Source organism: Brachyistius frenatus, unplaced genomic scaffold, assembly GCF_029030835.1.
Source record: "Brachyistius frenatus isolate BFR_SWC_R1_liver_20210118 unplaced genomic scaffold, ASM2903083v1 Contig_3, whole genome shotgun sequence".
Classification (NCBI taxonomy): domain Eukaryota; kingdom Metazoa; phylum Chordata; class Actinopteri; family Embiotocidae; genus Brachyistius; species Brachyistius frenatus.
In genome coordinates this window covers 6,324,013-6,396,101 of record NW_027210602.1, presented here as the reverse complement: position 1 = coordinate 6,396,101, position 72,089 = coordinate 6,324,013, and positions in this window count along the sequence as shown.

Below are 72,089 nucleotides of genomic sequence, written 5' to 3'. Positions count from 1 at the left end.
ATCATTAGCACCGTAGAAATTTCTGTCTAGTTTGTATAATACTTCTTTTTTTTTTTTAAATCTAAATATCCTGTTCTGTGCACAAAAAAGTAGTTTTAATGAAGAAAAAGGCAATATTTTGATGCTCATATTTCATGTTGGAAAGGACATTGACTCTGAGTGGCACACACTTGCCTACAACCAAGATTAGATTCTGAATAGCTCTTGGTTGAATGAACCAATGGATACGTAATTAACCCACTGAACTGTTGAAAATAAATAATACAACTATAAATATCTTGTTATGACTGTAACTATTAAATTGTTGTTTTCAAGCCACCGCAGAGGTCTATTATTTTTTAAATGTGAAACTCAGGAAGAGTAATTGTTACCAAGGCAACAGCAAATATGAATCCAAATAGGAGAACAAATACAAGTTAAAACAGCAGCATCACATCCCTACTGGGGCATACTTATAGCACATTACAGTCCTCAGCACATTAAAAACAAATGGACCCCAAAATATAGCATGATATAAGTAAACAAAGGCTGTTGCATGTGTTACATATGGGGGTTTCAAGGTTTATTTACAAGAAGATGAATGCTCATATGCATACAAATACAATAACCAATATGTATTCATGTTACCCAGCACCTAATATATGACATTCACTGTACGGTAAATATTACAAGACATAAAACATGGACTTTAAAATAAAAATAGCACTGTCTTGAATGAAAATAAAAGGTGCATTTGGGACATGACTGGAATCACAGATAGCCCAAATTTAGGTGGTGGAAAAACAGTTTTAAATACATTGGGATAATTTGAGAAAAAGTTTGATGAACAGAATAAGAGAAGATTCAAATAATGCAAATCATCTCTGCATATATGATGTGGCAGGTTTAGCTTCTGAAAACAGGAAAACAGCAGAAGCACCAAATTAATCGGACCCTGATTACATTGAGCTGTGCTGTAAATTATTATTATTATATATATATATATTTTTTTTTTATCTTGCATGCATAATTATGTAAACTAAGGGCAATGTTAACAAGTGTGTGTAGAGAACACCCCAAAAACTGGCAGATAGGTGGCCGGTAGATGTCAGTAAATATATTTCCATAATTGAAATAGATTTGGAAGCTACTTTTAATGCTAAAAGTCAAAAAAACAAGCCATAAAAAGTACTAAAGTTAGGACTCCTTTCTTTTTGGGAGTTCCACACAATTCAGACAGTTCAGAGCCTCTTTTAGCCAAAAGCACATTTGTGAATATGGCCTCTGATCTCAACACTGTGGTCATGAAATTGGGTTTTAATGGATCAACCCTTTCATCTGCTTTTTTAAGACAGCGTTGAGTGAGTGACCGGCTTCACTGGCAACTTAATGCCCAAGCTATCTTTGGAATATGTGGCAGCAGTTACAGTAGGGGATGCATTTTTTGCCCCCATGGATCTATGAAATTAACTGTGAGTTGCTGTAAAATATTGACTATGGTGTTTGCAAGAGGAACATCCTCTGTTAGGTATTATTGATTATTATTCTCCTTCCTTTTAGTACTCAGGAGCCTGAATGAGTCAGATGCTTTGCTTATCGAGCCAGTAAAAGTCTTTGCGAGGCGTAGATTGTAGTTCTGTGAGTACTTGAGGTGTTGCCATATATTTAGGTGTTCCAAAAAATACTGACTGAGAGGCTCACCCTTGTGCATATGGCAAGTCAATGGCAAATGAATTACTAATTATTCAATGATATCTAATAAAATGAATGGGGAATATTAACTCTCTCCACTGAATGCATAAAATTGTATCTTCGGGTTATGTTTCTCTCCCCAATTACCCACTTCTTCATGTTTTATTCCTAAGTACAATTAATTTACACGTATATACTGTAAGTAACTTTGAGTTAAGACACTGTACCAGTCCGACCACTACAGCATCCTGTGCAAGAGTCATGTTTTGCCTCGCTTAAGTGTGAAAAACCATGTGGTTGGTTCAAGAAAACAAAACCAGCTGGTCAGGATGCGGCACATAAACTAGTCGGTAGTCCTGGGTTCATTCCATCAAAGCAACCTCTTTCCTCAGACTTCTGTATTTTTGTGCTTTGTCAAATCACCTCTGTCACATGACCTTCTTCCCAGAGCTCAGCAAAGTCTTGTTGCTTGCCCTTGACAATGGAAAAATCAGCAGCAACGTTTGAATCGTCTGTAGTAGCAATCCTGTCACATTAAAACATCTAAAAACAAAAACAAAGAAAAAGTCTACTTTTGCATGCCTCTTGACAATCAATAATTTAGCTACTTGATTTGTGAAAAAAATATATTTGATACACAATATGATTAATCCCGTTTTGCCCATTTCTTTACAAACGTTTCTATTTGGAAAAGGTAATTTTGCTGTTGTGATGGCAACCTCAACATACCAGGACAGTTCAAAATGAATAAGAAGGAAAACTGTCAGGTCCGGTCCAGGGATTAGTAAGGGCCTGCTCCCCACTGATAAACACTGATGACAAGGTATTCAAACCTTCCAGCAGCGCTGAGTCTCCAAAATTGCAATCCCTACAACGTTGTCAAACGATGATAAGAACAAATACCTTCCAAACAATGTTAGCTACAATGAAGCGTACCCGACCCTTCTGTGTACAATACATTAAAGCTGAATGCTAATTTTGCCCTGAGCTTCTAAATGTCATCCTAAACAGGTTTATACCCAAATTAAATAGATAATTCATATTCACAGAGTGTGCTGAATGTGCCCTGGGACTATTGAGAAGACATTTTCAGTTTGGAATTCAATAAAGTGAATTACATGTCATGAGTTTATTCTCTGCCGTGCACTAATCCTACCTGGAGATAAGAGTGTAAAAAATGAAGGTTTGAGAAAAACGGATTCAGTCATTCTCTTTAAGATTTTCATTCTCATCAGATGCTAAGGTGTGCCTTGGGCTCCGAGTCTCATTGAATATAATCACCTTAATGAAAGCATTGTGGATATGCGTAAAAATACATGGAAATAATTACCTAAAAATAGGCTTATTAAGGCTTATTGTTGGGGTGGAAGGAAATAACTGAGATTTCCATACAAATTTAATCTGAAGAAAATGACTGCTGGCATGAAAGAAAGGATATTCATATGTTCATCAAGATCAAAATGAATGGTTACACATTGTAGTACTAGCTCTATGAAGTGGGACCAATTAAGGCTTAGCTCCTCATCTTCCCATTGCTGCACAGTGAAATTGGGCATTTTCAGTTCACTTTTAACAATCTCCTAATGTTCCGAGGTATCAAGGTTGTAATCCGAGTGTGGCACCTTTCGAGGATCGGCTTCAAACCAAAGAGATGTTTTTCTTTTTTTTTTTTTTTAAAAGGACACAAGAATCGCCACCAATTCGCTCTGAGAGGCAGAGAAAGGTGGAGCTGAATTCAAGAACAGGACTATTAACCCTGGGACACTGTTCTTTTTACTCAACAATGGGGAAATCCAGCCACAGGAACACATAATTAACCCACCACCCGGGGCAATATACGACTACAGACTCGCAAAGCAAAAGGCTGGATATACAGATCATGGCTAAATCATTATTTTGACTACACTTTGCACGTACATAGAGAGAAAAGGCTAGACTCTATGTCTTTGTCGTAGGTGTGATAGGACACAGTCTTTTTTGTTTAGCCTTCTCATTAACAAGTGCGCTTCCGACAGTCTTTGTGGATAAGGTGAACATAATAACACACTCTGTTGCTTGATTGGTCAATGACCATTTTGCATCACTGGACAAAGCCTGGCCTTTATAATCGTAATTCAATTTGCCATCTATGTATGAAGACAAAGTAGTCAAATTGGGAATTTATATGCACTAATGTGTATCAAAGTTTCCAATTATGTGTATTTTATGTCTGTGTGACATGGACTGCATGTGATATAAAACCAGCTGGTCACTGGAGCTGCTGCTCTTCATTGATAAACCTGTGCCACACTCACATTGCTGATGGTATGAATAATTTGTTAAACTGATTTCTCTCATTACTGTTTTCTATCAGTGAAAACAGCGAAATAAAGCCACGAAAAGAGGACTATAGTGAAATAAAGCAAATGTGCAATAAAAGTTGAAGATACTGCATTTTCTTTCACTTTTTAAATACTAAATATTACAAATACTGCCATTAATGTAAGCTTATTGTATAGTGGAAACCCATGTATTTATTTAGGTCATTTGGAGGCAGCAGAAACATATCAAATCATCACTTTATAAGTTGCTATGGCAAATTTGTAGTCAACAGTTGTTCATTTAGACATCCAGCAATTACATAAAAACATCATCACTCATTTGGCTTTGTGTTTCTGGCCAACTGGTGAATGTATTTACAATATTGACTTTCTGACCAACCTCGGAGTTAAATATCTGACACCTTAGCTGCTAAATGCTCCACTATGTTGTTTGTCTGCTGTTTGGTGCTGAGCAGGGAGTGTACAGCACATTATTTAGAGCTTTTTCCACCAAACAGCTGCCTGCTGCATCCAAAAAACAATGCTGTGAGAACAGAGTGAACTAAAATGTATTGTTTCCCTCTTCACAAGACACAGCAAAGGAAGCTTCTCAGACACAAATAAAATGTGCTCCAGGCCTGCTGGAAAGTTACAGAGAATCATTGTAGCACACAGGTTATTATATATATGTATAAGGTAATGCTTATTTTTGCTGTTACAGTTGCCACAGACACCCAGCTTGTTCAGTTCATAATACTGCAAATGAAAGGGCTTTCATCAGTGGGACACAGGCTCACTTACTGTTGTGTAACTTACTTAACAGACATTTATTTAAATGAAAATCATTGAGATTGTTATTTAAGCATGCAGGTTGGACAGTTGCAAAGCTGAGGAGAGCAGCAGTTTCAGATGATAATTCGCTGTACGTTTTAATCACCACAAATAACCCCTTTCACATTGTCACTTTATGGACACATTGTCATTCAATGCATTGTTGTTATATAAAAGTTATATTTAAAGGCAATCCTTTAATCTAAATGCAAAGCTAAAGGCTTTTGAAAACATTGATGGATAGCTCTGTTGACTTTTTGCTCAGCCTGAGGAATATACTGTTTCTCTTAAACAAGTCCAGACAATCAACATTTGGCTTTATAGTGCCATGTTTCACATTACATAAAAGCATTTTGAATGAGTGGGTCTAGGAACTACATCCTAATTGGTCAGGAGATTTGAGCCTCTGCCTCCAGAGAAAACAAATAATTGTAAAGGTTTCAGTTTAAAACCCGTGAATTACTTTTCTGAGGATGTTTTGAGTTGATGTTGACGAGCACAGTCCGATCTAGTATTTTTTTCTTGTGGTGTGTTCCCAGTTCGTCATGGCTCCTAGCCACCTTCACAATTAAATTTGGTGTGAGCGCCAGCTGCAGTCATGTAATGGCACTGTGTGGTTTCGTCAGCACACAGCAGAAGACATCTTGGAACACATTATTCTCAAAAGTTGAACCACACAAAAAAAAGAAAGAAAAGAAAAGAAAAGTAAAGTAATGTCCATCTTTTGTTGCAGTCCTTGAAGATTTCAAGAAACTTGCATCATCCTTTGCTAAATATTACATTTCTCTAGAGGGTGTGTTGTGTTTGAGTGTATGTGTGCACTGTTTATGACTCGTACTTTGACAATATGCGTGTGAGACAAAGAGCATGTACGGGGGTGAGGCTGAGTGCACATGTGCATTTGGATTTTCTTGGGTAAGAAAATGTGTATGAGAGAGAATGAGTGAGCGAGTGTATGATAAATATTCAGTGTTTATCAGCATGTCGGGGGGTGTTAGCTGAGGTCAGGGAGATAGATTCCTCCTCATTGAGAGACCGTGGATGGAAAGCAACAACACGCCTTTGGGCCCCGCGGCACTTGATTCCCGGAATCACAAACAGCATCCGGCCCACCAGCCTCCATCAGTGCTAAGCCAATATTTATTTGCTCTGATAAGACGAAACACAAAATGTCATTGTTCACCATGTAGGGTATGTTTGCCTGTTGGATTGTTTGCCTTCCTAAAATTGGACCTCTTTAGCAGGGATATCACTGCAGGCTGTGTTGGTGTTATCATGTCAAATGTCTGTCCACATCCTCTAATCGACTTACAAGTTAACCCACGGAGGCGATGCAGGGACAGGGATGGTATGATGGAAAGTTTTTAGAATTTATTTTTAGAAAACACAGTGTCGATTCAATGTTTCATAATCTGTCTTGTGCTCCCTTATATTTAGATTTGAACAGAAACACAATGATCAATCAATCAATGTTAGAAGCTTAACACCTTACCAACTAAGTGCCAAACCAAACAATTCCTCTTTTGTTGACCATCATTTTGTTTCCTGCCTCTGAGCAGCGTGATTCACGATGAAGCGTGTAATGTACCCATCTGTCCACTAGAGGATTCTGTGTCAGTATCACATTTGGCCTTGCCTAAATATGAAAAGTACATGCATGTATGGCTAGGGCTGAAGAACGAGGTCATGTGATGGAGGTCTTGGGACAAAGTACAAATAGTGATAAACTCAGACTTTTCATGCATATGCAAAACGTGACAATGACACTGTATCCTGTGGTGGAATGACAGCTGTATTACATGCATACATACTGATATACTGACATGTATGATACTGATTTGTTCTGTGTTGCTCCACAGGAGAAATCCTTTGTCAGTCTAAACTAACAGCCACAAGTATCTCATTACTACTTTCTGAGCCACTTGCTGATCAAAGAAGACACAAAAAAGTAAATCGTGTTTCTCACCAAAATGCAATTGGAATATATTGGAGCCAAATCCATTAAAAAAAAGGCCAATCTATTTTACATTTGAACCCTGGACTGTTTACTTTCATGTTTTCTGGCTGACAGTGTCTTTTGTGTGGAATAGCATGAAAATTATAACAAGATTCATTTTGACACAATCTCATGTATGTACATGTACATCCTGTGTTGGTAGAGCACTGACAGAAACTCATCCAAAACATTGCTGAATAGTGCCACCAGTGGTCAAAAACTCATCTGGATTCCTTTAAGGGACTGTGTTGTCCCAATCATGAAGAAATGCAAAGGGGGATAAGGAAATAAACTGTATGTGGGTCATTTTCCAAAATGATCCAAACCAAGTGAAATGAACTACAAGTGTGAACACATCCACAATTATCCAGAAAGTTTAAGTGGATCTGCTGAAATGTCCCAGAAGTTTTAACTAATTACCGTCAAGTCCAAACATTTGGTCGACTGTGAATCTACAGTTGATTATATATAAATGTCCATATTTATTTATTATTTTTAATAGGATTTTGATGATATTTTTTTGTGAATGAAAATGATCAACTAAATCTGTCATCCGTGCTGACACCTCTGTATTTCTGTCACAAAGAACCCAGAGATTTTATATTCCTCTCTCTATCATTCACATGAAAATGTGCCAGGTCACACTGGTCATACAGAAGCTGAAATAAAACATTATTAGACAGTGCAGACTAGACAGGAAATAGAGGATTTATCAAATCTAATCCAGGTTCAATGAGGAGATTGGTTAATAGGTTACTTGTTGAACTGCTGCACAGACAAGAAATATCCACCCCGAATAACATGAACAGCAACAGGTTTAATATATGAACAATATATTAACCAATAATACAAAAAAAAATGACATTTTCACACATCAAAAACTGTCCAAGCAGGTAATACGAAAATCAAAACCTTCAGGAAATGAATGAAACTGAAAAAAAAAATGATAAAAGAAAGAGCTCAGTTCTCAAATCCAACTCTAACCGCCCCGCTGTGCACAAACAATGTCCAGTGAAATGGACTCCAGGTGAACTGTGATGTCTGTTTGAGATGAAGGTTCCCTCGGTGAAGGTAGACGGTAAAGTGAATGAAGATGGGCTGGATGGACGACGCCTCGGGTTCCAACAAAGAAGCTACACGGAAAAAAAAAAAAGTGCCTACACACATGTTCAGGGCAATAGTTAATTACCAACTCAACTTACTCAAAATGATATTAATTGCAACCGGGCCTGCAAACCACATGGCTATAAACATCGCACCCAATATAACAACTCGTTACCGACAGTACATAACTCGAAGGCACTCAGATACAATTATTATATCTTCATACATTTTTTTTGTATCCCTTTCAGATTTATCCTGACTGGTTTTAGTAGAATACACAATTTACTTCTAAATATCAGCGAGCATTCCTGCTAATAAAGCTAGCATGCAATGGTAAAAGCATTGAACTTCAACCAACTCACCAGGATATCAAATGTTCAAAGTTCCAAGTATCTCTGCAGCTCTTCAATCACTCATCGTTCAGCATTCAATTTCAAGTTATTAACTTTCCTCTATCGGGATCTGACTTATTTTTTCCTCCTCACAACTCCTACCGGACCGAAAACACGGACGAGGGAAATAACAAAGATCCGCTGTTAAGAGACAGATTATCACCCCAATCGATCTCTGTGCATGGAATAACAGAGATTGCATATTAAGAAAAATATTAACTTTCCTAACACTTTTCTGTGTACAGAAGAAAAACCACTACGTAACAACCTGTAGACCTAATTTAAGGGAACAGTAACATAGTACCAATAGCAGAATAATTTGAATCCCAGATTAAATGATTCTGGTTACAGTGGCATGTCTAATTGTCTAATACATGTATTTATTGTGGCTCTAGACAATTACTCACTCAGTCAGAATTACATGCTAGTTTAAAGTGTTTCTCTCTTTGTGTGTGTGCCACTTGCTCTCTCACTTCTTCTGTTTTGCAATCTCATCATTTCCTCCTCACCTTGTCTTTTACCTGCGCCTCCCTTTCTGACACCCATATTCATCGCTACCTCCCTCCTTCCATCACTTCCCTCCATTTCTCTTTGATTCTCATGTTGTATTCCTCTTCCTCCGCCCTCTTCCCTCTGTGTTGGTCTCTCTGTTGCTGCTTGCTGACACAAGGATCCTTTTCTCAGAAACATTTAATGTCTCATCTGATGGGAGAGTTGCGAAAACATGAAAGGTGAAAGACGTCAGAGACTAATGTTTTCGCATGCTCATATATTTTAATGGTAGATATCTGACAAGCTGACGGCTCATTGTAGATACAGAGAGAAGAGGAGGAGGTGAAAAGCTGGGCTGGAAGTGAACAAAATAACTGTCACAATTTACAATCAAAAGGTCTCATCACCTTGGATTACTATGATCACTTTTGGAGGATCCTTGTTGTCAGACAACTGCCACCACGTGTACGCTACTGTCACCTTACATCACCACGGTTGGTTCTACTTTGCTTCAGGCTTAAAATGAAAAATTATGACATTCCGTCTTCAAAAGATTGAAACTCCCTTTGTCTTTTTTTTAATTTTACTTTATTAATCCCCGAGGGGAAATTTCTTCGCTACAGCAGGGGGGAGCTGCTGCAGCAGGCTGCCACTAGCGCGGCACCAGGTAACCTGACCTGAGGTGCATGTTTTTGGGTGATGGGAGGAAGCCGGAGAGAACCCACGCAAGCACAGGGAGAACATGCAAACTCCGCACAGAAAGGCCCAGGACCGGATTTGAACCCGGAACCTTTTTGCTGTGAGGCGACAATGCTAACTACTGCACCACCGTGCCTCCCATTAAATATCAGCTACACAACCCTCTTAAACCTATAGTTCTTTTATTACTTTTTCCACCCATATTGTATCGGTTTCATGTCTCTTGCTTTGGTCTTTTATTGTGAAAGTCATTTGTGCTTTCTGGGTATACAAACACATTTTACTGACTGTACTTGCTTTTATTCTACTATGTAAATATGACAAATTTACAGAAGAGTCAAATCAACATATCACTGATGCACACATACACTTACTCAAAAACTCATGTTAAAACTTTTGTGCCCTATTGGAGGTGAGTTCCCACAATGTGGCTGGACAAGATAACATGACACTGATACTCATGTAGGGTTAGGTTTACCCTGATACCCAAATTCGCTGCATAAACAGAAAGGTTTTGGCCAAGCTCCATTGGGGATTGTTTCCAATTATTGCTTCCTAATGGACGCAGATCTCAGGTTCATGTAGAAACTATTACAGGAGCATTTAACGAATTGGCATTTTGATGTATGTTGTGCCCCTAAACTCACAAAGCAGTGGACAATAGAGACCCTCCCCACTGACTATATAAAAAAAGGGGACGTAGCTTCCGGGTCTGAAAAATTAGGCCAACGCTATTAAGTGCAATACCGCCGACTGCCACAAGAGGATGGCTCCAAAAAGCCTCCGGCTCCACAGACTTACATTTAACTTATTTCATGAAATACCCAAAAACAATTTTCACAGGTTCTTATGGCGTTGTTGGCTAAAGCCCCTCCTTCCTATTAGTTTTCTAGCGGTCCATCTGAAAATAATCCCCCCCCTCCAGTAGGAGCAGAGTCATGTTCCCAATTTGACAGCAGCTAAATCACCAGTCTGTTAAATACGAACTGGATTAAGGATGGTTTCCGATTGCTTTCACCCTGTGCCTTCTTTTAAACTGTCATTGCATCCAACAGGATTTGATTCTAACTCAAATGTCATCTGCCAGGTTTATCACAAAGGATTTACATGCTAGCAACTTGCCTTTTGTTTGACAGTTCCAGTCAAATGTGTCACATCAGTGTTGAGGGCAGTCATAGGGTTATCAATAAGGTGAAATCCTCATGTAAGGCATGAAAAAAACGATTTCATATGACACTGTTGTGCACTTTGGCAGCATATCAGACACCCGACTGCGAGTCTTTTTCTAATAGGAAGGCTCTAACAGGGCCGAAAGCTTTGATTTCACCACAGATGTCTTTTGCAAATTTGATTTGAGTGACAGAAACACTGAAGTTTTAGTTAATTACGCCTCTAACTGACTGATATTCCTGAAAGAACATTTTTGTCTACACTAATCCTCGTGATGAGGGAGATGATTACTGCCAATCACAGAGAAGACAGTTACAGGTAGTCAGTTTGTCTCCGGCATTATACATCAAGCCCTAAAAAGTTGTCACATCACAGTGACAAAAAATATTTTTAGTCTGCATTGACCTCTATGCAATGCAAATAAATACACTTGAAGATGGGTTCATGATGACAATGTAGTACCTTCACCTGCATTGTTTTAAATAGCTTCTCTGTATAACTACAAGATCACTTTTATCACACAGAAAGTATACGTATTGAACCAAAATCAACAGGAGCAAAGGATTAAAAGACCCCAAGTGACGAAACTGTGACATGTAGATTCTATGTGAGTGAAATGGATGTTTTACAGCAGATTCATTAATTGTTTTTTTAAGTGTTCATTAGGGCTGCAAAATTTAGACGTAACTACGCCATCCTCCCATCTGAACTTTAAAACAGTGAAACACAAAAATTTGTGAAACAATTACAGAAAATGTGTCTTTCACCATAACTTCTGCATTTTTATGAAGTTCTTTGTCACCTTGACAAATATAAGTTATTGAACTTCATTTAGAGATGAGGAATTAACACTGTGAAAAACATGATTCAGTTGGATTTGGTGGGCTGTGGTCTTTGAGGGAGATCTTGAATCAGAGTACCAGTACAGATTAATGTGAGCAGAACTTATCTCCAGTTAAACACATGCATGGACATTACATTTTAATAAATTCAATAATACCAAAAGCTGATCACATAGGGACTGACTGCGCTGTACACCTGTGTAGCCCACCTGTGATTGGAAGTTAGTCAGCTTCTACCCTAGCAACAAATCAATGAACTACTGATGCCAATCAGCTAATGCCAATCAGCTAATTAGCAACCTCCCTCATGGGAGTTTAAGCTCACCAGTCGGCACACAACATTTTTCTTCTCATTCCCTGCCTGTAATACTGCTGAAATATGAAACATACCTTTGGAGTACACTAAAATGTACAAAGAATTCCATGCTGCACATGTACAATTTCTGTTTGTGGCTGGATTTCATCAGCAGTTTCAGCCCTATAAACGTAAATGTCTGTCTCTGAGTGAGTGACTAGTTTTGACTCCCGTTAGTAATAATAATAATAATAATAATAATAATAATAATAATAATAATAATAACTATAATTATTATTATTAGAATATTTGTATAGCATTTTTCATACAAGAAATGCAGCTCAAAGTGCTAAAAACAGATAAAGAACATTTAAAAATATAGAAAAGAAATGAGATAAAACAGATAAAATGCATACAAAACAGATAAAAAGCATAAAAAAACATAAAATGCATAAAAATGAATACAAGTAGACTTTATTTGAGTCGTTCTCTAGGATTCAATTTATAATATGGAGTAGCGTAAAAAGCAGTTGTACGTCTTGTGCACTTTTATAGTACTTTACTTATGCATTTCAAAGGCGCAGTAGTTCAAGAGCATGGCATGAGAGCTTCAGGAGTTGCTGGTTAAAGGGTAAGGTAAAGAGATATGTTTTGAGCTTTCTTTTGAAAGTATTAACTGAGCTAACTTCCCTGATATCTACAAGTAGTTTGTTCAACAGCTTTGGAGCATAGCTGACAAAAGCTGAATCCCCAATTTTCTTTCGGCTGTTGCTGGGAACCTAGTGCAAAAATAAACAGGTTTGTGAGGATCCAACTTGTGTGGATCCAACTTGCATTTATATTGTGCAACAGCTGCAGCTTCCTCGGCTGCCACCTATAACAGTTGGACAAGAGGTCAGCGGTCCCTCCCCTTCTGCTATGTGACCACAATGGTGGCCAAGATGGGTAAAAAAGTTTCCAGCGTTCCATACTCAACTTTTGATCGTTTTAAGTAAACTATCCAGGTACTTTTAGTGCACTGCATGTTGCCATGCCATTGTCTGTATGAACTCACTTCAAAATAGCAAGTGTAATTGAGACACGAGGAGTCGCTGACTTAGAAATAAAGGCACACAACTGGTCACTCAAATGCCGTGACTTCCTGTAGTTGTTTCAACTTAAAAGCCCTTGTTTCAAATTAAAAGCCCTCCAGCATTTCATGCACAGTTCAGTCTTATAATAGGTTTCACCCTTTACTTGTTGTTCATTGCATTATTGAGTATAATGAAGACCAACTTGTGCTGCATAGCTACATCTACCTGTGTAATCATAGAAAAGAGGAACCCTTGATTTTGTTTTGTAAATTTTAAAGTGAGTATTGTTTACCCCGACCTAAGCTAGTCACAGTCTATAATGTTGTCCTGATTGGACTAATTTGTAAAAACTGGTATTACTTCATGATTAAATCAGTCATTGCAGTATGAGAACACGTTCTGCTTTAAGACAACAGGGGACAGAAATAAATATAATTTTAATTTGTCACATAAAAAGAAGCAATACAACATTTTTTTCTCAAACAAAATTGAAATTTGCAGAATGTCTAACTGTGAAGAAGCTTAAATATTGAACTTTTGACTTTATTTCACTAACTTGTTATTCCATTACTCCAAAGCATCCTCTTCACTCCTACTTATTCCCATATTTTCAGAACAGAACTCAAACTACACTCCTACTTTGAACTGGCAATCTAAAAAGGAGCCAATCTCCAACCCTACCACCGCTAAACCACTTATTAGCCCTAAAACGCTGAATATGTTTCGAGAATGAAGGCCCATTGAAGTTGAAGCAAAACAGGCAGCAAGATTAGTCCAGTGTGTGTGTCGCTTGCCGCATGCTCTATTTGTCAGTTTCAATTATCCATAACACTCAGCCTTAATCCTCCTCACAATTAAAATTGCAATTAGAATTGGAAAAACATATCCAGACGCACAGAGCAGGAGGAGGGCACTGTAAATATTGGCCCACCACTGTGACAACACTCCGGGGTTGCAGTTGGAGGACATAAAGTAAAATACTGTGTACAATAGCTGGGGGAATCATCTTGGAATATAAAACGCTCGATGCATATGCAATAGCCATTAACGGCATAATGTTGGATAAATAAGGCTACATTGATTGCACAAATGAAGTAATTGGATAAGGATGATTGCATTAGCATATTTTAGATAACAAAGCAATCACTGCAAAATTCATGTTGATCTCGTGGAAACAGTGAATACTTTCTTTTCATTTTCTAAGAAGCTTTCTCCTCAATACTTAGTATATGGATGAAGCGCATTTTCTATATAATAGGAATAAGAGTAATGAACTTTCATTGTATTATAGTTTGCTGGGGTTCTCTGTCATCCAGCTCTAAATGCATCAGGCCTGAATTATAACCAGAGTTTGTTTCTGTTCAGGGTGGATCCATGCAAATTAAAAAGACACATTTTTCTCAATCATCTCTCGTAACACCTGACAATACAGAGATGTGTTGCTTCCCCCCCCCCAGATTTAGAGATTTCTTACTCAATTCCAATAATAATGTGGATAAAATGGTTTTCTGTTTTTTTTAGTTTTCTGTCATTATGCAGATTTACATGGGGATTTAAAAAAAATAAAAAATAATTTAGTTGAGCTGTCCAGTCAAATTGCCTCTTCTAATGCGAAGATGTGACTACACAATATATTTGTCTTTCATGATGGTAACTATGTCAGATTAGACAATCAAAGTGACATCAAATCTTTCTTTGTTGGGAGACTGGCAACACTTACAGGTATGACCTGGACCAGTTACCGTTCACGTCCGTACGTGAGTTCCTTTGTTGTCCAGGAGGAGGGTCAAGAAGTTATCAATCATGATTTCAGGTGCACCATGTGAAAAGATAAGAATGTGAACGAAAAATCTATGCCTCTGCTATTTCAACATTTATCTTTTTTTCTTTTTTAAACTGTGGCATGGTACTCTTTTGAGGAAATGTCAAAAAGGCAGGATTATTGTTGGTACAACTCAAAAAAAAATCTCTGTTGCGTTGTTCCACCTGACAGCAACATCCCACTTTTTCTCCTTCACAAATGCAGGCCTGACAGCACTCTCATCCTATTTGTTGACGTCAAGGAACACCTCATTGGATATGTCAAACTATGCAAGTAAGAACAAAATAATTCTTACATGCTAGAGTTTTAATCAGGGTGTCATGCTTTGTCCCAGACTCACACTACAAGGTCCATTAGTTGTTCCTGATGTTCATATTTGGGCCCGACGCTGGACATTTTCTTGCCAATGATTTAATCGAGTCATACATTGGATCTTGGCATAACAAAAGCATGACTGATTCCTACACCAAACTGCGTCTTTTCTGATGATACAGAATGACAACAGAATTTGATTCAAAACTACAGCAAAAGCTTGACACACACTCCGTCTATACTCTGATTACATCTGCAAAATACAACAAAAAAACACTAAAGCTGTGAACAAAACACAACAGCACAGTGCTATCAGCCGACTAAATCAAAGTCCATCTGCTTCAAAGCCCTCTTGTTCTTATAAACTTTCATATTTTGAGGCCTAAAAAAGTCTGTTTTCTATATTTATCCGAGATGAGGATCAGTTCGCCTACTCTTTACGCCAGCAACACAGTTCAATATCCTGCTGTGTGTTAAGGGATGAATCAGACTAAACGAACACAGAAGAACTATGAGAGATGTTTCACATACATTGGCTGCATAAAAAATATGTACACACACACAAGTTCAGATGTGCACATACAGTACGTCAAGCGCCTTACAAACACACATAAAGACACACAATGAGATACACCAGAGACGTGCAGATGAAAGACTTGGAGAAAAAAAAGAGCCCTTTTATTAGAGAAAAGACGACAGAAAAAAAAAAGGATGGGAAATTTTTTTTTGTAAAATGCAGAAAAAGCCCAGAGTCAACCGCAACTTCAGAGCTTCACACATGCCAGGGTGAGAGCTTGGCTGCTGGGGGAATGTGTCAACGCGAGGGCCCTGTCTGAGTAGATTTAGGCCTCAGCCAGAGATGAAACGAAGCCTAACCTCAACACAGAGCCTTGTGGTCTTCTGCCTCACTCCTCCTGTGTGAACATGTGTGCCTGTGTGTGTGTGTGTGTGTGTGTGTGTGTGTGTGTGTGTGTGTGTGTGTGTGTGTGTGTGTGTGTGTGTGTGTGTGTGTGTGTGTGTGTGTGTGTGTGTGTGTGTGTGTGTTAACACATTTGTCCCTGCACGTCTCAAAGAACCTCTCGTAATGTGTGCATGTGCATTTACTTTTTATGTGGATGTATGTACGCATGCTGACGCACGCATGCCCGGATATAGGTTCTATCATGTGTGTGTGTTTGTGTGTGTGTGTTTGTGTGAATCATCCTGCAGGAGCGCTCTGTGTGCATTACACCGCACTTTCCTCCCTCAGATCCCTCAGCCTCGGTTCTGCAGTCCAGATTTCATTAGCTGCCCTCTGGCTTCCCCTCCACCATCTGAATCTAATCCTTCGGCTTCCTTTGACATGCATCTGACTAATGAACGTCAATATTTTAGTTAGAGCAACCAGGATGTAAATACTGAAGGCCTTAGATACGATGAGAAGAGCAAAGGAGTGATGATAGAAATGTGTGTGTGTGTGTGTGAGCGTGCTTGTGTACATAATTGTGTATATATTAAGGGTTTGCTTATAGGATAATGTGTAAATGACAGCATGACAATCCCTCCTGGAATTTGCAATCCTGCCATAGCAAAAAATAATTGCAAGTTTAAACTATTTGCTACACATTTTGTACTTTAAAAAAAAATCTATAATTTTAACACTATTTATGCAAAAAAGCTAGTAATTCCCAGAGAACAACATAAACTAATAAGATTCTGAACATCTCTTCAAAGCGCAGGTGAAATAAAAGTAGGAAAATAGTTGAAAAAAAGTTAGAAATCTCTATAAATTGGTGATATTTAGAAAACCAGTGTCATCCTCTCAGGCAACACTTACATCCAGGCTGAGTATTGCTTTGAACAAGATCCACTCGCCTGTAAGAGGAAATACTCCCAGTGGAATTTATGATGCAATATTTTGAAGGTCTCTGAAACCATGGCCTTCCAATTATGTGAAAAAATATCTCAATTAATTTACCAAATTAATACAATTCAGAGTGGACTGATATGAAATTGCTCTTGGAAAAAGCTTTTTGGGGAAGAAAGAATAAGCAAGTCTACAAGGTTTTTAAAAATACAATTTTAAATATGATTTTTCTCCCACTGTACTTCGGTAAAGAGTTAGGGATACGATATCACCTCTGTCATATTCTTATGTCTAAGACGGCTTGCGAAATATGGTGATACACCAACCCTTTTCACGGGATGCAAACTCTTGTATCAGGCATTGGTCTTTCCACAGCACAATCTCCACACTTTTACTTGCTGTATCATCTTGTTATGCGGACGGTACCCCACAATTTGCATGTAAATCTTGCAGTCTTGTAAGTTTTTGTGGTCAGGTGATAGGCATTTCAGTTTTCTTCGGCTTGATGGCCTCATTAAAGAGATGTTTCTGGTTGTTGCATTACTTTGTTACTCCATGGTGATTTTCCCGAAAACTAAATTTTTCCGCTATTTGACCAAGCATAACTTTCATCTGTTGTCCTTGACCAGACTGTATAAAGACACCAAACTTAGACTGTTTTCTTCAACGCAGGCACAATTTATTTCTGCAGTTTTTAATAAAAAGTGCTGGAATAAATGAATGTTTCCTTCCTCATGATCGGCAGAGCTTCTGTGGCTCATTTTGTTGACATTTCCATTCTTCCTAATCAGTCAATGTTCCTCTTTTCTCTGTGTTTCTTTGATATATCTATTTCAAGATTTCTGCCACTTTCCCAAGTGCAGCTTCACATTTGGTGCCATACAGCCTTGTCAATTGTTGATGCAATTTAGGGAGAAATTATGAGCGCTTGGTTTGCGGAAACAAATCCCACTTATAATTCAGATAGATCAGCATCGTTGTCATAATACAAGGTATTAGAAGTCTGTATCATATTGCATGCATCCTCAACCCAAGAAAATACTGGAGCGGTTGGTGTAGTAGCAGTGAACAAAGGAAAATAACTTGTCTGTGGAAATGTGTGTGAGTGTGCCAGAAAAGAGAGAAGGCTTCAGGTAAAGTAAGAACAGACTCTTGACACTTGTAAGTGAGAGAAGACCGGGGATGTGTGTATACACATCTCTTTTTTTTTTTTTTTCCTTCTCTTCGCCCAGAGAAGATGAGCTGAGTTCATATGCTCCTTTTCAGCAACTCCTTCAGAATCACTCACTTACACACTTTTTACACCTGGGAGCTACCGAGTACCACCACTGTCTGTTCTGAATGGCTCCATGGCTTGGAGCAGTTAGGGATTCAGCGCCTCCCCCTGGAGCAACTCACTGGTAAAACAGGAAGAAAGTTCCTTCTCTCCCCTTATTTCCAGATTTCATCTGTCACTCATGGGGTTAGAAACAGCGTCCAATTTCTCACCTTGTGTGTCTGAGAGAGACACACCGTAGAATGGCGAAGAATATAAGCAAAAATAAAACAAATACAGTACTGGAAGGGCAGTTCAGGCAAACTTTATGTTTTAAAGTACAGTACGCATTCAGTGTGTTGTTAGAAAGTTGTCATCACCGGGAACAAAGCCAAGACTGGGTAAGACTTTCTGATGAATGCCAAATAACACAACAATCTTAAAAAGGATCACTGGTATTACTTTGGACCCCCAGTCCCAATTGTTCCCTCAACCCATGGTGCTTATCGATCTTCTCCTTCTTCCTGATGTTACTGTTACTGCTACATCTATCACGACTGCCCTCTTCTGCTCCCTGTCAACAACCACTACTTTTTGTTGGTAAGTCAGTGGTATTATGTCAGTCTGGAACTTGAAGCCCCACAGGATAAAAAGCCCTGCTGCCCTCAGCCACTTTTGGAGGTCCCACTGGGACTCAGGGACTTGTATCCCACCCACTTGGTTATGCTTGAATGCGTACACTGTCCCAACTTCTATCTTACCATCTGCTACTGCGTGCTGGACTGTCTCAGGGGCCTATTTGCACAGCCTGTACCTTGGATCCTGTCTACTGTAAAGACCTCTGTGGATTGTGTGCTTCAGGCCTGCTCTTGTGCTGCCATGATCAAAGCCTCAGCGCTCTCCTCAAGGAAGGCCCTTTTACAGCCACTGGTCGGATTTCTTGATGTCAACCATTTCCTACATCTGCCAAGATGTATCCCATGGAGGGCCTTGGTCTTCTACGACATGTTGTCTTCCTCCCCATCACCCACTGTCTTCAGCTTCCTGAGGCGCTCGCTTACCAGTTCATCCCTAGGGGCCATTTTTCTGATACTCCTAGGAATGGATGCAGCTGTCATAACTGGTGGTGGGATATCATCTCGGTCTAACACACTGCTCTCCTGTATCCAGGTCAGCTCAGTATCTCCACGCTGCTCCCATTCAGTTGTGTTCTAGCTGTGGCAGTATAACTTCCTACTTTTGATGTTACAGCACTGGGCTACCAGCTGCTTCTTAGTCAGTGAAGATGTTGGTCTTCTTCTCATAATAAGTTCCCCTCATACAATTCTCTGTCCTTCTCATCCACTTATTTTCAGAATGTGCAGTCTCCCAACATCGAATGCAGACCTCTGAAATCAAATCAAGGCAACATCCAAGTTGGTTTGGCTTTAGTTACATTTCTCTGGTTTCCATGACTTGGACAATGTACAGACCTGGCCTTGGAAACAAGTTTATTAAAGGCAAAATTACTTTTGTGAAACTTGAAAGATCAAAAATAGTCTGACCAAATGTTCGCTTCATACCCATAATGGTGTAAAATCATGGTCAGGATGGTCTAGTCTGGCTTGCAATTGTAAAAAAAACAAAAACACGTCTTTGTTATGTAGGTTTAAGAAATATAGATTTCTATACAGAGATAATGTACAGAAAGAAAATGAGCTGTATTAATGGGGGCACAACATTAGATGGAAGTCACTAAAGGAGCAGAGAGACATCACATAACAAAAGCATAGACTTGAGAAGGGAAGATGTAAAACATCAAGATTATAAAATATGAATAGACAGACATAAAGAGTGGGGGTGTACATATGTATTTAAGTGTGTGCGTCACATCCCATTCTTAGCAAGCCTTCAATCAAGATGTGATTTACAAGTCTTGGTTTCTGTTACCACATTTTACTGCCTACAGGCCTGTGAGCAGGGCCTTTTATTTGGCAGGGGCTTAAACTCGGAACATAACAAGTTAGGATTTATTTTTTTATTTGGCAGCGGTTTCCAACTGCAATGGTTTTCCTCAGTTTTCCTGACCGCAGAGTAGAGGGGGAGAAGAGAGGGGGATAAATGAGAAGTCCAGGGAAAATAAGGCAAGAAGCAGTCTGTAGAGGTGGGAAACAGAAGGATGAAGCAGACAGTGTGATGATATGATGTGAGGAAGTGGAATAGAGAAGGCATTGGGAGGTGGAGGTGATGGGCACACTTTCTACAATATGCTAAGGTATATCCTCTCTAACACGGTGTCATTGATATACAGATTTAAGTGGTGAAGGGTGGGATTAGGGGCTGGAGTTAGTGATCATAGGTAGACCTCCAGCGAATTATGTACGTGTCAACGCAACATCTTCCAAAGAGATAGAAGTGTGTTGCTATGTTGTGTGTGTGTGTGTGGATGTGTGATTGTGTTTTTGTGTGTGTGTGTGAGAAAAAAAAGAGAGTGAGAGCAGGATCTAAATGAGGGTGTGCGAAAAGACACCTTGGAGGTAATCTGACAACAACTTCACAGACTGAGCATCTGTCTTTCCCAAACTGATGTCTTTCTTTCTAAAACCTTCCATGCATCGGTCTCAGTTGTCCAGAAAAGCATAAACAGATGTGGACCAACATGTGTTATTTGGTACATGCTTGTATATATTAAAGGGTGTTTTGAGTGGTAAATTAGATCGCAAAATATAACTTTAAAAGGTCTTAGCGATGCAGTTTAAAATATGGGCGGTAATTTGTAGAAACATACTAAGTTTCTTTGTATGGAATTTTATGTTGCGGTTGGGTGGATCCCCTTTGTGAAGCTACTCACCTCCAGATCTACATATCAACTTAGATTACTGAGTGCAAGAGATTATAAATGGAGATAGAAATAAGGAGCTTGTCTTTTCAGCATATGCACTGGACTCATCAGTCCTGCATTACAAACATGTTGCTGTACCTCCAAAAGTTGTTACAGCCAGAGACAAACAAAAATAAACTAAAAACTACAATGCTGATGGTTTTTTTTTTTAACCATTAGTGTCGTTTCACTGAGTGAGAGCAATGCCTCTTTTTAGAGGAACGCCCTGTTCACACTTACTGTATTTTTTGCGGTCACTAATGTGGCAAAAGACCGAGCAGTCAATTTCCTGCCTTTAACCCATGATAAAGAGCTTGTGGTCTGTATTCATGTTCCAATACAGAGACTCAAAAACGATCATCATTGTTTTATGTGATCGAGTTGGTCCCAAAAATGAAAAAGAACCAAAATAGCTATAACTTTATTAACTCCTTCCTGTTTCTAAGTTGCACCACAGCTCTTTTACATTTTTGAGACTTGGTGCCCGGTAACATTATGTGTATTTAGGTTCTGTTAAAAATTGTAATTCTCCAGTGTCTGATATAATACTCATGTTAAAGTTGTCCCACCTTGGTTAATATTCACATCATGAAGTTGCCTACTGAGCTGAAGGAGTGTGGTTTAAAAGGGCCTAAGTGGTATTCAAAGACTTCTGCTCTTTTCTCCTGCAGGGTCAAGAATTAAACCAGCAACCAGCTGGGCACAAGCCCAGTTCTCTAACCTTTAGAGAATACAAATAATATATGAAAAATAGCAGACGGATCTTTTCCTTGCGTGAAAAAATTGGCAAAATGAGAATGACAAATTCCACTTTAAGAAATGATTGGTTGTATTTGATATTGCTTTTAAATGTTTCAATGTTTATCAGCAACAGTGACTGCAGGAGCCCTGAACATTTTCTTATTTTTTTCCAAGATCATCTCATACAAACTTCTCTTTATTCAAAATCAAACTGTAGACTGCACATTTTGCCCCATATTGAGAGTGACGAGGAGGAGAGAATTGCAGGCAGAACAAGAGCAGGAGAAGGTGAGGCATGAGAATGAGGAGCTAACGAACCGGAAAGAGCAGCAGGAAGAGGAGCAGAGAAAAATCTAGGGGAGACAAAAAGAGTAGGCGGAAGAGATGAATTAGAGAAGCAGGTTGTGATGCACCTAAAAGAGGGCTTGATGAAGCAAAGGGAGGTGGCGTCTGAAGAGAAATGGGCAGGATACAAGGGAGGTGTGAAGGGGAACAGAGACAAAGATACAGAGGTGGCAGAGACAGGGACTGTTGGCTTATGCCTAGATTAATTCTTGTTGACAAATTCCCAGTTTTGGGTCCAAATATGAACGTCGGGAATGACAAAAGGGCTTTGTAGTGTGACATAATTGAAGAACAGCAATGCAGTCTCCGGACCACCACGCGACACTCAAACAAAAGTATGACATTTTTTGTTACTACCTGCCTATTTTTAAATTTTCCTTGACATCAACCAACTGGATGCAAGATTGAATCACACGTTTTTTAAAATGTAATAAACTTAGCCAACCCTTTTTGGACCGTAGAATATCAGAAAACAGTAGACAAAAAACCTCTTTTGTTGATTAGTGACAATACCATACCAATACCATAGTGACAACTCCTGACCCTCCTCCCAACGACACAGGAAGACAATGTGAACTTGTAGTGTTGCTAGTCTCCTGACAAACACACAGCAAGAATTTATGTCACTTCGATTGCTGAATTTGACATAGTTTCCATCGTGTAAGATAAATATATATCAAGTCTGATCCCTGCATTTCAGATCAACTGGCTGTGTCATTGCAAATGTTTCGACCAGATGGTCTTAACTTTCAACAAGGAGGGGGCCAGCCCCTCTGAGACACCTCCAGACATCCTCAAACTGAGTGTGGCATGGTGTGTTACACTGATGTGGGATTTGGTCAAATGTCTGAAATGTAAAAAATGTGAAAAAGTCAGCATGAGTTGGTCGACACACTCCTCGTGTTTCTTTTTCTTCCTTCCCCTCTTTCATCTTTGCGTTCTGGTTCCTCCTCTTGCTCTCTGTATTACTCGGATTCCCTCTTGACCTTCTTGCCCACTTTCTTCCAAATACAGTATGTACCTGGTACATCCCGTACAAACCACGATTACTACATGGCTTTGAAACTTGAATCATGTTACGCTTCATCTTATGATCTTGATTATTTGCCTTTCCCTCAATGTGCAGTAAGACTAACAAATTAAATACTGGAAATAAAATGATCTGCCTGCATTTGCTTTGGAAACAAAGTGTCTGCATCGAATAAGGTTCCATTTCCCAAGGCTAGCCCCCCCCTGATTATTTATCAATTGAAAAACGTTATGACACTTCTTCCCTGAAATACTTAATTCAGAGTAGTTTCAAGGAGGGGGACACTGAGAGGCACTGAGGAGGAATGATCTAATTTCTAACTATAATGGACGCTTGTTACTTAAATTATTTGTACAGCAGAAATTGAGACAAATAAAAACAAAACAAAAACCCAGATCTAAATGAAATACAACTCCTACTAGCCTTACTGTCTAAATGTAGACGTAACAAAATGCTGTGTTACCATGATTCAGTTAATCCCTTTCTGGATTCATGGGAAATCACAAATGCTGTAAAGAAAGCAGGGCTATCAATATGTCTGTACAAAGTGGTTAAATCCTTTTCAGGGAACACTGGGAAGAAACAAAAAAGCTGATCCTGTAGCAATGAAAAAATGATTTGGATATGCTTCAGGTACAGACCCTCAGAGACCTAAAACTTTTCAAATTTCTTGAAAGGTAAGTATAATGTAAATTGTATTCTCTGTCTCTCACCATTAAATATTAATATACTGTATTACCCTGTCTTGTTGAGACAATAGCTTCCTGATTCTAGGCATGAAGGCTCTTCTATTCTCTCTCCTGAAGCAAAGCACTGAAACACACACAAGCAAAATCTCTGACTCTTGATTTGGAGTTTATTGTTAAAGGTGTGACAGAGAGGAGACTTGTGGCCTTTGAAAAACTCCTTAAAGTTCGACCCCACTGTGACACAAAAATAATGATTAAAATTGTCTATCCAGTCCAATTAATCAGTGGGAAAGCAAGAAATTCCCTGCCACTGTTTGAACCAAAAACTCAATTCAAATACATTTTTAAGTTGTTTGCGAGCATTTCTTTTACTACCATACATTTTTTTTGTGGCTGGTTATGAATCTTAAAACAGTGTTTCAGCTCAGCTTGGGTCTTCTCTTCTTTTGTCTTCTCTTCAGAATCCTGCTGAGCACCAACTGTCTGAGTAGATTGTTGTAGCTATTTTGGCACCAGAGAGCAGAATAAAAATGTATACTCTTTCCCAAAAAAAACTACATTCGCTGGAGGGTGAATGTAAGTTTGCAGACTGATTTAGTTTTCTATCATGTATTTGTGTGGAACTTTCAAGATTCAACAGATACGCCAACCAAATCAACAAAAGAGGTTTTTTGTCTACTGTTTTCTGATATTCTACGGTCCAAAAAGGGTTGGCTAAGTTTATTACATTTTAAAAAACGTTTTGTCAAGCTTAGGAAATGTTTGTCAACACCACAAAGAGAAAACAGTATTGACTATTGCTAGGAGACAGAATGTAAACTGTATTCAACAGTATGTCGCTTTGTACGCCAAGCCACTCACCACAACCTTGTTCCTACGCATAAGGCACCTTGTGCATATGACAGATACAAACTGGCTTTGTTGGACAGTCATGTAATTTAGATGTAGGCCAATAGAAAAGAGTAGGCCAAGAAAAACATAGGCAACTCACAATTTATAGTTTCACTAATATATTCTGCGATTTGGACCAACATAGCTATCACACATTTTGATATTACATTGGGTTGCGCTAGGAGGTTTTGTGGTGATGTCATGCCTCGTTAATCGTTTCTGTCAAAGACAACAGTCATTGTTTTTGTGGCTCGACTTTAAGAAAATATGAGTTTTTTTGAGTGTTTGAAAAAAAATGGCCAAAGCTTTTTATCTTCAGTCATGCTGGTGGTGTGGCTCTACCAAGGGTAATGTCAGTTATTTGGTTGGTTGGCCCAGACTTTGAAGAGATGGATTGCCATAAAACTTGGATTGGACATCCATGACGCCCTGAGGATGAATCCTAAAGACTATGCTCAACATGTGGGATACAGGATAAAAAATTAAAAAAAATCACAGACTTTGATACACACGTTAGATAAACACGGATAGCCAGATTTAAATCGCTCTACAACTGGCATTGTAATACTGCACCATGCTATTTTGTGTTGGACTTTTCATCAAGTGCATTCATCAGGTCTAAATTAAAGTTTGTCCAGTGACTTTGTTTTTCTTAACAATGAGCATTACAGCCTAAATGAACTGCTAGCATGGCTTTTGGTTTGGTATTCATGATCAGGACAGTCTATGACAAATATACATCACTGGGGTGAGCTAAATTAAGATTTCCAGTTGTCCTAAAAGAAACCTTACACATCCGGATGCACATTGAAATAGTTTCATTGAAATTAAGAAAGCATCAGAATCGGTTCTCTTGCTAGCCAAGAGGACAACACAGCCAAAAATGTCAATTTACAATTTTGCATCCGACTATTGTTTTTATACAGACTTAGAAAATATGATCCCACCCTTTAGCTATTTAAATGTCCGGTGTAATGTATGTTGTCCCCATGCAGAACAGAAACAACTCCATGCAGCAGATATATCAAGTCTACTGCATCATCTTGAAGGCTATTGACCCCATTGAAAACCCATTCTTGAAGTCTGGAATCTTGATTGGCTAATAGTTTCCACTTGCATTACGGTGCTTGTATTATTTTTCTTTTGGTGCATTATAATGGCATCTATCTTAACAAGGATTGATTATGCAGTCGTTAAAATTTACATTAATCAATTAAAGGAATTATGTATAATGTGCTTCCCTGTGTATCTTTAGTCAGCCTAATATGTCACACAGCAGCACTAAAAAACAAAATACAGTGAGGTCACTTCACAAGGTCTGGAAGTAACAAGGGAGAAAAAAAAAGAATTTTATGGTAGATTTATGAATCACTTCCTGTGATTATAAGACAGTTTGGGAAACAAGGAAAAGATTATGTGAAGAAGAGATGAAAAGAAAGATACAGGCCGACCATTGTTTGTATGACAGAGGAGGGGACGAGTGAAATAGTGTGACAAAGTGAAAATAAGAAAGGGTTAGGGCTGACGTGGAGAAAAAGAATGCCAGCCAGACGGAGAAGCAGATAGCCAGAAAAACATGAACTGCCCCTTCAGAGGAGGAGGAAGATATGGAGGTGGACTGGCTATTTGAGGCCTGACTTTAGTGTTGTGTTACAGGGAAGAGAGAGGAGAAAAGTATCGTTTGCTCACTGCCTACACAGTACACAGAGTCTAAAAGTAACAGATCAGTCATAGATGCTTATATAATATGGCAAATAAGACGGTCAAAATCACGGAAATCTGTGAATCTGGACATTGATCTTTCAAGTAATGATTTATTTAGGCCTTTTGCAAATATCACACTTTTGATCGGGATTACCAGTCTATAATATGTTTGTAAGTTAATGTTTTAGTTGGCCTATGGATCAAGCTTTTAGGACATTGCTGAATTACTTCTCTGAAATGTGTCTTTAAATTCTGGTGATGCGGTTCTAAAACAAAAGCAACCATTACAAAATAAAGCTACAAAAAAGCAAGACTCTGCTCTGACTCCTGGAAACATGGAGCCTACTGCATGTTTGAGGTGCAGCAAGATGTTCAACTCATATGTTTCCACAGTAGACGCAATTCTCCAAAAGGGAGGGCAAATACTACACGTATATAAAGATGCGAATGCTTTTCAAGATAAACAGGAGACCTAATTATTGTACTTAAAAGTTCATTGAGTGCAATGCAGTTGCGTAATTTGACATGTGTTTATGAAGTATCCCATCCGAGAAGTTTTCTGAATTCAGAAAGAAATATTTGAGGGCGCAGCTTCTGTTTTCATTTCCTGTTTTGAAGTCTGCTGTGTTTTACTCACATATGCTTTTCCACATGAGCACATCATCATGGAGATCAGATTTATGGGATTAGAGCAGATGACCCCTTTGATCTTAATAAACTCCCCTGTTGTGGGATGATTGAAAGCATTTAGTAGTGAAACCACAGTGAGCACAGTGTGCGCATTCTGTCCCTTCTTGGATATTTTGGCAAAAGCTGTGCCTGTGAGGTACAGGAAATGAAACAGTTTTAACCCGTTTTTAGTGGATAGGAGGTATTTCATGGGAACTGAATTCATCAATAAGGGAGGTATGCTTTATTAAAATATGTTCCAAGATGTGGTTTGAAAATTTTAACTTGTGTGTTGGTCATTGTCAAATACCTCTGTAAGTTGTCTTTTGGTTGTTATATAGTTTGTCGTAACCTCAACTATTTGCTGTACCTTCTTTCTTTTTTAATTGCAGCACAGTACCAGTAGTAACAATACTACGATAACACAAATAGTATACTAGTATATTATTCTCACACTCATGCTAAACTATGTTTTCGTTCTTGCAAAGTGCCAAATTTGCAAAGTGTGTTAAAAGCAAGAATTGTCTGTGTTCATTTCATATAAATTAAAAGAACTGAATCATTATGAAACAGATGAGTCACCATCTTTCTTTCTGTCTCTCCTGCACACGCACATTCACACGCACACGCACACGCACACACACACACACACACACACACACACACACACACACACACACACACACACACACACACACACACACACACGCAACTATTGTCATAGTTTAAAGACTTTGGAAAGTTACAGCTTTTGTGTCCTTGCTTACAAAAAAGGATCTGAGTATAAAGGCCTGTTTTTCCCCTGCATGGCTGTGTAAACAGGTAATGGTGAGACAACTCATTTCTCATCACTGTCAAGTTGGTCTGATGGGAGAAAATATAATTTCATATTGGAGTGAATACATGAATAGATTCCACTTAGGTGTGTCCATAGCACATAGATCTGTGTTGCTTCAATCTGGAGGTATGCCTTTGTGGTTTCTCAGTAAATCTTAATTCATTTATAAAGGTTTACATTTAATTTACAGTCTCTGAGAGGAGGACATTAAGATTCAGTTCATGGGTCAGTCCTCCAAAAGTTGAATTATTTAAGGCCATGAGCTTTTCATTTCAGTCATGTCAAGATATTGACTTTCATCATGCAACTCATAGTAGAATTTGTAAAGTTGCCGTGCTTTAAAATAAACTTTAAATTTCGATGGGACAACTCAAAACGTCTTTTACTCCTTTTAATTACACATGACCTCGGAGCTCACCAGGGCTCCGTGAGCCAGAGGCTCCAGTTCCAGTAGAACAATGTTTTTCAATTGGAAATGTGTCATTTTGGGACACACATACAAAAACAAAATCATCTGGTCTTTTTTTTCCTCCCCCCTGATGATTTCATGAAAAGGTTAGTACAAAAGGTTATAAAATGTTAATTAAATGAAATGACAGACTCAATTTTAATTTCAGCAGCCATTTGTGTGGTATGAGTGTGTGACTTCATAGCTGGCCAAAAATAATGACAACGCCAACAAAGACCAAATCATCATCGAGCCTTGTACAGGCACACACATACACCCACAGTCATGTTTTCCCAGATGTCAGAGGTCATGACGAAGAACAACTACAACACTAACCGTAAACTAATCCTTGACCATTAATTAATTAACTCGAGGGGGAACTTGTTTTTTTGTCCCTGAAAGATTGGTAAATCCCCACAATGTGACTGTGTAAACAGATTTATGTTCCCGCAACTTGAGTAACACAAGTACACACACACACACACACACACACACACACACACACACACACACACACACACACACACACACACACACACACACACACACACACACACACACACACACACACACACACACACACACACGCTCTATAATCACACTGTTACCATGCTGGCACCCAGAAGTGTCTGAGCCTCCTTACTGTCCTTGCTGGGTCAAAAAGCACAGAAGCAGATGAGATGATGGATTACGTTGTAAAGTCTCTCTCTCTACCTCTCTCTCTGTGTGTGTGTGTGTGTGTGTGTGTGTGTGTGTGTGTGTGTGTGTGTGTGTGTGTGTGTGTGTGTGTGTGTGTGTGTGTGTGTGTGTGTGTGTGTGTGTGTGTGCTTGTGTGTGTTATTAAGGCACACACAAACCTGTGAACACAGTCAGATTGGGGAGTCCATCAACCAGGTTAGCTAGGTTTCTGCAAATTAATGTAAGTCAATGCAGTGTGCTCTTTAAAAACACAAGAGTCTTACTGTGAGTTTGGGTCTGATTTTTTATGCATAGTTTGATAAGCCCAGGGTGGATCACTTGCATTGTCTTTTAAATGTTAGGAAAAAGGACTACATGAATGTTAAAGGTTACCACAGACCTCAGTGTGACCAGTTTTCAGAAACATTTCTATTTTTTCCTCAAGTTTTTTTTCAAGCACAGAAGTGCTATGACCTGAGCACATGCAAACATGCCCACAATAACAATAAGAGGTATAATAGTTACCTACGTCACCATCTTAGTATTTTGCCATGCTAGCATTTGATAATTAGCACTAAACACAAGCCAGGTGATGTTGTATAAAATGTGACAAATTCCAGATAGGCAACCCAGTGTTTCCTAACCCCAACCATGTGCTTTTGCAAAAAGTTAAAATTTTCCTGTAAATCGCATGGCTGAAAGCATGCAGTAGGTTTAATTTTTGTCCACTTCAGGATAACGTGTAACTTTCCTGCCTGGAGAGCCCAAAGCGTGGCTATCTCACGTTTTGTTGTAGTGGACGGGCGTGTCTATTCCATGCTTTGCTGTGATACCGGGTAGAGATAGGGAGGTAGGCTGGGGGTGGTTGGATAAATCAAGCAAAGGACTTTTGACTCATTGGAAGTAAGCTACCTTTTGTAACATTTTTAGGTAACATTACGCATTTAACGCTAATGTAACATAACTAATGTTAGTTACATGGCCTAGTCATTGTAACCCAAACCATGATCTTTTCCTAAGCCAAGTAGTTTTTGTGCCTCAATGTAACCAAACTGTGACTCACAATTTTAACAATGGGTCTATTCACCACATGTTGTATCCTTACATCCATGTGCTGGATCATGTGATCCATCACCCATCAAGTCATTTTATCTCATGCAGGACTTTACCAATCCATCATCAATACAGGGCTGTACCTTGTATTATAATACACGTTTTGGAAGTGAAAATGCCTGCAATTACATGGGATTCATTTATGTTTAGCATCTGTTGGCAACAAAATACTAAAATGCCACACGTGCTACTCTGCACTTCCAGCAGCTCCACCTTGAGTGATGTTCTTCACCCCCAACTGCTTCAGCACGGTTGCTTAATGGCCAACAGAAGAAGACTTGGCAGCTCCCAAGTGTCATTGTGAGTGTTAAGTGGGGCTTTGCTGAGAAAGAGCATATGCGTTCAGTCAGCTTCCTCTGAGTAAATACAAGCTTAAAAAGAATTTTTCTCCTCGGACAGTTTTTCATGTTGAGAGTGATTTTTGTAAATGACAGGAGGTACAGCGGTTTCCACGCTGAAGCCCTTCATTAGAGGTGGCTCCCTCACACCAGCCTTTGGTTTGGTTCAAAGGTCAAGCCACCTAAAGCTTTGCTCGTTTAGCTCCCCATGGTTAGATTTGCCCTTTCACACATGTGTGTCATTACACATACGCTTGGCCCCAAAACACATTCGTGGCCACATGTTAGCTGGATTAGATTTAGAGCTGTGAAGTGGCCTTTTTTTTCCCAAAAGAAAAAAAATGTTTTAAAATGTTGGTTGTGTTGCACTTGGAAACCATTCCCATATGTTTATGGCTCTGCTTTTAGCTTTTAATTCTCAGTTGTGTTGCTAGGAGGAGTTGGGAGGAACCAAAATAAAATCAACAAACAACAAACTGACATTTGGCTATTTATGTGATTTAGTGTGAGAATACTAAAAACAGAAAGGCGTTAAGGTAGAATAAAATCGAGACGTGAACATTAAATTCATGCATAATATCATCAGCTCTTTGGGAAAATTTAGGGACACATTCACACTAATACAGTATATCTGAGGCGGTCAATAAGTGTGAATTGTTTGAGGAAAATCGGCATTTTAATTTGTATGCAACATGCTTAAAATGCGTAGTAGTAGCTGTAAAATGTAAATAATATTAAGAGTTTACTATTGAACTATGTGACTGCTCGGACCAAATATCGAACGATCCAAAGCTCTTAAATGGGGATGGGGATTAAATTTTAGATTTTCAGTCTGTTTACAGGTCTTGAGAAGTACTACTGCATATGAAGGAACGACAGTGGTATAATGCCTTTAGTGGCTCTAGAGGTAGCTGTGTGAAGTCTATTAAGTAGCCCGATGCAATCTCATTAGTCAGCCGGGCTGAAGAAGGATGTTTGACTGTTTGTGTTTCTTTGAACCCATCACAATCTTCTTGGGCAGCACTGGATGTCCTTGCAAAATTGTGTTGGGGTGGAATTTGTAATTGTGGAACATTTGCTCGTGGATAAGCGAGTCGTGGCATAAAAATGGCTAAATCCCTGCAAAAGCCCATAAAGAAGTTTGTACGTAGCTTGCTCAGTGGTTGTTGTTGTTGTTGTTGTTGTTGTTGTTGTTATTTCACGTTGTGAAGGGGAGAAGATACTCAAGTGAAATAGTCGACCAATGACAGATTTCCAACATTCTACATCCGTTGAGTAACCTCTGCTTGAGGTTACATTAGCTTCTATTGCTATGAAACTTTTGAGTCTCTCACCCAACTGTCCAGGGTCATGTCACATTACGAAGCCATCAGGTTTCATATAACCAATAATTTGAACACCAACCCTTTAAAAAAAAAATCTTCTTCAAAAAAGGGCACCAGAGGACTCTTAACACACAAAACCTAGAAGTGGTGACAGAGCAGAAAAGTAGTTGGTGAATGTGACAGTCTGAATGACTCGACATGCTGTTTCAATTCCGAGAGTCTCTAATTATTGGTACAAGGTGTTTTCTGAACTGCCGAGTGCAGGGAGGGTCAACTGCTGTAAGCTTGATGTAAATTGATCTTGAGTTATGCAGTTACATTATACATTTTCTTCAAAAGGGCAAGGCACTGCAGGGACCCTGATGTTTTAGTTAAGATTCATCTTATTTAACGTTGCCACTTAAAGTAGTTTAATTGGCCAAATGCCGGATGCATTACATGCAACTCTGAATTTTTGTTTCTGTAGCTTAAAAAGTCATCACACATGATGAATCATGGATTTTACTAACGTTATTCCTTAAAAGAGCTGGCAGTCACAATAAATGGATAATAAATTCGAACGTTTGTTGTTAAAGTAAGATGATTACACATATGTTTGCGGTTCAGCCCAAGAACTGATGATAAATAAAGCATAAAAATGTCACTTTCAAATCATTTACATGTTTGGCTCAGACCTTGTCAAGAGAGGAAAATCGGGCGTCGGAAAAATAAGAGTTTGGATTATCTTTGTGATAAGTTGCTTTCCTCGGGGCAAACCTCGTGACATCAACCTATACGTCATCATAAGGATTACTAAGATCAAAGAAAGGAAAGCAAAATATAGTCATTTGAAAAATCATGTAACACTAGCATTAATCATATTGTATATACAAAATTCTGAATCTGTTTTGGAGTTTTTAGTCACTCGATAGCACACTCGTGAAGTCGTGGCTTTATACTAATCAGAGAAAACCTCCCATGCTGTGAGTTTGCAGTCATCCTAAAATACCCCAAAAAATAGTTTGGTCAAGATCAGCTGCCAAAGTGTGTGTGTCCCCACTAATAACTGACGGGTGCTGACCAGTGTTCCCACATCTCCTCACTTATCAGCCTGGAAATGGTGACCGATGCTAAAGCTTTTGCTGATGCTGCGTTTGTTGAGTTGCACTGCAGCGAGTAATCACTATGTTGGAAAGACTGTGGCTGCTGTTTCCTGTGTGAATGAATTGTGTTTTTATTTCACTCAGTTTTGTACTATAGTGTTGAAGATATTCAAATGATACCTGGCCATGACATCTCAGCAGGAAATAAAGCTTCTCTACAGGCACAATTGTCGCTCCATATGTAACTGCTTCAAGGGATAAATGTATAGCTATAAGTCAGAGTGAACTAGTGTGGACTGATGTGAAGACCTGATGGGTGTTTGTACAGTGAAAAAAAGCTGATAGCAGTTTAATGAGGCATAGTGACATTACCATCTGTAAAGCCTCAGTTCACACATGGAATGAGCGATGTTAGGACAATGATGGTTGTACAACTTTTCAGAGACAACAGAGTACGATAAATATTATGTCTGTTGAAGCACACCATTCTTTTTCTTTATTAAAAAGGTTGCATTAGATCAGCCTCAGAATTCTATATTGTAGAGAAGTGGGCAAGAAAGGGCAAATGTCTACACTGGAAAAATATCTCCGTTTAACCCTGCAATGGAATTAAAAAGGGCCTGATAAGTATACATTTTGTTTAAATAAATGCATATGTCCATTTTAATAAATAGATTTTGGTTGCATTTTATTTCACTCTGATCAGAGCATTTTCTTGGCTTTAAATCCTTTCATTAATGCAAATATGTAATATTATGCATTTGGTCAATTGTACGAGACAGTTGGTGCCTTTGTGCGTGAATGGTGCACAGAGCCGTGATGTGCACAGAGAAGCGCTGACTTTTGTGAGTAAGTACTCCAGGTTTTGTTGCTTGATCAAAATCGGCAGCTGAGTTATACATGCTTTTGTGAGCATCGGACCAGGGGCATCTGCTATTTCCCCATGAATATGACCAGAGGGCACACATACATTTTTGAGTCAAACTCTTGAAATTGGCAACAAAGACCTTTCAGGCAGCCTGCAGCAATGACACAATTAGGTTGGAGAGGTGTTTTGAGTTTCATTTGCATTTCTGAAGGGCACGTCGTCCCTGTCCATAACTGAAAAAGATGCATCAGATCAGGATCAACTAGGTGGGTTTTCTTTGACGTTTGGAGGGTTGTGTGTGAATTCGTCCCCCAGGGTCAGACTGTCAACACCGAGTTTGACTGTGATGTTCTGAGGCGTCTGGGGTAAGAACATTTGGTGCAGATGACCTAAACTGTGGTGCAATGGCACTTCGGTTCTCCAACATGACAACACGCCCCTATCACAAAAACATAGCAAGTACCCACGACACAATTGTCGCTCCCCATCTCCCCAGTCTATGGATTTGGCTCCATGCTGCTTCTTTCTGTTTCGAAATTATTTATCACAAACTTTGATGTGAGCTCTCTGTTCAAGTTTCAGGTGCGTAGAACATCCTAGACGCATCTGGGCAACTGCTCACAAAAGCATGTGTAACTCAGGTATTTGGATTAAGCAATGAAACTTGGAGTACTTACTGATGAAGGGTATAGCTTCTCTGCTTGTGCGCAAAGGTGTCCCGCTAACAATGTGGGCTTCATTGACAATTGGAATACTTTCTGGGGAAAACCTGGTCTGATCCGGAGAGACGGTATCCATCCTACTTTGGATGGTGCAGCTCTTCTTTCTAGAAACATTGCCATGTCTCTTAACAGCCCTAAAACCTGACATCCCAGGGTTGAGGCCAGGACGCAGAGTTGCAGTCTTACACGCTCCTCTGCAGCTTCTTTAGAGCTGCCACTCACCCAAAAATTCAACATCCTATAGTGGTTGTGTCTGTAACCAGACAACCTATATTTAAAAAACTCAAGAAAAGATGTATCAATAAAAATGTAATAAAAATTGATCCTACCAAATTAATGGATCAAAAAAAATCTGACAATTAAAAGCAGACTATTAAATATCAGATCTCTCTCATCTAAATCGGTAAGTAAATGATTTGATAACTGATCATCAGATTAATTTACTCTGTCTCAGAGACCTGGCTGCAACAGGAAAAAACATGTTAGTATTAATGAAGCAACTCCTCCCAGTCATATTAATTATCATATTCCTAGAGATTCAGGCCGAGGAGGAGTGGCAGCAATCTTCCACTCAAGTTTATCAATTAATCCAAAGCCGAAACTTGGTTATAAATCATTTGAGAGTCTGACTCTTTGTCTCTCATACCCAAACTGGAAAGCACAGAAACCGATTCTATTTGTTGTTGTTTATCGCCCACCTGATCCTTATTCAGAGTTTCTAACTGAATTCTCAGACTTTTTTTTTTTTTTTATCAGATTTAGTGCCGAGTTCAGATAAAGTGATGATAGTGGGAGACTTTAACATTCATGTTGACGTGGACAACGATAGCCTCAGGTCTACTTTTAGCTCATTATTAGATTCTATAGGCTTTTCTCAGAATGTAAATCAACCCTGTCACCGTGGTAACTACACCCTTGATCTGGTTATGTCGTATGGCATGGAAACTGAAAATGTAATTGTATTTCCTCAAAACCCTGTTTTGTCGGACCACTTCTTATTAACATTTGAAGTTACAATAATGGACTACACAGCATGTGGGAATAAATCCCACTACAGTAGATGTCTGACAGATAATGCCGTGGCCAAGTTTAAGTAAGCAGTTACATGGTTATTATCTTCGATGCCGTGTGTTAAAGCAGTGGAAGGCATCTACGTTGATCTTAGTCCCACACAAGTGGATCATCTGGTAGAAAATACTGCAGTATATCTGCTACAACTCTAGATGATGTTGCCCCTCTGAAGAAGAGAGTAATGAATCAGAGGAAGTTGTCTCTGTGGTACAACTCAGAATTATGCTCTGCTAGGCAGGCGACTAGAAAGCTGGAAAGGAAATGGCCTTCCACTAATTTAGAAGAATTTCACCTGGCCTGGAAGGATAGTCTAATATTATACAAGAAAGCTCTTCGTAAGGCCAGGACTTTATATTATTCATCATTAATAGAGGACAAGAAGAACAACCCCAGGTTTCTTTTCAGCACTGTAGCAGGCTGACAAAGAGTCACAGTTCTGTTGAGCCCTCTATTCCTTCAGCTCTCAGCAGTAATGACTTCATCAACTTCTTTACCAATAAAATTCTCACTATTGGGGAGAGAATCGGGCAGACCCTTCCTGCCACCATCACTGATGTGATGTTAAGCACAGCAGCCCTGAAAGCAACTGTAGGACCAGATGTATACTTGGAAAATTTCTCTCCTGTTGAGCTCTCTGAGTTAACTATAATTATTTCTTCATCTGGATCCTCTACTTGTTCTTCTAGACCTCATTGCTGCTTTTGATATGATTGATCATACGATCTTATTACAGAGATTAGAAGACGTTATGAGGATTAAAGGAACTGCATTAGACTGGTTCAAATCCTACTTATCAGATAGATTCCAGTTTGTCCATGTCAACAATGAATCTTCCAGACACACAAGAGTTAGTTATGGAGTTCCACAAGGCTCAGTGTTAGGCCCAATACTTTTTTACTTTGTACATGCTTCCATTAGGAGATGTCGTCAGGACGCACTGCATAAACTTTCAGTGTTATGCAGATGACACTCAGCTATATCTTTCTATAAAACCAAATTAAACTAATCAGTTAGTAAAACGTGAAGCCTGTCTAAAAGACATAAAGGCCTGGATGACCAAAAACGTCTTGCTTCTAAATTCAGACAAAACAGAAGTTATTGTACTTGGTCCTAAACACCTCAGAAACTCTTTCTGTAATCACTTAGTTACTCTAGATGACGTTGTCTTGGCCTCCAGCAAAACTGTGAGGAATCTAGGAGTCATATTTGATGAGGATTTGTCCTTTAGCCACCATATAAAGCAAATCTCCAGAACTGCCTTCTTTCATCTACGTAATATTAATAAAATCAGGAAAATCCTTCCTCAGCGTGACGCAGAAAAACTCATTCATGTGTTTGTTACTTCTAGGCTAGATTATTGTAATTCCTTGCTGTTAGGATGTCCAAATTACTCATTAAAAACCTTGCAGCTGATCCAAAATGCTGCAGCAAGAGTACTGACGGGATTTAACAAGAGAGATCATATTTCTCCAGTTTTAGCTTCTCTTCACTGGCTTCCTGTGAAATCAAGAATAGAATTTAAAATTCTCTTGATGACTTACAAAGCTCTTCATGACCAGGCTCCATCATATCTTAGATATCTTATAGAACCATACAATCCTAGCAGAGCAGTTCGCTCTCAGTATGCTGGTCTACTTGTGGTTCCTAGAGTTTACAGAAGTAGAATGGGAGGAAGAGCCTTCAGTTTTCAGGCTCCTCTCCTGTGGAACCAGCTCCCAGTTTGTGTTCGAGGGGCAGAAACCCTCTCTAGCTTTAAGATTAGACTCAAAACGTTCCTTTTTGATAAAGCCTATAGTTAGGGCTGGCTCAGGTAGACCTGAACCAACCCTTAGTTATGCTGTTATAGGCCGAGGCTGCTGGGGGATCTCGTTACATGCTGAGCTTCTTTTCTTTCCTCCTACTCTTTAACTGACTCATACCTCACCATCCTTTTCTCTCCCATAGCTTTTTCTCATTGTCTGTTGTCTCCATTCAGTTCCCTCGCTCGCGTAGTTTCTCTTCTTTCTTTTGCAGATGTCCCATCATGGAGCTGCATGTCTCTGCCCTGCGCTTGTCGTCTCCACCAACAGTTCTTCTCTTCTATCTCTATGCTGTCCTTTTCTCTCTATGCTCTCCTCTCACCCCAACTGGTCGAGGCAGATGGCCGCCCACCTCTGAGCCTGGTTCCGTCGGAGTTTTCTTCCTGTTAAGAGGGAGTTTTTCCTTCCCTCTGTTGGAGGTTTTTCTCCCTTAAAGAGGAGTTTCCCCCCCCCCTCCCAGGTTATGTGGGAATTGTTGAATTGTTGGGTTTCTCTGTATGATATTGTAAAGTATTGCTGTAAGGACTTTAATGTGTTAAGTGCCATGAAATAACCTATGTTGTGATTTGGTGCTATACAAATAAAGTTGAATTGAATTGAATTGAAAGTATCAGCAGACTCTGAACTTCCTGATCCACCCGAGTATACATACAGTTTAGCACAACATTATAAATCTATTCATTCTTATTTTTTTTGTTCAGACAGATGTATCACTTTACAATCTCTCTCCTACAGACAGAAACAATCTTTTCTTTTCCCAGGTCTGTGTTCAGATAGCTTGTCTTAAAACATCAACACAAATATTGGGTTTAACTCCTGAAGTGCTTCATTTAGCATTTTATCCCCAGAAAGGCTTTTTCTCTTGTAAACACTGTGTACGAAAGTAACTGTCAAGCACAAGTGTCACTAACACCACACTGTAGTTGAAAAGAGGTTACTCTGTGCCACGCAGATTTTCATATTTTCCAGGTTAGCAGTCAAACTTTGGCATTTTTTCTATATTTTCCCAGTTTCCAGACTGCCTCACAATAGTCAACATGTCCCCAAAACAAGATGAAACCTGGCCTGAAAACTAAATACAACATTAGCCAGGGTGCCAAGAGGGAGAGAAATGAGGCAAAAGAAGGAAACTCATCCAATTTTCGTTTGCTGGCCGATGCAGCCAAAACTCTCATTTACTGTATAAACTCTGGGCTGCCAAGAGCTTGTGTCCAAATCAAATAGCCCAGCACAGCACACACTAAAAACACTTCAAATGGTGGACTCTTTGGCCAATTCATATTTAGTCTAAAATGAGCACAGATGGGGAATTTTTTTTTTCTTCGCATGCTGGTGTGTGCTCTGACGTATCTCAATATAAATACGCCTGGAATGGGGGAAAGAAGGTTTGCATTCGAAAAGGACACGCAGTGATGAATATGTTCGTGATTGTTCTCATGGAGTCATGAATATGATTTGAGAAAGATTGAAAGCAGAAGAGACAGTGGTGTTTGTGAAAGAGAGAAACAAAGTGGTAAGCGTGGTGTATTTAAGTCTGTGTGGGTTAGAGAGAGGGAGTTTGTGTACTTTTAACTTCCAATCTACGGGGAGGCTGACTCTGGGGGTACGTAATACATTTCATATGCATCTCATCAACCCAAAATCCTGATGAAAATCACAAGTGAAAATTCTATAATTGTGACAGAATGTCTTGTCTGCCATCCAGCATCTGGTCAAAAGGCTTTGTGTTGTCAAAATCACGTGTCCATACTTTTATTTCCAGTATGATGAAGGACAGTGTAAAGTCAAATCAGGCAACAGAGTTTGAGAAATCACTCCATGACACACTTTTGTGTGTGTTTTTAAGACTGTTATACAGTATATGTATTTTCAGTATATCTGAAAAGCATGGGGAATTATTCTCTCAGTGGCCTCTTAATTAGGTACACTTGTTCAGACAAGTGCAATCCAATACTCGTGTTCATCCATAAATTTGACTTTTATGAATCCTTTAATGATCCATTTGTGTTGACTTTGACTAAAATGTGTTAATTCCAATAACATGTGTTAGGATTGAGATTAAAGTTTTAAAGTTATTTATGGTGTTGCACTGAACTGTATATAAAAATGGACGTGGTCTCCATTTTTGTCTGAAAAGTGAAGCCAATGCAGAAGTACCTTTAAGTGCAATACCACCGAGGGCCACCAGGGGTTGACTCGAGAAAGCCTGTGGCTCCAATAGACTCCAATTTAAAAAGCATGAACTTCTCTCATGACAGACAAAGTCAATACATTTTGCCCACATGTCATTATGGCCAAAGTCACTCCTGATTATTTTTCTGGCTGTCAATCTGAAAATAATTCTATAATTAATCAGATATTAGGCGTCAAAGAGAGGTATGTTTGGGGGTTTACATGGTTTGATTGAAATGTCTAGCTTAGTTTAAGTTTTCAGGTAAAGGTGTGTGGGCATACCATCCTCTGGTCAGATCCATCCCCTAGCTTCTTCCCAGCTTGACCAAATATGGTCATTTCTGGCTCCAAAAAAATGAAGATGGCAATGGCCTAAGTGCCAGACTCAAGACTTTGAAACTTTAACTCACAAACCAATGGGTGACATCACGGTGGGATTCCACTTGGTTAGAGGTGTTTCTGATATTCTCTATGTACAGTATCATGGGGAAGACAAATAAAAGGAGAAATACAGTGTAATATAATCATGTACAACTCCAATTTGAACTAATACCTCACTAATTATTGGCATATAATTGAATGTGTACATTTCATTATGAGAGTGATAATCTTTCTAAAGAGATTTAGAGTCTGTCCAATTGGATTGCGTTAGACTGCACAGGTGTAATGGCTGTGATAAAGTAGACACTGAATGTATAATGCGATTCATTTCTCAGTTGCACCAAACTCAGGTGCAATTTGACTTTGACAAGTGCGAACCAGATAAATCAGGGGTGTGGGTGATTTGCAAATTCAGCATTAAATCTAAAGATAAACTCCAAACTCACACGATCCACACAATGACCTTGGTCGCTGTCGAGTAAAGAACCTCCTTAGAAATCTATACAAGTGATCCATGCATGCAAGATCATTTGGTAACCATGGTAACACACCTGCACATCGGCGCACAGATGCAGGTATTATCCCCAAACACATCAGATACTGAAAAGGTTTCCAAACAGCAGCGTTTCATGCTCCACTATTAATTCATCACATTACATTACATTTCATTTAGCTGACGCTTTTATCCAAAGTGACTTACAATAACTGCATTTCAACCATGAGGGTAAAAAACCCAGAACAACAGGAATCAAGAAAATACAATTTCTTCAAGAAAGCCAAACTACAAAGTTCTGTCAGTAAGTGTCATTTTAAGTGCTACTAAAGTTCTACTATTCAAGGTAAAGTCGGAAGAGGTGTGTTTTTAGTTTGCGGCGGAAGATGTACAGAGTTTCTGCTGTCCTGATGTCGTTGGGGAGCTCATTCCACCATTTAGGAGCCGGGACAGCAAACAGTCGTGATTTAGTAGAGTGTTTAGCTCGCAGTGAGGGAGCAACAAGCCGATTGGTAGAAGCAGAGCGGAGTGAACGGGCTGGGATGTAAGGTTGGACCAGGTCCTGGATGTAGACTGGACACGATCTGTTCGCAGCACGGTACGCAAGTACCAATGTCTTGAAATGGATGCGGGCGGCTACCGGAAACCAGTGAAGAGAGCGGAGGAGGAGGAGGAGGAGGAGCGGAGTAGTGTGAGTGAAATTCAGGAGGTTAAAGACCAGTCGAGCTGCTGCATTCTGGATGAGCTGCAGAGGTCGGATGGCACTAACAGGTAGACCTGCCAGGAGGGAGTTACAGTAGTCCAGACGTGAGATGACCAGAGCCTGGACCAGAACCTGGACCAGAACCTGGATCAGAACCTGAACCAGAACCTGGACCAGAACCTGGACCAGAACCTGCGCCGCCTTCTGTGTGAGAAGAGGACGTATTCTCCTGATGTTGTGCAGCATGTATCTATAAGAACGCGTCATTGCAGCGATGTTGGCAGAAAGAGAGAGTTGACTGTCGAGTGTCACGCCGAGGTTCTTAGCAGTCAGGGTCGGGGATAACACAGAGTTGTCAGGCCGAGGGTGGGAGAGTCTTTCCCAGGAAGGAAGTGCAGTTCAGTCTAATTCAAGCAAAGAAACTGAGCATGTTCTGACACAGGACTCCTTGTTCGGTGTCCACCTGTCACCATTATTTATGACATATAAGGTCCAGTTATAGGTTTGGCTAATAATGCTCATGGCATCCTTTACAGTGTGACACCCAAGGAGATAAACCTGGAGTATATTGTGTGCTCCCTGCAGAACTGCTCTTCTACTACTGTGTTAACATTAGCAGTAAATCTTGTTGCCTTTTCAGGAATCAGAAGGTCACAGAGACGCTTACCCCCTGTCAGAAGCTAGGAAAAAGTGAAAGGCAAAGTGGTTGACTTTATTTCTGATCTTTATCAAATCTCATTATTGCTTTCGCCCTGCTTCGTGTCACATTTGTTCTTGTGTGTAGAGGTACATTTTTCCAGTTTCCAGTTGGTGTATGTTGCAGGAAAGTATCACATTTTTTTATTGAATTTGGTTTACAATATCTAAAAAAAGAAGTATGCATGCTATGTAATGGGAATTAAACCCTTAAATGCAAATAACGTGGCAGCATTACATTGTCAAGGAGAGACTATACACAAAGAAAATAACAGAATCTCTTTGACACTAAACAATCCTTCCCTTCTGTGGAAGTGTAATCTTGTATATTTAGTGTCCTCATCTGCATTTGAAATTAAATTGTCATTAAAACATTTACACAATTATTAAATACAACAGACAGCAGTAGTATATAATAGAACAGTATGCAAAATATAGTTGGCACTGTGTTATACCATGCACTGAAAAATATCTAAAGTCATATTATAGAAGGTTAATCTAATGCCCCTCACAAGCAGAGAGAGCAGGGAAATCATGAAAATGGAAAAATGTGGTGGTTGATTCTGTACGTTCTTTAAGCCGGCTGACCCAAAGTGTCCTCATCCCAGGTCTCCTATCAGACGGGGGTGCCTGGGCACGCTCTTCTTGCGAGATTGTCTGTCTCACAAGGCTTCCCCATAATAGTTTGCACAGTAAATTTCATTTTAATTCCATCTGTATTCAGTCAGGGGAGCCCCGTGAGATAAAATGTCTCTTTTTCAATAGAGATCTGCAGCAGTCCAAGTCAGCAACCCATTATTACTAAAAGAAGAGAAAAAAAAATACACACATACACACACAGAGGTCTTAATACAACTGAATTATAAAAATTCTGTCAGAATGGTGCACTTTTGAAGTGATCATCATTAGCACCACCTCCATAAATAATAAGCTGTCTGAACTGTTGTATTTTGTATTACTCTGTGACATAAAAGTTATCAATGAAAGGATTAAACACAGAGACAATGAAGCATGGACTGGAATGGGTATTAAAGGATTAGAGGAACAATGGAATACAGTAATAAAAAGTTTGCTTGCTTTAAAACAAACAAACAAAAGAATCAAACCTGTCTTCTATGGATGAATAACTTATCAAATTATTAAATCATCAGCGTAATACAAAGCAGAAAAGGAAAACAAAACAAGTTAAGGTTACAGTGCCATGATTCCTCTGTTGGCTGCTTGTCATTGTAACATTAAAGCTCGCCAGTGCTGCCCAGTGAACATTAACTGGTGGTTTGGTGGAATAGCCAGTTTGTCCAGCTTCTTTCCATGTTGCTGAAAAGGAAATGTGATGCCAGAGACTTTATCAGCTATAATGAAGGCCAAGGTCGAGTTAACCGTGAGCACGCCTTCCATCCTCAAGAATTCATTCAAGGTGGATCCAGCTCGGTATCACGATAAGTGTGTACAGCCATCAGTTCACTCTAGGATACCGTGTCAGTGCCACATGTTGCGTCGCCTAGACGTGAAAGGTATAATCATGACCAGAGTGAAAGAAGGAGGTCAAGAGTGATGTGGGTTGGATTGTTTAAACCACTGACTTTTACCAAGGAGACAAGGGTTGCAGTCTGTGAAAGAGCAAAGTGGATTTCATTAAAGTAATGCAAGTACATTACCTACACAACATAACGTATTTAACTTACAAATATTAACTTACATGATGTACGTAATGTTACTTCCATAAAACCAAACTATCATCTTTTCTAAAGAGAGCACCTTTCCAAGTGCGTGTTACCTTTCCCGTGCTGCAGAGCTGCGTCTTGCTTGCGACTACACCGGCTACGTGTCACCAGTGGTGCAGCGGCTGCCAGTCCTATCATTGAATCAATCAGTATTGAATTTTTTAGGTCCGACAGTTGTAACCGAAAAGCTGGCCCGTGACTTTTGTTTACCCTCGTTCAGAGCGAGACACACAGCCAACAACAGAGGAGAGATAGAGGGAGGAAGTGAGCACTGGGAAAAACGCTGCCCTTCACCTGGTAAAGTATTGCTATGATATAGTTAGAGCCTGCTCTGACATTTTACTATGATTATACAGTGCACATGTGAACACAGACCGTTTCCCTGTCTATTATTACTGGTAGCTGTGCATTGGGTCTATACACTAGATGATGCACTGCACAAGCGAGGGATGACTCTCATCTCAAAGCGTCTCATGCAGGCAGCGTGGCTGCTCGAATCTGTTAAAATGGACGCTAAAATAAAAACAGTGTCGTGGAAATTATGTATTTCCAGTGAAAAATGAACTGATAAACAATGATACAATGAACTGTCTTTCGTCAATTTAATAAAACAAGATAATATAAGAAAATCAATAAGAATGTTCAAAGAATCACAATAAGAATATTAAAGAATCAATATATCAAAGAATCATAGATCAAGGAATTATATTCTATAATTAGACTATTATTATAGTCAATATAGTTCAGCTGAATGGACAGGCTCATTCACACAGGGTGTGCATGGTGAGTCTCACCCCACATACAGATACAGTCACACATTTGTAACTGAAAACATGTAGTCAAAACATAGAAGAGGGAGATCTACCGTTATAATGTTTTGTTTCCCTCTTTACTAGACACTTGCAAGCTTCCCACACAAATATAATGTGCTTCAGGTCTGCTGGAAAGTTACAAACAATCATTGTAGCACATAGGTTATTATATATAAGGTAACGATTAATTGTACTGTTACACCGCATGCAGCAACAGGTAACGCCACGCAGGCAGTGTCCCGGGCCTAAGGCACTTTACTTTTCAGACCTTGGTGAGGCAAAAAATAACACTGACAAGGTGTCCTGCAATGGATTGACAGGTGTATCCCACAGTTTAGTTTGATCCAAGGTTGGTGAAACATGTCTGTAGTTTGAAGTATCTGGGCTTCCACATCGCTGAGGAATCCTCCTGGACCCTCCATATCTCCAACAGACTGCACTTTGTAAACAAACTTAAAACAGATCCTGGTGAATTTTGATTGTTGTACCAGAGAGCATGCTCTTTAACTCCATTGGAAATCACTTTAGTGGGTAATGAAAACCATCAAGCACATCATTGGTGGTCATCCAACTGCCATCGGAGACCTCCAGCAAAAGCACCTGAAAGACTACTCTTACTTGAACCATTGACTTTTTGTCCTCCTCCTAACTGGGAAGAAATACGGGCAGCCAAACAACCACACCAGCAGGCTTCAGAACAGTTTTGTTTTCACCTCCACAGTGCTGCTCTCATGCTGAACTGCAGCCTTGGACTTTTAACCATTACTGTCGAGTCCGGGGGGGCCATGGCACTTTTAGTAACTTCCAGCTAGGATGTATTTTCTTTCAGACAGCAGCAACAGCCACAGCAGGATACAAAGAGCATGAGCTGATTAAAGCTGCATGGCAACTGTATACTGTAGCATCCATCAAAAAGCTCAGCGGCTTTCTTTTTCCTTTTGCCAAAACTGTCACCATGTAGACTTATTGGATAAATATAGGTATGTTGATCATATATAATATTCATATGGAGGGAGGTTGTACTGTATATGCCTGAAAGGTGCCAAAGGTGGTACCAACACAACGATGGAACGATTTCTAAAGGCGAAAAACAGACGGAATCCTGCAGAAGGGATTGAATATTTGCCGTTCCAGGGTAAGACAGATCACTATCCTGGTGATCTACAAAACATTCAAGTAGTTTCTTATTAGCATCCAAAATATAATATTTTTCATGACAGTCCAATCCACAAGAAATGTGTGCTGCTGACATGACAATGCTTTAGTCAGTATCTACCTGGTAAGAAGAAAAGATTACTTTAATCATTAACTGTCACTGTGGACTGGGTTATGTAATTGGCACTTTATCCATTTTCTAAAAATTCAGACATGTGAAGCTTACAGGAGGCTTTTAAAAAAATATGACAGAACCAGGATGCAGGGATGTTAGCTAAAACTGGCTGACAGTCTGTTGTTCAACTAATGAAGAGTATGAGTCAGAAATCTATTGGATACCTGATAAAGAAATTAATGAAAACAGTAGAGAGGGTTTGCAAATACAAATTTTAAAAAAAGGAATGCGATGCTGTGATTTCTGGCCACTTTTTTGGAATAGCGGCATCAGATTTGTTTTTTCCCAATGAAATAACATTATAAAAAAATAAATTTGGATTAATCCATCATATTCAGGTTTTACTTTTAACCGTCTGCAGTTCCTGTGTGGCTGTGAAGCTGGTAATAACCTAAAGCTCCAGGCTACAAAGAATATATGAAAGTGATAGCAACAGCAGAGGGAGAGGGGACTCATAAATCACTAAGCAACAGTAAACATGTAGCTAAAAGACCCCATTGCACGACACAAATTAATATACATGGACATTTATTTGGTGTGAGTGTGGATGTGTGTTTGTTGTCTCCTTAAAAAAAAAAATCCATTCACGAGCTTTTTTTTCATGAGCTTTTTTTCCTTTTGTATGCCACTGTAGACAAAACAGTTAAACTCTTTTATATCATATTTGTATTAAACACACATCGTTGCGTGTGTGTTTTGTACCTGTGCTTTTGAAAATGCAAGGAGAAGCATGCATTATAGGAAGTGTTTGTTCTTCACTTCATTACATTAGACATATGTGATAATGGTGCTTTTAAGTAAATAGTCCCAAAAGGGGAATGAAAAGCTTTAACTGAGATACAATTTTTGTAGAAATTGCAACAAGACAACAGAGGCCTTGTGAATGAACTTTTGAAAATATATATTCAAAGTTAGAGAGCAAGACATTGCTAGAAAGGCTGAATGGCCGTCTGAAACGAATGCAATGGTGGAGAAAGTGGGTAGATATTTTACTTTAATGTAGGCTTGGGTGACATGGACATCATGGACCTAAATATGGATATTGTTACAATATTGTTAGGATGAATATGAGGGTGGGAAAAGGCAAATGATGGAACAGTTAAAATTGTCTAATATTTCGTATTTCATCACTTAAAACCCATAAAGCCAGGAAAAGACAACAATTATACAATATTGTGGTATCCAAAATCAAAGATTATATCTACTCTCATTGTTACAGTTCTACAGGGATTACGAACTAAATGCACACCAAGGCCAACAAAAGATATTTACTTACAAAGAGCTGGCCAAACCATGACACTCATATCATGCTATGAGCCCTATTTTTGTAAAAGTAGAAGTACTACAGTATAAATAAAACTCCATTACAAGAAATAAAGTTCTGAATTGAAACCTTTAGGTCATTTAGTTTTTAAATATCCTATTTAAAGTTTCAATTTTAGGCAATGTACTTATAGTATATACAAATAAAGATGTTATAATGAAAATGCTTAGGAAAATGGCACCTATAAGTGACATGCATATTGTTATGGGGTTTTAATTACTGATGCATGTGCAACCAGCATTTTACAGTTGTCATTGTGATTGAGGTGGAGATCATAACTGTTGAGTAGTTTAATTTTTGACAGGTCGTTAAATTTGATAAGCTCCTTTTTATGTACAAAGTAGAGTCAGGAACACAACATTGTCTAAACATTACTAAAAGTACAAGGAATTTCCAAAGTACTAACATTGCAACAATTTTTAGTCTCTCAACCTCTAACCCCTTTTTTTTTTTTTTTTTACACAGTGACAATCTTTCCCTCACTTTAACCACAGTGTAGTTGCCATGGGCAGATACTGTGAAGAGGGAGAATTCAAATAAAAAAATTGCCATCGGGCATAAAAGCAAATGCAATTACTGAGAATAATCCAAGGTTTTGCATAACTGTCTAACACCGATGTCCTCGTCTGGCAATAGGTTTGGATATTTTTAATGAACCAGCTCTCACCTACCACCGTTAAATACTCAGACTGTTTAATATGGTACATCCTTGGTTTACCCATTTAACCCCTCAAAGCTTGTTGAAATTAAACTCTTTGGCATTTTCAGGCTTAATAAGGCAGAGCATAGCATTGTTTCTGTGAAGGTGATACTAATTTGCATTCATTTTTGCCCACCTGCACGCACACACACAAACCAACCCACTGACACACTGCTTCCCTCCTTTTTCTTCCTGTCACACCACACATACCACCGTTCTCTATCTCCCTCCTCCTCCTCTTTCCATCCAGCAAACCCAGCAAATGTTTAAATTACACGACCAAGTAAGCAAGATTAATTAAAATGATAATCTACGGGCTGAATATATTTCACAGTTAGCTAGGCTGCTGTTTGAAATTGCTGTGCAGAGTTTTAAAGTCAGAGTGGAGTGTTGACCTATTCATCTGCTTTAGTGAAACAGTCATTAGCCCAATTAAGAACATGCAGACAATAAAAAAACCATTATATGCAAAACACTCAGCAGTGTTTTAAAGTAATGTATGGTAATGAGAGAACAAAACGTAATGTTCTATTTATGTTAGCTGTAGATGTTAAATAATGTATATATTTTTTCTAATATAGATATTTGGAGAGCAAACATTTGTGCAAATGAGGCTGCTTAAATATAATTTATTTCCCTTAAAGGTTTAAGAATAAACTTATTTTAAATTCTGCTATCTTTTGAGGCATATTACACCATCTGAAATTTTTACCAGCTATATACAGCGTATAATAAGCATGTGCATTTCAAGCAAAAATAATATTTGAAATTTTTAGGCACAATTCTATAATAAATCGACAATTGTGCCACTGCACGAACACCCGCCCGCAGACACATCCACGTAAAGACAAAAACAAATGCCATCTAACCTCTAAAACCCTCACCTTTAACAAGAGCTGATAACAAGCATGTCTTTAGCTTCATCTTTGAGATGAGGGCCGTTGTTTGCACTGCACATCCAACATCAAACTCACTTTGTTTGGCCATTGATTATTGATCCATGGATGGACCATTTGCCCAGTGCTTCACTGTAATGACAGTGCATAGCTGCGGTACACGTATGTGCTGGCTTTACTCGTGGAGTTTGCACTGCACCCACAGGCTGTTTATAAAAGTGGATGTAGTTTCCAGGCCTAAAACAATTAGGCTGATGTCTTAAACTGCAATATATCCGAGTGCCGCTAGAGGTTGGCTCCAAAAAAACGATCAGCTCCATGTATTCCCATTCAACTAGTCTCATGAAATACAAAGTCGATAAAATTATTTCCACGTTCCAAGTTATTTTAGTATTGTTAGCTAAAGTGCCTCCTTCTTATTAGTTTTCTGGTTGCCCATCTGAAAAATATATTAGAAATTAGGTCTCAAAAAGTATTGTTTTTCGAGGCTTGTCTGTTTGATTGACAGGTCTTTGGTGCAGTTGGGTTTCCGCTATCAGTTTGTGGCCGTGGTGTCCTCAGAGAATGACTCAGATCCACCAGTTGCTCCTCCCCAGCTCGCCCAAATATGGTCAATTCTGACTGGCGACGACCAAAATCTGAACACGACATAAACCAATTGGTGACAACACTGTTGATTGTTTGCTTGTTTGCACCTGATCTTAATCTATTTTTATTCTGACTTTGTTATTTCTCTTGCTTTGTTTTTCAGTGTCTTCTACTCCATTCAAAAATAGCAGTGATCCTTTAGGTTGGAGGATGCTGCAACAATGCCAGCTACTAGCTGCTCTCTCTCTCTGTACCGAGTTTAATCAAAACATGGGTTAGATTCTCTGTTCCCTGGATGTCACATAATCCTCTTATGAAGTAACTGTAAACCCAAACTTGAGAATGCCTCTCATCGGTCTCCCATTCACTCTGAGACAACACGCACAAGCAGCACACAGTGTGCTGCGTTAGACGAGCCTCTCACCCGACATGGGTGAGATGAAAAAGACTTTCAGAAAAAAGTCCTCAATCCATATCAATTAGCGGCCAAAAGAGTGTGATCTCTGTGTATGTTTGTTCTCGCATGTATATTCATGCCCTGGCTTTGTGTGCACTCTTGTGTGGGTCTGTGTGTGCAAGTCTCTCCGCTCTAGCCTCCTCATCTCCATGCTTCATTTATCTGTCATTAGCAGAATTAATGTCTGTGTGTTTGGGCCAGGGAGAGACTGTGGCGCCTGTCCAAAATAAGGGAGAGTAACTCTGTGTGCAACTCAGAAGTTGCACAGAGCTGGTGGTGGTGGTGGTGGTATGCTGGAAAGATGGTGGTGACAGATGAGGATGTAAATGAGGATTAGAGTGAGAGACACACAGAGAGAGGAAGAAGAAACATTGAGAAAGGGAGTAGGGATGCAGATCGGGGCAGCAAGTGTTAGTAAAGATCGACTTGCAGGAGAGAAGTAATTGGTATCACTGGCTGAGCGACAAATGGTTGAAGGAAGAGTCAGGAGATGGAGGCAGAAACAGACAGAGATAGATGGTCTTCATGTTTATTAAAATGAAGCAGGGCGAGCTATCGCTAGAAGATGGGAAAATGGCTTGTGAGTCTATTATTTCAAGCAAATGTTTCTATCTTCTATGGCTTTAAGTCAACAAAAATGCAACTTCCATACACTGAAATTAGTGGTTTTAAAAACCCTTTGTCAAATAGATCAAACTTAAAAAAGCCCACTGTGTCTCATGTTATTGTGAATGCAGCTAATAAAAGGAGCCTTTAAATAATGTTAACCTTGACTGACATGGTCAAGTTTTGTCACATACCAGCATATGTACAAACTGTCCCTTCTAACGTGTTTCATGTTTAACTGTCTATGCTGAAATATCTTAATATGTATTTGAGAAAGTCATGGAAATTTGTACAAACATTCATGGTTCCTGGAGAATGTATCATTTTCTTTTTCTTTAGTGTCACTGATACTAATGTAGCCAATGCTAATGTTACAATAAGTAACTATAACACAAAAAATGAATGGATTGCTATGGAATTTGATACACACATTCAAGTCCTCCTCAGGGTGGATTGTAACCACTGTCATGATCCTTGACATTTCACTTCAGACCATTGAGACAAAAATGTGTCTTAACTTTCTGTTTTGACCGAACTAAGATTGTGAACAGGCGAGACATTATATATTATATCAGTATAATAGCATTGTTAATATGCCGTGTCAACATTAACATAAAGCTCAACGTGCACATATTATGCTATTGTGGAGGGCAAAATCTGTGAACCAAAACTATTCAAGCAGATCAATGTGTCTTAATCAGACAAGTTGCAACGATGAAGAACTGAGCATAGAGGTTATCCTGGCGTTACAGTTAACTATATAATAACAATTCCTCTCAAACCATCTTAACACCACATTGAAATTATGACATGTGGCTGACTTTCCTTCCCTGCCACTGACTCCAACAACTTGGATGTATTACAACTAGTAAGACAAGGCTGTAAAACACAATCAAGTGATTGTTTTGAATCCGTGTTTTCCAACTACTATACCTTTAGGAGCAATTATTCTTCAAAACATATTACTGCATGACCTTGTTCACAGCTTCTGAAAATACATAAGAGAGTAAAGACGATAAACACAATTCTAAGAGTCTGACGGAGATTATCCAATTTAATAAAAGACAGCATACTGTAGAGCCTTGGTTGCAAGGTGAATACACACTTGATTTTACAGGTATTGCTGTACATAATGGGACCTATTAGAACATGTTGAGCCGAAAGTGGAATGCTTTAACCTTGTGTAGGTCAGTGCATGACTGTGACACGAAACACAAGGCCTCTTTTCTAGAGATGGTGGAGAAGTGAAGTATATGCCAGCGGTAAGCAGAGAAAACAAAGTGTGAAATGGCATAAGAAAAAGTAGGAATTTATTGTAATTAGAATGAAAAGATAAAATGCAGGAGTGTGACTTGTAGTTCATGTTTGCTATTGTACAAGTGAGGCACGGAGGTTGGGGTCAGTGCATGTGGACTGGCAGATTGAGGCGGTGGTACAGATTTTTTTTTTTTAAAGATTACCTAAAAGTGTGTTCCTATTAGGTGTCACACTCTTCAGCCTTCCAGGAAAAACTCATGCCAGGGTGCAGGAAAGGAGGGTTTGACCGATTGTCAAACCTCAAATGCAGCAGGAGCAAAGTGGTTTCCATCCTGGCCATGACAGGCAGATCGGGGGCAGCACCAGTGTTGTTCTGGACAATTTTGGGGAAGAGGGAGCTGAGCCAGAAGGCAAAGCTTTTGAGTCAGTCTACGTTCCGCCCCTCACCTACGGTCACGAGCTTTGAGTAGTGACTGAGAGAATGAGATTGCAGATACAAGCTGCTGAAATGAGTCTCTTCCACAGGGTGGCTGAGCTCAACCTTAGAGATAGGGTAAGGAGCTCTGAGATACGGGGGGTGTTTGAAGTAGAGCCGCTGGTCCTCAATACCTCCTGGGCGCCATCCACTGGAGGCTTTCCGGGCACTCTCAACTGGTTGGAGACCCCGAGGTAGACGCAAAATACAGTGGCGGGACTTTACATCTCATCTGGCCTAGGGACGCCTTGGAATCCCCCAGGAGGAGATACAACATGTTGCTGGGAAAGGGAAGTCTGTACTAACTTGCTTGGCCTACTGCCACTGTGACCCTACACCGGATTAGCAAAAAATGGATGGATGGAAGTGAGGAGTAAGATGAGACAATTATTTTTTAGCAATTACAGTAAATACAATTGTTTACATTTCTCTTTGACACCAAACTTGGGTGGGTGTTATCAGGAGATATCCAAGTCCAACAGTTTTAAAGTTGATACTTACAGAATACTTCAACTCCCCGAAACAACATCCTATTTTGTCACTATCAGGTTGTTGCATTTTGGGGGTTTATATGAATATGCTGTAAGTCTTTAGACCTTCACACTTGAAGGAAAATTCCAAGAGAAGGACATGATGCCTTCACATCGCTGGCTTGTCAAGATTAAAAGCAGAACTTTGACTGAGGGTTATTTATTTTGTTTCAAAGCCTGTCAGAAGACAATGAAAACAGATCAAAGGATATGAAATATTCAGCATAAGGCTGTTATGTGCCCACCTCAAAGGTACAACAAAGACTTAAGTGAAGCAAAGACGGCCGTAATCACAAATTCTTTGATCTAGATATACGGTACAAATGGAAAAAACAAAACTTATATGACTTTTACTTTACTGCACTCACAAAAATGAATGTGTTCAAAATGCAAACTTTACCTCCTTTTAGTTCAAAAGAGATACATGACTTCCCTTTAGAAGCAGAGAAGATGACGCCACTTCCACACTGAAGAGCCAATTAAAGCGTGCAAACATGCAAAGTGATGGCTGACTGCTGTAATAAGAAGGGAGACACACATGCACACATGTAAATGCTGGTGCCCTAATGAGCCATTCAAAGACCCTTAAGGCCATATACTGTATAATGATGATGACACAGTATGTGTATGTTTTGTGAGTTATTATGACATGCGGAGCCTAGGTGGGGCTATTTGTGGAAAATGAACACATTCTTCCTGGCTAAATAGGTTGTGGTTAGTCTCCAGGAATTAATATGAGTGAATGTAATGTCCTCAGATGCAATGGAACCACAGTTGTGTGTGTGTGTGTGTGTGTGTGTGTGTGTGTGTGTGTGTGTGTGTGTGTGTGTGTGTGTGTGTGTGTGTGTGTGTGTGTGTGTCTCAAGATATAATACACATGTGTATGGGTGCACACATCGGTATCTATTTGTGAAATCTGTGTGCATTAATGTGTGTGGATGTGCAGTAATGGGTTTCCTTTTTTGTGTATGTTTACATGCTATATATGCATACATTTGCTTCCTTGCTTGTGTAAGTGTGTGAGTGTGCAAGCAGGTCAAGCAGTCAAGGCTGCAGAGGGAGGCAAATCGAGGCAGCAGTAATTAAAGCCAATTTAGTTGTTTTAATTGGTGTTGTTAACGAATTGAGGGGCACACTGATGGCACACAAAGAGATGCACATGCGTACCGACACAGACAATTATTTAGGTTGTGGAATATTTCGGTAGTTACTGTAGACAAAGAGGATGGCACTAATTACTGTAGCACCGGCTCTATTACAACCCTGCTTCACAATAACTATGGATTGAAATCAGGTATAATCACAAAGGGGAAGCGACAGAAACGTGTACAATGCTATGTGGTTTACTATGATTATTATTTTTTTATAATTATAATGAAAATGTATTGATTAAATTTGACATTGTGATCCCATTTTTATTACAAAATATATTTATATCTTAGATATAGAGGTATTAGATAATGCCCCTGCTTTATCACTGTTTGGTACCCTGCAGGCAAAGGTCAAGGAAGCACCAACCATCCACATACAACAGGAGTAGTCTCGTATCTTTGATCTACCCTCGTACGTGAGCTGTTGGCAAGTTGTAGCAAATTAACATTAAATGCATGAGTTTACAAACTTGAAAATGCTTCAACGTCTTTAATTGCTCATGATGAAATTCTAGGCTTCGGGCTCTCCCAACATGTCTGTACATATTTAACATGGTTTCCTTCAGAAAGAACGAAAATTGAGTCAATGGACTTTTTGGTGTTTAAAAACATGATCAGAGGTCTGAGTCTTTGTCTGAAGAACCAAGCTCTCTGATCCCTTCATGGCATGCACACCTCGCTGTTAGCTCGTTAGCAGATGAGTGTAAATGACCAACAGCGAGTAGATAGACAATAGTTCTCAGGTTGTCCCAGTTACAGGAATGGTGCAGCTGTTGATCAGATTTTAGAGCTGTTTTCCTACTAATCACAAGGTTGACGGTTCAATCCACGGTTCATCTTGAGCACATGCCGAAGTTTCTTTGAGCAAGGCACTGAATCCAAAGTTGCCCCCAATAGCAGGGGAGCACCTTGCACGGCAGCTCTGCTGTCATTGTGTGTGTGTGTGTGTGTGTGTGTGTGTGTGTGTGTGTGTGTGTGTATGAATGGCTAAATGTGAGGAAAGACCACTGAGAAAAAAGGCTGTGTGCTGATCATTTACCATTTTACATAAAAACAATAAGATCCTAAATCACTGCTGTTAAATCAACAGCTTTTGCTTGTATTTTGTACAGGCTAAGAATGAGTTCACTAGCTGATCTTTCTATTAAAATTAGCTAGTTTAGTCTAACTAATTAGTTTGAAAAATATACTTTGGGAGGACTCCACCTGTTTGACAATGTTATGCATGCCAACATACCTGTTCAATACAATATTAGCAATTTCAATTGCTGTTGTAATAATGGTCAGAAAATGCTCAATGAAATATTACAAGGTTTATTTATACTATCCTGGTATTACACATTTATATTGAAAGTAATGTAAAAGGTAAATCTATTTTAAAAACCAGACCATTTGTGTTACTTAAATTATTGAATCAATTAGTGTGTTTGCTGTTTGTAGGACACCAATATGCTCTTGCATTTGTTCAGTTTTTCCTCAGCAACAATATTCTGAATTAATTTTGCAGGTCAATGAGAAAAACATATTTACTCTCCAATGGATTGTTTATCAAAGACAAGGAAGAATGTTTAAATTCACTTTTCCCTGAAGTTCCACAACTTTAGCGTACTTTCATAGTACTTGAAGTGAATGGGTAAAAACACCTAACCATTGTCCTTTTTCCTGAGAAACCCTCCATGTGTCCTTTCTGTATTATGATCATAACATTTTATAAAGTTACTTTTGGCATGACTAATATTTGAAATTATGTTCTCTCTGCTTTCAACATGCATTAACTGCCAAAAATTGCTTTTTCTTTTAAAAGGTCAAAAGAGAGCTGTTTGTCACCAAGACGAATTCCTCCTTACTCTAAATTAAAAGAATACAACAACCTCTACAGTGTTTGATGGCCAATCAAAAGATTTGATTTGAAAAAAAAAGCCAATATCTTCTTCTAAATTGCTTTTTAGGACAATTATATTGACGGGACTTCATGTCATTGTTTTTCAATCTTGTGCTTTTCTCTGTTTTTATTACTCTACTTTTTGTTTTTCTTGCTGATGTGTGCTTACATGTGCTGCTTTAACACACAACATATATTGTGTATGATGAGAAAAAAGAGAAGAGCCTCAAACAGCATCATTTAAAATTAACATCAAAATGTGCACATTTTCCACATATATTTTGACATAGGTGCATAATTACCAATAAATGTCCTAAATGTGTATCAATAACCTTTTTCTATTGTCTCTTAAAGAGAAGGTCCTGCAGTAATTTGTACGTTTTTTTAGCAGTGTGATTGCAGGTGAGAGGTAACAGTTATTTGCCCCTTTTAGAAGGAGAGAATAAAAGAAAGTTGCTTTTGAAAATGGAAAAAAATGGAAGTGGTACATGCACACAATTCACTGCTCATTGCACCATGCACATGTCAGCCATCATGGTTCCATCATCCAGTACATCACCCAGTAGTGTTGCATGTTGCGTCTGTCTGTAAATTAATCTATAAGTTAATGCATGTGTGTTAATTAAAAATAAATATTTTCAATGGAGCTGTTGATCAATCCAAGTCAATGACCCAGCACCACCCCATCTTCTGTTCCCCCTCCACGCACTCCAGTGTTAGTAGTTGTGTTCCAATATGCCACACTGTATCCATCGATTCTCTGTGAAGGACAAGCGGAGGTCATGTTGTCGATAATTACAATCAGTGGATCACTAAGCTGTAAATAACACCAGCATCATTAGTATGTGTTTGAGCAATTAGAAAAGCATCTGTCTGTAATCACAAGTTGAGAATACAGAATTATGCCAGCAGCATCTCATTTCAAAATATGAATTTGTGCAATCAGATCAGAACATCTAATGTTTTTTTCTCCTCTCATGTCAGTTTTTGTTGTGTTTATTGCTAATTTACAATATTTTTACGTTAAAATCAGTTTTCTTAAGAAAGGTTTAATTTCAAGCATTGCCTTGTTTTGTTGTGCTGTTGTTGTTGTTTTTTTTTCAATGCACTGTATTTACTTTAATAGTCAAAGGTATTTTGCTACATTGCAGCTGTGACTTTTCAATTCAATTCAATTCAAAGTCCAGACCTTTAACTGCAACACTAACCTTGAACTTTAACAGGCCAAATCCCAACCAATCCAATGCTATGATAAAGCCCAGTAGCCTGGTGTTACCCAACAATTAGAGCTTTGATTATAGTCTGGAAACCCTTTTTTCATTAACGTTTGCTCACCCAATCTGAAGGGCAGACCAATCAGCAATCAGTAAGGGTGCAATAATGTTGAAGTCAAGTGATTTTTATAAATGTAGTTGCAGCAGTGCATATGGTGGTCAAAGGCTGCTCCACAAGTTTCAAAATTAACCTGACATCTGCAACCGTTAGGATGTAACAACTTGAAGCCATTCCTTATGTTGGGTGGCCAGGCCTATAAATTCATGTGGTAAATTTAGGTGTTGTAACACCAAACTAACAGCCCAGGGCCTTCACACATTCACACAAAAATATTTATTTTGAATATTTGTTTTTCTTTTTTATTGAAAAGAAATCAGACATGTATTCATGTTCATACCCTAATGGTTGGATGGACAAAACGCTGGAAACATTTGTTGTGTCAAAAAAGACAACCTTCAATTAGACCAGTAGTCTTCCGATTTTTCAACAATGTCTATTATCTAGCAGGTGATGAGGTTTTTTGAAAAATTCAGACAAATGAGACAAAAGACAAAATATTCACAGGCTGGCGGGGGTCAATCCAATGTAAGATTTACTGCTGACAGAAGTACAGCAAATCTGAGAGTTGGTTTTCATGGCAAGCGCCTCTGATAAGCTCTCAAATAGCCATGCCTTATATTGTGTCTTAAAATCACCCTTCAATACTCAAAAAGATAACCACCTCTTGTGGTATGTGGTCCATTTGATAATCACGCCTTTGTGGTGTTCTGTTTCAGGTCATACTATATTTTATTTAAGAAATTATTTTGGGGAAATTCCCTTACTGCAGGTGCCACGTGCATCTCCGTCAAGGTCACTCTGGTTTGTAGTTAAACCTGCAGTAACACTCGCTGTCCCCTGGGCTGATGTCTCAAACACTGATGTGAAAACATTTACATTATATTTTAGACACTTCAATTTACCAATATTTTTACTGCCTGTGGAAAATAAAAGCAAAATGTGTGTTTTTAATGTGCCACTACTTACACTTTGACCATATTACTAAATCTGCAAACATTTGATTACGCCTTTGGATTGATCACTGATAGAGGATTATACACTACAATATGGATTATGGATGAGCTCATGTATTATAATTAATTTTAAATAAAAACATTTTACCATATACAATGGAAACTGAATTTACAGCCTCCAGTTTGGTCCTATAGTAAGGGACTATGGATGATACATTGCATCACCTTTCCCAAACACTTTTCTCTCTGTTGCAAACACACTCTTAGACACACACGCAGGCTCACAGACATATAGCTCCACTTGAGCATCTCTTCAGTTATTTTAAGCTGAACCACCATTACTTCTGTGCACAGAGCCGGTGAGTCAGAGTGGTGCTCCTCTGGTGTCACACTGTGTTTTCTGTCTGTCAGGGAACAGTGACCCACAGGCAGAGACACTGGTACCATCAGCGGAGAAAGCTCTTGGACAGTGCGAGCACCACCATCTAAATCCTCACATACTGTGGATCCAACTGTGGGTTTTTTTAGTGCTGTATGGTGGCCCACCTTGAGTCTTTCATACTGTATATACTGAAGATATCAGGATGATACCACTTTATTGTTTAAGGTTTCTGGTTCATTTTTCGTTTTCACAAGACAGGGATGGGGGAAAGTGAAGTGGTGTTGTGACATTGTATTTACCTGCACATAAGTAATCAGTATACTGAGAGACTTGCTGCCATGACATTTAACAAATCAGGTTCTGACAAAAGTCAATAGTAACCCAGTTTTATACATACAAACAGACTGACTGAGGCTACCAGTAAAAAGTGGTGATGATGGAGCAGCACAGTGGAGACAGAGAGGAGAGACGAGGCCTACGGTAGCCTTCCTGGTGTTAAATCTGCTGAATATCCGGCATACCTCTGACAGGTCGGGGGAGGGGGGTGGGGGTGTTGAGCAGATGGCTGGAGTTGAGGTGTGAAGTGGCTGGTTGAGAGGTGGGCTCAGCCAGGAGCGGATATCAGGTTGTTGTTCAGTTAGTAGTCTGGTGAGCTGGTGGGTGATCCTCGGGGTGGAGAGGACAACCACCAGTAGCTCATGTTTTTGCGATATGATTTCATGCAGAAGCGTTTTACACCTAGTGATCCACAATATCACAGTGTTTACAGGCTGACCTGTCTCCTGGAAATTATTTTTCATTTGAGCTTTGTAATAGAGAAACTAACCACACAATAAACCTCATTCCCTGTTAGGTTGTGGAGGCAATGGAACTGCTGGCTGGATTATGTTCACAGGCAATGCTTTTGAATGAAGTAGCAAATTTATTAACTGCACGAGAGTCATCAGGAGATAGTTGGATTGGATAGCACACATACAAAGCCAACATGGTGTCATACCAAAGTGCCACACACTTTGGCATGACACCAAAAAGGCACCAACAACCGGGATGAATTTTCCAAAAGTAATGTTGTGTTTGTCCCAGCCAATCATCATACATGTACGTATTTTATCACTTTTTGTACTTCACCACATGACCTCCTTCTTCAACCCTGGTCACACATGTACTTTCCATGTTAAGGTGAGGCACACGGGTGTACTACATGCTTTGGCATGATAGTGTGCTGATAAGAAAAGATCCTAGTGCAGGTTAAAGTAAGTCATTAGACTTTCAAGTAACAGCATATGTTATGTAACTCAAATATGTTATGTTTAAAAGTTTCTTTTAACATAATGTAGATAGGTTGAGTTAAATACATATGTAACTCAACCTATCTACATTATGTTAAAATAAACGTTGGTGTAAGTCCTGTATGTGTTCCATCTGAGCACCCTCATTATCTCTACCTCAAACTTTATGACTTGTTGTACTTTGTCACATGATCTCCTCCTTTGCTTCTGGTCATTCGTACGTGTAGTTTTCACGCCTACGCGAGACAAAAGGTGACACTGATACAGTATCCTCTGGTGGACTGACGGATGGATTACTGTTTTGGTGTGAAACCAGGCTCCACCAACAGGACACATGTGTCTGCATCTGTATTGCAGTTACATCCAGAAAGAAACAAAACAAAAAGTCCAGACTCCCTCTTTCACACAATATTTTAAAATGTATTTTGTTGCATCCTCCATTTGCTGCATAATAACAGTCATTTCTGAAATAAGAGTGAGATGACTGTAAAATAGGATGTTTTAAAATATCATCCATGCAGTACTAAACAGTATGTATCTGAGCAGAAAATATTCAATTGCCTTTTAAAACCTGTAAACTAAATCACTGCGCTCCAACCCCGGATTTATATTTTCATTTTCAGGCAGCATCACCTTGACCTAACTCGATGATCAGTAAACCTCTGGCAGGCCTGCTTGAGGAATGCGCAGTGTCTGCTTCGGGGACTCTTTATATCCAGGCAGTCAGATCAGGGAACATTGGCTGGATGTTCATGAACGCACATGGCGATGGGCCTGCCAAAAAACACAGATGCTGTGGCAGAGTGCAGAAAAAGAATTGCTTAAAGGGATTTTAATTTCCCAAAGTAAGAAGGATGTGCAGAATTATGACATTTGATAGAGGAAAGAGACAGAGAAACCGAAAAAAAAAAAAAAAAAAAGGAGAGACAGAGTTATTATATTAGTAGGGGGCTAATTACCAGCTCCTGAGACGTTCCAATGTCATCGTGGAATAATGAAAATATCACTCAAAACACTATTACAGAAATATTAAATTTTCATTAGACACCCCTGGAGCTACTCTGCTCCACTCCTTTATCACTTTTCACAACTCAGGACACTTGTTTCATTCTGTTAATATTTCATGAGTGATGGAATTATTAGTTAAACTACTGAGCATTCAGCTTTTGGGACATGACTGAATCCAAATGGAGACGGCGACGCAGTAGGTGTGTAATGAAAGGCAGAACCGAGCGGAGGTAAGTGGGAATGAGTGAAAATGAAAAAGAAAAAAAAAAAAGTCAAGTGAATTTGTAAAGCAGTGAAAGTATTTAAAAAGTCCAACAGTAGAAGGGAAGCTGCACAGAAAAGACCTAAAACCAGAATGAGAAATCAATGTAGAAAATAGAATGACAGCATCCAGCTGTGACATGTTGGGTTGAGGAAGCCCCATTGTGAAGTACATTTTACATAACAATATTGTGGGAAATAAAAGACATTTGACTGACAGAGGAAGTCAGTGTCCTACTGTTTGCTGTTTGGATTTTTTTTTAAGCTGTTTTAAAACCTCAAAAGATGATAGTTGTTTTTCTCTGGAGGTCCAACATGGATTTGGAAGTTATTTTTTTTTACCTTGTCACTTATGATCAACTGTTTTCTTTCATTGTTTTGTTGTGAGAGAGTGATAGACTGCAGTGAAGATCAGTGACACGTAGACATTAACCAATTCTAAATCAAATATTAAACATGAAACATTCAGTCAATATGTCACTACTAGCCTTTTCATATTCTTATTGTAAGCCTTAAATAGGAAGAAAACAATTCTGGAAAATTCAAAATATGTTCTTTTATTTCACTTACCTGTTACCAGCAGCAAGTTCGGGATGTTGCCTTTTTATGAGCTGCAAACTAAAGAGGGTTAGCAATTGCTGACTCTGTGGATGACAAATGAGTGGTGTCACACAGCGACACAGATTTTTTTGACAAAGCGACAAACCAACCATGACTTCACCCATTGGTTTGTGAACGGCCAATCTGAAACCTCAAGGGGTACGAGCGAACGATAGACTTGACTCGATCTGACTGGAAAACCGATCAACCGGGCCACCTAATGCAGGAACCTGACAGCACCACAGCCTTGTCAATCACACAGACACGCCCTCCAACCTATCCATTTTTAAGGCCTAATTAAGGCCATCAGAACACTTATTAGATAGAGTGAATTTAGCGAGTTACATTATTTTGAATTGTGGAAAAAAATGTATTGACGTCGTTTTTCATTTGAGAAGTTGAATGGGAGTCTATGGAGCCAGAGCCTTTTTGGAGCCAACCCCTAGTGGCCCTAGGTGGTATTGCAATTTATGGTACTTCCCCACTGGCCCCCAGACCGTGAAGCTCCGTCTACTTTTATATCCAGTCTATGGCTCACAGGACAGATGAGGTGCTGATGCCTTCCTTCAGCAAATCATATTTTGATTGAAGTTTTATACCACCAGAGCATACACTTTGATTTTATTTTGAGTTTTAACAACATTTACAGCAGAGATTTCTTACTCATCAGCTCATTGGTCCCCCATCGGTGTTTAAAATCCAAAAGAGAAGCATAAGGCTCAAATAGGGACACGGAAATACTGTGACTACGGTGAAATAACATTGATAAAAAGTCACTAACAGGCTAACTTTACCCGTGAACAAGCCAATCCCTCCTGCTGTGGCTCTGAGCACCACCGCTGAATGTAAATGATTAATATAGAATGGGTCCATGTGAGACTTATTCATAGCAGACAGGGCTGAACAAGGATAGCTAACAATCGCAGGAGTGGTGTGAATTTCTGGCAGTGTCTCATGACAGTGACAAGCATGAGAAGGTGCATTAAATGTAATTTATTCAAATATGAGGCTTGGAATTTTATATATTGTTTGTTCACAATGCAGACAGTTATCTGGAGTACCTCACACAAAGCAATCTGTATCCATTACATACTGAGTCAGCACAGTCTAAAGTCTCATCTGTGTGGGATGAACTTTTGTTCCACTTTCTCTTTAAGTGATGATGAGGAGGGTGAGATAAAATAAGTAGACAAAGTGTCTTTTGAAATCTTAAAGAACTGAAGGACTTGGAATGGACTGGATGGACGGATGTAAAAGATGCACTGCGTATATAATACTATATACATTTCAGTAAGACAAGATCATTAGGAGTTCATGACAATTTAATGGAATAACTTTTGGTGATAAGACAATGACGATGAGAGGGCACTTCATACCAAATGGATGGAGGAGATAGGACAAAAAAAAACCAGGAGCCGAGAGGCAGTGGTAGAGCAGAATATGCCGATTTCTTATTTTTTTCATGTACTGTCAAATCCCAATTTAAGACTTTTCAGAGCACTTAACACAGGAACCCAATAATTCAACTATTCCCATGTAAGGAAAGGAAAAACTACCTTTTAACAGAAAGAAAACCAGGCTGAGAGGTGGGCGGTCATTTGCCTCCACCGGTTAGGGTGAGAGGAGAGCCGAGATGATTGATGAAAACGGCGGTTAAGGCTCCCTGCAATACCAGACGGATGAGGTGGTAATGGGGAGGAGAAGGGTTCCAGAGGCCTGAAAGGGAGAGTAACAAAATGACCAGTCCCTCCCAGTATTTGCAGAGTTTGTGCTTGTTGCGATAAAAAAAAAAAAAAAATGCTGGTTTTTGAGGCTTTCCTCAAAAGTTGCAAGTAATGTAGCATGTAATTTGTGGAGTTTAAAGGGTGTTTTTAGCTGTCAGATTGTGTGAATTTTCAAAAAAGAAATTTACCAACTACCTGATAAAGAATAACATTTAATCACTTTCTATGATGATCGGCATGCAACAAGTTATAATCTTTTTTTATGCATTTCAAAAAAATTCATAAAAGTGGCAAAGCTTCACAAAACAAGCTGTGAGTGTTTGTGTGTGTAATATAGAATACAAAGGCAAAATCTGTTTTAAAAATAAGCGCTTTAAATAATTCAACACATACTCTATATGGACAAAATTCAGTCTCAAACAACTAGAAGTGTGTATGAAACTAATTTACAATATTCCTGTTCCGCATGATAAGACCAGATTTCTCAGAAACCCCTTGACTTCTACTTTTTTTTTTTTCCAGTTAACTAGCATGCAGGTTGTTTTGATGGTGAGAGGAGAGGGAGCAGATCCTGACTCATTGTTAATAAGTTATTTTATGTTAATGAGTTATGTCTGTTCATAAAGCGAGCTTTGTTTGGAAAGACTGCGCCATAGTGCTATCAGTAGAGCTTCTGTTTTTTTTTTTTTTTTAAGAAAAATGAATTTATGAATTATGACGACATTTAAAGAATGGACTACATATTTATTGGCTCAAAAAACAAAGTGACAACAAGATTATAAAGGAGTGATTTGACGGCGTGGGAAAGTGGAAGTGACAAAGAAAGTAAAAGAGCAGGGAATGCACATAGGAAAGAAGATGAAAGCTGACAGATCAGATCTTAAACTTCATATGTACATATTTATGTTGTTAGTACTTTTATCATTAAATAGAGTTAATTATTGTACTTAGTATCTTTATTAATTTGATCACTATAAAAAGCAGTTTGACAGTGTTCCAATATAGTTTAATATAAGCAGCTGTTTCCCGTATCGTCTTATGGAATATAAATAGGTGATGACAGTAAAGGAGGTAAATTCACGGTTGAGTCTCTTTACATTCAGCACTAATTAATAGCTGGGAAAAGCAGGCCGAGTCTGACTACCCTCTCTGTATATATTCCTCTCTTACACCGACAGACACACACTCTCACAGACTGCACAGTGAGCGGAGGATAATTGGTCTTGGCATTCAGAAGACATTGCATCTCGATAGATACCTTAGCCTGTGCAGTGGTGTGAACATTAACAGTCTACCACCATCTTTTAATCATCATCAGCACCTTGCAGTTGTCTAGTTGCCAAACATGCTCAGGATTTAACACATACCTTAGCTGACTTTTCACATCCTGGTGGTTTTAAAGTTTCTGTTGTCTGGTGATAATGATGAAGATGAAGATGATAAAACTGTGTGACTGCAAGAGACGAGGTTTTAAACACAAAACCCTCTTACAGCAGTAATCTGACCACCAGTCTGCCCCTCGTCATGGCATGTGATTCAAAATGAACATCCAGCTAAAACACTTTGCATGTGACCGAATGTGGATTAAACCAGAGAACCAACTTCATATCTTTTTATTCAATGCTTGTGTATTGTCAGATAATGTAAGACAGGCAGCACATTTTGCTATCACATAACATCACATCAATGATGGATACTGAGAGGGGATAGAGAACATACTGTATATATAGTTAAAATCCCCCAATGACAAAAAAAAATCAGTAAAGCTTTATTGGGATTTTTTTTCCCAAATTAGATTACTGTGAGTGATCATATATACTTACTTATTTCAAAAAAATTTGCTGAAGTGTTTTGCCTCGCTAAATAGTCCTACACTCTATCATAGCATCTCTAATCAATGTTCTGCACAATCAAAATAAAAGCTTTTTTAAAGACTGCCTTTTTAAGACTTAAAATTGATATATTACTGGAACCAAAAGCATGATTGAAGTGAAAGAATTATATATTTACCATGTACTTCACTATATTAGACTGAATTTAGCATTATGTCTGTTTGTTAAGCAATGTTGGGAGTATATATGATCAGAGTGTGATATTATGAATTGCATAGTTTGGTGTTGCTTCTTAAAGCATTTTACTTTCCTTTCACAGTCAGCTGGCAGGGATTTTTCTCATAACCAAAGTTGACTCAACCACTTAAGGAAATGGGAAGCCACCAGACATGGAAATGTGTTTTTTTTTTTTTTCTTTTTTGTAACACCTTCGATAAGAAAATTAACTTTAATGTGGACTTGTCTTTTGGAGGGAGAACTCTATTCAGTTTTGGACGGGATGACCAAAAGATATATGTACATATGAGAGAAACACCTGGCAAACACAGGAACATTAAATTAACTCCCCACTATTTTTATGTATTAATTTATCATGGACCTATAAAAGTCTCTTGTGTAAGCTGTTTAGGCATGTGATCATATATAATATATGCTTATATTTTAGACATATATGTTTTGAACCTATATATCATCCCAAAGCTTGCCATGTTGATATTACAAGATAGACATCAAAATCTTACATAGGTCATATGAATCAAACACAAATCATCAACATACAGAGATGACTGTAATACACCATATGACAATCTATCATAAAATAACTTTAATGTGTATATATACACATTTTATTATGGGTATTTTACATATATTGTCAACATAAATCCTGACATATCCAGAGGATGTTGTGATAATAATATACTTTCTTAAAGGTAACATGTTTGGTAACATTACTCTTGATGTAGGGGCATACTGTATATATCATATATTACATTTCCATATGGGAACCCTCATTCACCCAAATCCCAGAAAACACACAGCACTGATGGTAGACTGAGGAAATTAACTTTTCATTGGCCATCAGACTAAATGGCTGGTTAATGTGACAGATCATGAAGACACCCTGTAAGGCTGCAAGAAGACATTACTCTCTGCTTCACATTTTCTCTCTCCTTCTCTCTCTCTCTCTCTCTCTCTCTGTGTCTCACACACACACACACACACACACACACACACACACACACACACACACACACACACACACACACACACACACACACACACACACACACACACACACACACACACACACACACACACACACACACACACACACACACACACACACACACACACACACACACACACACACACACACACACAACCACACCACATCACACCTACCTCATCCCTGTGACAGCTAAATTGGGATTAACGAGCTTTTAGGGAAAAGATACAACAGCAGCTCCTTTTCTCTTTGTTTTCCTTCCACCGACACCCCCATGCCCATGGCAGGCGGACTGTCTGACTGCCTTGTGCTTGATCTTGCATCAAATGGAAAGTTTTCCTTAAAAAAAAAAAAAAAAAAAATATATATATATATATATATGGTATACACCTGCTTGGTGCACACTGCCTGAGGGCTTTTTCCTGGTACCACACTGGTCAACAAAGCTTTGAGATCATTCTGGACTTAGAATTAAAAGGCTTGGTATGAAGTGAGCACATTCGAGGATAAACCACAGCCTTTATGAAGGATATAAATAACAAAACACACTTTCATGTGTACTTATAATTAGGACAGAACTAAAGAAACAAAAGTGAATGGGCCTTAAATATTCTTGTGAGAGAACAGAACAGATGGTGGGGCTTTGAGTTGGCAAAGTGAGACTAAGCTGAACTCAGCATGATCTGGTGGTGCCAGTTTCACACCATGCCATATTTTATGGTGAACCCAAGCTGCACAGCATGTGCAAATATTGTGGGAAATATTGGTATTTAGTACTTATGGTTAATCCTCACAGATACAGATAATTGTAGACTTTTCCTTTTGGTGCCTGTATGGGGATATGTAAGGGCCTAAAGTGGGAGGAGAGGCAAAGAGGTGTGTCTGCAATGTTTGCCATCCTTACAAATTGTTTCTTTCTTCTGTATGTCCAAAGAACAGGTATCATCCATCCTGTTCTATTTCAACAGAATAACTGATTCAAGTGCACATTAACAGGTTGGATTCAAAAGCGTTTCAAGCCTTTTTGTGTCGTTTGTGTTTGGCAGCTTCATTTGGATTAAAATGCTCCCTATTGAATTATGCCTAATGAGTGATGTCCACTTGTCCGATTGCTTTTTCCTTTTGTCTGCTTCTGCTAGTCTGAGCTAGTGCTAATTATCTTTCAAGTTCTCATTTATTAGCTGTCTGATAAGGTGACAGTTCAGCAAGCACATTGTACATCGCATGTATGGCGTCTTTATGGGATTTTAGATTTATTCCTAGCACCTCAGCAGGAAGAAAAATGTTGTCAGAGAAGGCTAACAGCAACAAGGACTGAGAAAGAAACAAAAGGGAGAAAATTAGAAAATGGTAGTAAACAAAAGTCACATGTAAAGGTGGGATAAGATAGTTCCATATCTTGAAAGTTAGAGTCCACCAATTCACTCGTTTGCCTCAGTAATCTCTCCTATTGTTGCTACTTCTTGCTTAAACCATAAATAAATAATTTTCAGATACACTGTAGGGTAAAAGACAAAGGATTTAAAGCCATGGGCTGAATGGTATTGCTGCCTTTCTGGCTGGCACATCATCCTCCTCGTGGACCACAAGGCTGTGAGCATGCTCGGGCCCTTTGGCTGGCTGCTCCATCTGCAAAGATGAGAGGAATTTCTTGTTCACCTGTGAGCTCAAGTCCACCGTGGGGAGGACCAGAGCTCATTCAGATGCTCTTCACAATCTCACCAGGACACATGTACCATCACCCCTCCTGCACCAACTGTGTGCCTGACTGCAAGGGTCGGCCGCCAAGGATGCCAGGGAGGCTTCTTCTAACTGGTCGAGAGCCATGACCACTCTACTGTAAATGAGATGTGTGTGGTCCAAACCATGTGTGGACAGGTACAAGACTTCCAAATGTCTGTGAGCATGTTGGTTTCTGTTTATTACTTATTTTTCAGTTGTAAAAGCGCCAGTTGGTGCAATAGTGCAATTATAACTGAAGTGTCTGGCCATATGTTATAGTTTGGACATTTTTATATACTACATTAGAGAGATACTGCAGCAAAACATGCACAGGAAAAATATCATCACAACACAGAAAGAATTATACTATAGTCTGAAGGACCCTATTGCCATATTGTCCTGCATGAATGTTGCTTCCTCTTTATGGTGTTTGATCTACAAACAGATGTCTCTCAGAAAGGGGTGTAGCACAAAACTCTGGGCATTACAAGTAAGCGGTCTCTGTCAACCCTCTGTTTAATCCATGTCTTTAGCACATCTTTTGAACGTTTTTACACATATTTAAGCCAAGAACTTTATACATGAATCCATTCATATTACCCTTAGGCCCCTGAAAAATGTTCTGAGCCATCCAATGGCCTGTTCTTTTGAAATAAATTAGTTATTAGTTGTTTCTTACCTTTATCTTAATTTTCTATCTTTGTTTTGTTTTTTCGGTATCGAAGTTTCCCTCTCTTGGGGAAAGACACGACTCTAGCACATGCAGCGAACCTTTATGTGCTCCAGCAGCAGCCACAACTTAGCCCAATTAGCTGCTTTTACAGATGAACCCTAGTGAAGGTAGGACTAAACCATTCTGAGCCTTTTGCAAGGGGGAAGAGGAGTCTCTGAGCTGTTGTATTATCAGCCTGTTAACTGTTTTATTCAGCCAATTTTTATTCAGAAAAACTACTTGCAAACAAAAACAAACCATTTCTAGGTTTTTTTTTTTTTAAGGACATTCTCCCCTCTCTGATGGGGCCTGTGAGCAGTCAGTCCCACTCCCCCCATTATAACGACCCCGCTCACAGAGAGACTTTCTATCAACAATAACCTAATGTTATTTGTGCACAGGCCAGTAGGGTGTTGGAGAGGGTTGAACATACATCCTGAGCCACCTCTCCATCCAATTCTGCATGCCCATATCTAGTTTTTTTTTGTATTGGAAATTATGTTTGTACGTACACAAACATGATAACAGACACACTTCTGCAATGCTCCGTATGGATGCTGAGTTTAATTGAGTGGGCAGTTCAAATGCGTTGTGGGCTGTCGTTGTTATAATGGCACTGGGCAGTAAAGTTAGAAAGTGCAAGTACAGAACAGAGTGCACCTCCTCATTAATATTCTGCTATTCAGAAAAGACTAATTCCATTAAGATATATTGGACCACGTTCACATATTGAGCTTAACAGTAAATCAGCTGTCTTGTAAGTGCAGCATTTTTTTATTATTCTTTTTTACTTAGGAGCAGAACTCTTAATTAGTAGGATCTAAAAGTAAGTGTTTAGTGTTTCTCCAATTAAAGGTTGAACCTGCATCTAAACATAGACCAAAGCTTTCCAGAAAAGTTTACACCTATTTGCTTATGTAACGTCTTCATTGCTGAAAGGGAAAGAGAAACGCATTAATTGGAGGGTAATTGAAGATAGACTAAGAACACTAAGTGTGAATTAAAAATGGGAATTTAAGGAAAGTGTTTTGACATGAAGAATCTTTTTTTTTTGGTGAGGTGATCAATTAGTGTTAAAGGAAGGTTATGTCTGCTTTGTGTACAGTATGTGCAGCATGTGTGGTGAGCATTTCCTTTCAGTCATTGCCAGATAGATAAATTATAATTTCTCCCATGTGCTGGCCAGGCTTAGAGGAAGAGGAGAGGGAGAAAAAAAAAAAAAAAACCTAAGATATACGGAGCAAATAAAAAGATGAGGATAGCCGGTAGAGAAGAGAGATGTACTCAAAGCCCAGCTCATCTCAGAAAAAGGGACAAGTAAACATTCAAAAGGTCAGAATTCATTAGCTGGGAAAAAAGCTTGCGAAAACAAAATTGCCTCCTTTCTCATATTCCTTCTCCCTTTCTTCAAAGCTCAGCAGAAATAATGAGCCGATAACAATATGTCTGCTTGACACCTGCTGAAACTCTGAAGAAAAACTCTGTTTTTCTGTCTGTTTCCCTGATTCTTGTAAAGGTTTTCTTGACGGAAAAAACAGGCCAAGTTGAAGATATTTTTAACATGTCAGTAGTCAATAGCAGTGAGTGCAGATAATGGATTTGAAGTCGTTAGTCTCATATTTTATGTTAAATTAATGCAGCTGTCATTTTGCACTTGTTTACCACACGCACACACACACACACACACGCACACGCACACGCACACACACACACACACACACACACACACACACACACACACACACACACACACACACACACACACACACACACACACACACACACACACACACATAAACACACATACCACACAAATGTGCAGCAGACACAGCAGAGAGCTGGCATTAATGGGGACACTTCTTGATCTTGTGTGGTCCATCATTTTCAACCTAGCAATCAGTGGCATGTCATCTACAAAGTACTACAACCACAGGCCAGGCACACACACACACACACACACACACACACACACACACACACACACACACACACACACACACACACACACACACACACACACACACACACACACACACGTGACCACCAAGGACCCCCACAGTAATTACAGAGTAACATCTGTTGGTAAATATGCCACCTCTTCTCCATAACTCTCCTACTGTTTATTCGCCTCGTGTTTCTCCCATTAACCAGAATTTAAAACACAAATAACATAGAGTGGCAAAAATGATTCAAGTTGCATTTTTGTTTCACTTTTATAAATATGTTAATTGAAAAGTGACCAGTTTAATTCTCTGTAATCAAGAAACTGCACTGGACATAGTCCACAAATCGTTACTAAATCTATAATGTTTTAATTTTCATCCAACCCATTAATTCCAAAAGGGTTCTTCTTTTCCCTGACACACATACCGGATTATATGGGAGAGGCATAGGAAGAAACAAAAAGCAGCTCTGACATTAAAACAGCAAGGAAGCAACTTTGGGCGACTATAATCTGGTCAAAAACCTGATTAAAATCAGAATGATGTCTTTAAATGATGTACAGATTTCAGTGCTTGCATTCGTGTTCCTTATTAGAATGCCTTAATTTATTTGACCCAGGTCAATGAGGAATACAAGCTGTGTCAAATGCATTGTCATGGGCGTGTGTGCAGGCAGCATGACTGGCAAATACTGAAGGAGAACAGGTTAAAGAAAAAAAGTCAGTACTTCATGACATTACAGGCTCAAGAAAGAAACTAGAACAATAAAACACTCAAAGCAGGCAGACTGGGAATGAAGTGGTAGGAGTGCATAACACTGGTAGCAGGTATCAGGCTGTGAATCAGGGACATGAAAACAGGAACAGGCAGAATACAGGTAAGCTATAGATGACTCAGGAGAACAACATTGAAAACATGACAATCCTGCCAAGGGCAAGGTCTCATGAAGGCCTAATGATATAATGAGAAGTGTGTGTGGATGATATACGAGTGTGAGGAAGTGAGCAGGGGGATGTGGGAGTCAGGTGAGAAGGAGTGGTAACAAAGTCGAAGGGCATCTGATGGACAGGTGGAGAATGGCGTGTTTGGGAAACATCCTCAGTATCACTTCGGTCTGTGGGAAGCGAAGGTTGACAGGAAACAGGGCCAGAGGTTCAGACTGAGTAATAACAGATGAGGCAGCCTTTGTTACATGCATACCAGTATGTTTTGACATTTTACCCAACTAATGTGTAAAGCAGCAATAATTGATTTCTTTTCAGGAGCTGCACAACAATGTGAAAACTCAACACTGATGCATTATTACCTGACAGTGTTCTCAACGTGTAAAATGTCCTTTTAAACATCCAGAACGTACAAAGCAACACCTTTTGAACATTATCATGTAAATTCAATATTAGCTTTTAGGTTTGTTAGTGCTGTTTTCTTCTGAATCAGCTTCTCCTCCTCCTCCTATTACCTCTACTACATCTGATAGTAATAATGATTATAATAATTGAGTATTCATAATCTATAGAATTTACCTATATATTGCAATACAATGGACGTGTGACCCTTTACCCTAGATCTCCACTAATCCGAGAACAACCCTTGTCTTCAGCTAGCAGCCAGCCAG